Below are 50,949 nucleotides of genomic sequence, written 5' to 3'. Positions count from 1 at the left end.
GAATAGTCCGAGATTCCGAAAGTCCGAAAATTTGAAATTCGGAATAGTCCGAGATTCCGAAATTCCGAAATTTTGAAACTCGGACATTTTTTAGTGTCCGAAATTCCGAAATTTTCCTGTCCGCACACCCCTGGTTTTCCAGTCACCTCCTCCCACACTCTTTTTCATATTTTGTGTGCAATAAAACAGCGAATCGAATTTCGATTACTGATGGTTTTTTGACCTTTGTTTTATTAAACACTGTCACAAATTATGTCAAAAAATGATGAGAAAAGAGAGAGTAAGAGAGAGCGCAGAGAAGCCAGAGTGTCTATCTTCTCTGCGTCTCTCCCTTCACTCCACCTTGCGATCTTCCAAGAGGTATATCTCGAAATCCTGAATAGCTATCAAAAAGTTGTCAACTACAAAAATGTACATCATAACTAGGGCTACATTTTTGTAGTTGACAATTTTTTGATAGCTCTTCAGGATTTTGAGATACGAGCACTGAAAGAGCGGCTGCAAGAAATCTTTGTGGGAGAGACGCAGAGAAGTTAGAGTTTTTGTTTTCTCTGTGCGCTCTCACTATTTATCCAGCTTAAAACCTGAATTTAGACAAAACAAAGGAAATGATAGAATCAGAAGTTTTTATCGAATTTTTTTCGAATCTTGGCTCTAGTTTTGATCTCGAATAGAAAAAAATCTGGAATTTTTGAGTTTTTTTTTTGAAAAAAATTGAAAAAATATTTTTTCAAACATTAAATTTGGATTTTTTTATACTTTACGGAACAAATTCTAGTTAAAAAAGCAAAAATGGATTTTTCAAGGAGTAACTCAAAGGTTTGGTCTTAGTTTTCCACAGCCAATTTTTTTCGAAATTTAAAAACTTTGGCATTTTAAAATCTGTCATATCTCAAAAACAAAAACAGTTAACGAAAAGTGGTCAACTAAAAAAATAAAGGTCCATGTTTGCACTACATTTTTGTAGTTGACTACTTTTACGTGTGAATTTATGCTAGAAAGATATATTAGTTTGAAAACCTCAACATTTTTTAGTTTTTCAAAAAAATTGAAAATTGACCTACTTCGACAGTGTGCCTTGCCTCCTGTAACGGTGAGACTTGGCAAAATTTATATTTAATTTATAGATCAAATCTTGAACAACAGTTTTGTAGTTGACAACTTTTTTCTAACTCTTCACGTTTTTGAGATATGCGCCTTTAAACATTGCTTCTTGGAGCCGATAGGGTGAGGGAGGGTGAGAGAGACGCAGATAAGCTAGAGTGTCTCTCTTCTCTGCGTCTCCCCACCTTTCCTATTTCTGACCTATTTATGACTCATCTTCTCCTTTTTTGCAGATAAAAATAACAGGTACTCCTGTTGTAGATCATAAAAAATAGTGTGTGTCTGGTAGGAGACGCAGAGAAAATGAGAACCAAAAAAATTATAATTGACACGCCATTTTGTTTGCACCATGTGTATCTGTATTTGTTCAATTACTTTTCTGTTCCCTGTCCCTCCGATCGATTTCCTCCCCCCGTACCTAGGGCTTGATGTCACTTTTCCTGTCTCTCTCTAATAAAATTAAAATTTTTATCAAATAATTTTTCTTATCAACTTCGAAAAAGTTGTCCGTATAAAAAGTGGGGTCATATGGTGGGAGGAGGACACTAGAATCCATTTTCCATACAATCCGATTATTACCGTAATCCTTTTTTATGATTTTTTGAGACGACCGAAACAATTTCGGACAGTACAAAAGACCTCGTGTAATGAGAGTGTTTGGCAAACATTATCTTTTTTTGAATCGTTTTTTTTTTAATTTTTAACATTTATTGATCTACTCAATTTTATAAATGTTATTTCAGAGAAAAAAAACCATGAAATTCTTCTCACTTGTCCTCGCTGTGTTCTTCGTCATGATGGCTTCCGTTGCGGTGAGTTTGACAGGGCGCCGGGGGAATAGAAGATGTTGGATTTTCAAAATTTTTTTGTAAAATACGTAGATCAAAACTAGGACTACATTTTTGCAGTTCACAACTTTTTTGTGTGAGTTTATCCTAGGAAGATAAGAGAACTTGAAAATGCCTACTTTAAATTTTTTGGAAAATAGTAAAAAATTAGGGAAACTTTGACATGGTGCCTTGACTCCAGGAGTAGTCAGAATCTTAAAAATCTTATATGGACATGTAGATCAAATCTAGGGCAATATTTTTGCAGTTGACAACTTTTTTGTGTAAACTTATCCTGGGAAGATATGATAGTTTGAAAATTGCTAATTTTTTTCTTTTTTATAAACACCTCAGAAATAGGCAAATTTGACAGCCAATAACTCTACCACAAATAATTAGAACTGCTATAAATTTATATTCGTCATGTAGATCAAATCTAGCTCTACATTTTTGTAGTTGACAATTTTTTGATAGCCATTCACGTTTTTGAGATATGCGCCTTCAAACTTTGCTAAGAGTGCGCGTGTTGGGCGGAGTGCAGCTACTTCAATCGTTCATAACTCTCCAGGGAAGATTGCTATCAAAAAGTTATCAACTGCAAAAATGTAGCTCGAGATTTGATCTACACATTCACCAAATTTGAAATCGATAGCTTTATTTTTAATAGCATGGCATCTATTCAAAGTTAGGCAGTTTTCGCTAAAAAGGAAAATCAAAAAAATGTTTTTTTATCCGTTTTCAACCAATTGTTTTGGTTTTTTCGCTATTTTTTCAAGAAATTCCATAATTTTCATAAACCCCAATAGAGCGCACATACAAAATCTCCCCCAAATACTCATTTATCTATAATTCCAGCACTCATTCAACGTGCCACCAACCGGTCTCTGCTACGTGCCACCAGGCGGCGATTGCTATCGATGTGATTGCAAGAAGCCGGCCACTTGCTACAAGGGAACTTGTCGTTAAGAATCTGTTCGAGATTCTGAATATTTTTCTGTTTGTATTGGTTGCGACACAATAAACTGGCTATTTTCGCTGTTTTTCGGCGTGTTTGAGTGCATTTTGTTGATATTATCAATTAAATCAGGTTAATATTGATCTGGATAATGAAATGCCCTGAAAAAAAGGATAAAAACCACGATTTTAATCAATATTAGCAATAGAGCGCGAATGTATCATGGTCCCACAGCTTCAAAAACCACCGGAAAGATATACACCTACTGTCGCCACCAATAGAGTGCACGCGTGGTCGAGTGGTTAACAACACTGTTCGCACAGGTGAATCGCGACTCATGAATAATCATACGCTTACAAGTAATTGGGAAATCACTCACATGTCGCGAAAATGGAAGACTTGTAATACGCATGATCGCGAAACTATCCGGGTCGATGAATAATTGACGAAATATTGGACTATCCCGATAAGTCTCTCAGGCAACTCAATATTAATCTAATCCTACAACCGCATCAATCTAATCACAATCTAATTAGATTAGTGGATTTTGCTTGCGCAAACTTCGTTCGCGCCAAGGATCCAAGAATAAGTCAGTACAAAACGCGCAAAATTACTTTCAATTTTTATTTTAATGTTTTTTTTCTGAGTTTTAATTTTCTATTTATGTCTCGAAAGCCTGAAATCGTTGCGAACTAATTTCGTTTGCGGTTTTATCGACTTTTTCACGATTTTCCATTATTAAAAATTGTATTTTTCGGTTTCTATGGCTCATCAAGTCTTCAACTGCAGTCTTCAGTCTTCACAACTTTCATTTGGTTTGGAAGAAAAGTCAACATTGCGATGAAATCATGAATAAATTCTTTGGTAAGCAAAAAATCTTGTTTTTAATTTGAATAAATTTACTATTTCTTTTTTACCTAAAGAATTTTCAAATGTTATGACTAGTTACTCAAGATTTCACACTAATCTAATGAGACGGCGCATTAATCTTACAAGATTGCTCATCAATCTAATTAGACGCGGCATTAATCTAATCATGCCAACATTCAAGCTAATCTAACTGATGCCGCGTCTAATTAGATTGATATTGAGTTGCCTGAGCTGATAAGTTATTGGTTAATCGCGAAAATGTGGGCGTGACATTGTTTTCTGTCTTTTGTTTCTCATTTTACTTTATTTTCATTATTTTTTCCTATTTTTTTACAGCTTTCTGTAAAAGAACTTCTCAAGTGACAACCAAAAAAGAATATAAGCTGCTTGGACAATAAACAAGAAGAGGTTTGTCTGCAATCACATTGTGAGTCTAATTGTAAATGGAGACATATTTTCAGATTTGGATAGGACAGTATAGGATGATAATTCAAACGATTTCGGATGAAAAATCTACGGAAATGGATTCACAATGCGTTCAGAGGATCAAGAAGAGCGACCAATTTTATAGCTTCTTCGGCTTGTTATCTGAGAATATATGGGAACATCTTTAGGTAATATTTTTTTAAAGTTGTGTTTTAAGTACTAATTTCTATTTTATAGCATCGAAATACCCCTCAACCCCATGAACAACACCATCGACGGCCACGATTCAATGAAGCTGTTTTGAGAGGAGTTCGAAAAGGAGGCGAAGCTCATGAGGACGAAAAATAATTTATTACTGACTTTACCATGTATAATTTGATTCACCCTTCTTATGTTATCCATTCTTTTGTCTTTGTTTTTCTTTTTTTCTAAAAATGTTCCAATAATTTTTTTCTCAAACCCAGCGAATTCAAAAAATTTTCGCGATACGTGAACAATTACCGATCGCGATAAGACAAATATCATACGTTTTTAGTCGCGATTTGCGAGCAATATGCGAATAATACATCAATATTCGCGATTTACCAATTACACACCAATAATAGGTATCATCGCTTGTACGTATCCGGACAAATCCGCGAACAATATTTGACAAATTACACGCTTTCCGCGATTCACCTGTGCGGAGCGCAGAGAGTTTCTGGTTCGAGTTTTGCCTCGAGCGGATTATTTTATTATTCTTTTGTTTTTTGAAAAATTGCCTATTTTTAATCTGAAAAGGAATAAAATTATTTTTCCGTGTTACTTTTATTCCTCTAAGCCTGTCTAGGCTATAAAATCTGTCCTTACAAAGAAAACCGATAAAACGAATATTTCTACTGTGTTGAACACCAAAAAACAATAAAAAATGAAACAGAGAAAAAACAATAAAAGGCAGGAGGCATAAAAATGTTACAAAAAGAGCTTCGATTAAATAATTAGAATTTAGTTCTGGCCGCCTGATAGACACTATAAACGACGGCGGTGGCGAAGAGAAGCCATCCGAAATTCTGAACGCGTGGACTGTCGAGACGAGAGAGAATCGATTCGGTGGCTGACGAGAGTCTCGCGACGATTTGGTTATTGGTACTAGTGGCGGGAGATCTGAAAATAAAAATAGAAATATATTAGACGGCAAGCTTGTTACAACCGCGCTCTACCGAAACCGAAGAGAAGAGTGTGTGAAATCGAGAGACTCAGAGAAAAAGAGACATTTTTCAAAGGGATTTCGGTGGAGCGCAGTTGTAGCAGCTCAACACAGTTTTTACAATTGCGCTCCACCGAAATTCCCTGGAAAAATGTCTCTTTTTCTCTGAGTCTCTCGATTTCGCACACTATTTTTATCGGTTTCGATAGAGCGCGGTTGTAATAAGCGTGTTGAGCTAATAAATTTACTGAAAATATTGATTTTGTCTATTTTCTTGACCAATCTTCAGTCAATTTTCAGTCAAAACTTCAACAAAAAAATGAATTTGGAGATTTAGAAATTTTAAAAATTTCGGTTGAAAACTGTAATTTTCTGTTCGAAAATCACACTTTTTTAACCAAAAAACCTCTAATTTCGGTGTAAAAAACAAGAAAAATCACATTTTACTAAATTTTTACGATTGAAATTCACATTTTTGATAGAAATCTGCTTCAAACTTAAATTTTTCGTCAAAAAATTGTGAATTCCAAGATCGAATTTTATCACTTTTTTTTTTCAAAAAAGGCCGAAAAATCGGTTAAAATCCGAAAAAAACCACGAAATATAATTTTTAATCCTAAATTTCGCGATTTGGTGCATTTTCGGTCCAATTTTCAGCTATTTCTGGCCGTTTTTCAGTCTATTCTACTCCTAAAACTTCAGATGGGTGCTCATTTTTAAAATTAAAAAAAAATTTATTTGAAAATTCAGAGGAAAAAATCTTAAATTATCATACATATTCACTTTTTGATTGAATTTCGAATTTTTCGAAATTCAGTCTTAAAAAACTGCAAATTTTCATAGTTGTCAAGGCCCGGGCCGGGCAAATTGGCGCGAAAGTCAAATGTTCAAATTTTTTGGAAATTTTTTGAATTTTTTCGCGAAAAAGTCAAACTATCATCCAGAATTAGAAGAAATTCTGAAAAATAGTCAAAAAATGGTCACATTTTCGATGAAAAATTGAAAGAATTTCGAAAAAAAGGGTCATTTTTTGAAGCCGGGCCGGGCCTTGAGAACTATGCAAATTTTGGTTCTAAACGGCCCGTGGCAATTCTGATTTCTGCCAATTTTCCAGCTATTTTCAGCTATTTCTAGCCATTTTCCAGTCTATTCTTCCCCTAAATCTGAAAATATTACTCTTCCGGAATAACAATTTCTTGAACGACCGCCTCAATTTTGCTTGGAACGCCTTCTGAATCCTTCTTCACTTCACAAATCTCGTCTTCCTCTTCACTACTAGAGTACTCATCAATTTCCAATTGAGTATCCTCTATAAACGGTTCCGGTTCAATCATGAACAAACTTCCGATCGATGGAGTCTCTTTGTTAATAATCAGATTATGGAACGCCTAAAAGAATCAACAATTTCCATAACAAATTAATCCGATTATAATTGAATTTCGACCTCATTAACATTGGCCAACTCGACGACACGGCCATTCTCTTCCACATAAATTCGACCGGAAGACAACTGATACAACTTCTCGGTCAACTCTTTCACACGAACAACGACCAGGAATCTCGAGGGGGCGGAGTCTCCACTGCCCGTCGAGCCCCCTCCGAGCACCGGGATAAACATGACGTCGATGTTAGAAGTCATCTCGGAGACGTCGCGTTTCATTGGGGAGACACCGGTCAATTGTTTCGGGGGCACCTGGAAATTGGGACGATTTCCAGAAGTTTTTATTAAAAAAAATGGTCAAAAATTATTTAATATTCACGATTTTCGGATAAATTTGATGGTTTTGAGCGAAAAATTGCCAAAAAACCGCATTTTTAATGTTTTTATCTGGGAAATTGATTGAGAGTATTAGCACGACACACTTCATACAACTGCGCTCTACCGCAACCGAAGAAAATAGTTTGCGAAATTGAGATATTCAGAGAAAAAGAGACATTTCTCAAGGGAATTTCGGTGGAGCGCAGTCGTAAGAAACGTGCCGAGCTGAAAGCGATTTCAGGGAAAATGTGATAGTTGGAATGAATATGGGACAATTTTCAGCAGTTTTTATTATAAAAATGGTCAAAAATTGTTCGAAAATGTAACATTTTCGAGTGTTTATTGTAGGGAAATTCAAGATTTTTGGGAAAATTTGATGATTTTGACTGAAAATTGCCAAAAAAACGCATTTTCAATTTTTTTTTTCTGAAAAATTGGGAGTAATTGGTTTTGTTATTGAGAACTAATGAAGCATTGAATTTGAAGAAAAATTGGGATAAAAACGGCAATTTTTGACAGTTTTTAGTATAAAAATTGGTCAAAAACCCACTGAATTTGGCAAAAAAGTGAATAATCTCAGAACGTTTTTGAGGGGAATTTGATGGTTTTGACCGAAATTTTGCCGATTTTCGAAAACACATAATATTTCATCAATTTTCATCAATTTTGATAAAAAAAATATGTGATTTTTGATAATTTTTTACGCAGAAAGTCGCATTAAAAGCTCCTTTTGACGATTTTGACTAAAAATTGCCATATTTGATAAGAATTTTTAAATTATTTTTTAACAATAAAAGCTGCATTTCAAAAAGGATTTTACTGGAACTTTTTACCAAAATATATTATCACGACACGCTTCTTACAACCGCGCTCTACCGAAATCGATGAAAAATGTATGCGAAATTGAGATCCTCAGAGAAAAAGAGACATTTTTCAAAAGGAATTTCGGTGGAGCGCAGTTGTAAGAACTGTGCCGAGCTAATAGAAAACTTGAAAATGTAACATTTTCCGGTCAAAATACTGAAAAAACATCTCAAAATAGACAAATAATCGCCCGTACTTTAATAAGCGGCGGCTGGAATTCTCCAGCGACAGCTCTCGTCAACGCCATTCTGAACACAACACGTTCGGTTGCAGACATCTCGACACCAGTGACCGTATTGTATTTATCCACTCCAATACATATAATCAGATGATGTTTTGAATTCAATGCAGCACAAATCGATGCTTGGAGTTCGAATGTCGACATGTCTCCATAGTGTTCTTGATCGAAGAGGAGAGTCCAGATTCCGTGAATTTCCTGGAAGAAAAGATGGGTGACTTACAACTGCGCCCTACCGCAAACGAGAGAGTATTGGCGAGAGACGCAGAGTTTGTTTCTTTTTTCTCGCGCCGACATAGATTCTCAGTTTTCACGTATTTTCGCAATTTTTCATAGCAATTTACGAAAAATACTATCAAGAAATGCGAAAATAGGTCATAAACTGTGAAAATCTGTGTCGGCGCGAGAAAAAACTCTGCGTCTCTCGCACCCAATACTCTCTCATTTGCGGTGGGGCGCAGTTGTGAGAGGGGAGAACTGTTAATAACTTCTTCCCGAATCGGAGCTTTTTTCACGTATGATATCTCAAATGACAGGTCTTGGAGACCTCTTAATTATGGATTAATCAAGAATTCTCGAAAAGTGAAAGTCTCTGTGGAACACGTCATTAAAGTAGGGTAGAATGAACTGAAGACTTGAAGTTGAAATATCAAAAAAGGTCCTAATTGAAAGTGAAATCACAATTATTACCTGAAAAATGAAGTCTCGATGTTTTTCAAAGGGCCGCAAAAGTCGTTTTTTGTGATCTCCAATAGAGATGAGTAGAAGAGTAGAAATAGGGGTTCAATAAGTGAAACTTATTAAAAAACATGATCTAAAAATATTAAAAACTAAACTATTCACAACCATTCATGGGGGGAAGGCGGATTACAAAGCTTAAATGGCTGTAATTATTTTAGTTTTTAATATTTTTAGATCATGTTTTTTAACAAGTTTCACTTATTGAACCACTATTTCTACTCTTCTACTCATCTCTATTGGAGATCACAAAAAACGACTTTTGCGAGCCGTTGAAAAACATCGGGACTTTGTTACTCCGGTAATAATTGTGATTTCACTTTCAATTAGGACCTTTTTTGATATTTCAACTTCAAGTCTTCAGTTTTTTCCACCCTACTTTAATGGCGTGTTTCACAGAGACTTTCACTTTTCGAGAATTCTTGATAAATCCATGATTAAGAGGTCTCCAAGACCTGTCATTTGAGATATCCTAACTAGGGAAGGTCACCGACTCGGTCTGGAGATATGGGTCGTGACCTATATCATTGGAAAGCTGAGAAGACGGCGATTTCAAATATATATTCAGTTTTTGCCCTCGAGGCCTGGTATTCAAGAAAAACGAAGTCAAAGTTTGGAAAAATGACAAACCAATGCCTTTTTAACACGCGAAAATCGCTAAAAAGTTTCCAAACATTTTTCGCGTGTCAGAAAGGCAATAATTTGTTATTTTTACGAACTTTGACCTTGTTTTCTTGAATACCAGACCTCGAGTGCAAAAACTGAATATATATTTGGAATCGCCGTTTTCTCAGCTTTCCAATGATATAGGTCACGACCCATATCTCCAGACCGAGTCCATGACCTTCCCTAGTAAGTGAAGAAACTCCTATTCGGGAAGAAATTATGACAGAGCTCGAGCTTAGGGATGATCAACGAGTCAGTGTGGAGATATGGAAGGTGACTTATATCATTGGAAAGCAGAGAAAACGCTGATTTCAAATATATATTCAGTTTTTGCCATCGAGGCCTGGTATTCAAGAAAAACAAGGCCAAAGTTCGAGAAAATGACGAATCATAAAATTTTTTTTTTTAATTTTCCCGAACTTTAACCTTGTTTTTCTCGAATACCCGACCCAGAAGGCAAGAACAGAATATATATTTGGAATCAGCGTTTTCTCAGCTTTCCAATAATATAAGTGACGTTCCATATCTCCTCGGAGATCGTCCTTAGTCAGAATGGAACCGCCCATAAGTCTCATAACTAATCACCGGAAACGCGTCTCGATACTTGAAGAATTTGGGCATCTGACTATCATACAACCCATCGAATACACTGAATCTCTCTCCAGAACAATCCCCATCTCCAGAATTCAATGAAATCTTCACTTCCGTTGTGATTAAATGTGTCGTTTCGTCCTCTGTCACCGTCTCGATCATCTCATCGTCTTTCTCTTTCACTTTTTCAAGGATTTCTTGTGGCATTTTCCCGGTTACCAAGTTGTAACTCGGACCGGCGGTTACTCTGGAAATGAGGGAAATGGGTGGGACACTCGGAAATTTTACTGAAAAATCAGGTTTTTGAGACGAAAATGCTGATTTTATGTAAAAAATGATCGAAATTTTTGATTTTTTTCAGCAAAAATGATCAAAAACCTGATTTTTTGGCTCTAAATTAATTTTTTTCAGAGTTTTACATGTTTCTGATAAAAACAGCCTTTCCACATGGAATTTTACAGAAAAATGAGTTTTTTGAGACGAAAATGGCGATTTTATGAAAAAAAAATCATGAAATTTCTTCATTTTTTCCAGCAAAAATGATCAAAAATTGTGATTTTTCGACTAAAATCGAAATTTCTTCGGATTTTTCACGTTTATTATAAAAACAGCATTTCCAGATGGAATTTTACTGGAAAATCAGGTTTTTGAGACGAAATTAGTGATTTCATGCAAAAATTGATCGAAATTTTTGATTTTTTCCAGCAAAAATAGACAAAAAATTACATTTTTCTGGAAATATTGATAAAAAAAACTTGATTTTTCGGCTCGAAATTGATTTTTTTTCAGATTTTTTACCTGTTTCTGATAAAAACAGCATTTCCAGATGGAATTTTACTAAAAAATTAGATTTTTGAGACAAAAGTTGTGATTTCATGAAAATAAAAGATGAAATTTTTTCATTTTTTCCAGCAAAAATGATCAAAAAACGTGGTTTTTCGGCTCAAAATCGTTTTTTAAAAGATTTTTCACATTTTTGCGAAAAAACCAGCATATCCAGATGTAGTTAAACGAAATTCATGTTTTTTCGCTTTAAAATCATGGAAAAATCAACGAAAATAAGTTAAAAATGATATTTTCAATAAAATTTTGTGATTTTTTTAAAATCAAATTTCTCTCTGTTTTCACAATAATTTCATAATTTCACCGAAAATAGCTCAAAAAACCATTAATTCCCAGAAAAAATGTCGAAAATCGAGTTGTTCAGCAAAAAAAACTAAAAAAAAACATTTCAGACAAAATTTTGCGGCCGTCAGCTTATTTTCAGGATTTTCTCAACAATTTTACTGAAAAAAAACTGATTTTCTCGCGAAAAAAAGCTAAAAACCGCAATTTTCATTTTTAAAAACCTGTCAAAAATCGACTTTTTCCTTCTAAAAAATCGAATTTTCATCAATTTTTCCCGTTTTTTCTTCATTTTTCGCGTATTTCTCCACTTTTCTTCTATTCACCTTCCATATCTGAAACTATCCTGAGTAATATCATACTCATCGTCCTGGAACACTATTCTATCGAATTCCGACGACGGCGTCGCATTATTTCCACTTCCCCATACGAATTTTGACTGAAAATTTCAAAATTTTCGTGTTAAATTATTGATTTTCAGGTTTTTTATACGTTTTCGACAAGTTTTTTGAACGAATCGCTGTCGACTTTTGTAGTTGGTGATGGGAGATCGACAGTGAGGAATTGTTCGCTTTTCTGAAAAAAATCAAATTTTGGGCATAAAAATTCAATTTTTTAAAGATTGTTCTCTACCAAATTACTCTCTCCATCCGAAAACACTTCCGTATCGGATTCCACATCGCGCAGTTTTGTTTGAAGGTATGAATCTTTAAAATTTAATTTTTTTAATTGTTAAAGTCATTTATTCAAAACCTGGAAGATCTCCTTCTTGCGAGAAGATTGTATCCGTCTCGTATTGCTCTTCTGGTGGAATTTCAGCCATTTTTCGGCTGAAAATTGGCGAAAAATTGGGAAAAATCGAAGAAAAAAATTGCAAAAAAATTAATTTAATTTGAAAATTAAAGGCGCATTCAATTTTTGTTGTTCTGAGTCTCGCCGCGAAAAGAGGGTTACTGTAGGGATTTATTTTTTTCAACGAATCTCTTGAATTTTCTGCCATTTTCAGCCATTTTCAGTCGTTTTTAAAACAAAAAGAGGGTTTTTAAGACAATTTTATTAGAAAATTTTTTATTTAAAAATACATGAATACTGACGGTATAACTAAAATATTGATTTTTAATTAATAAATTAAGAAAAACTTTAAGAAAAAAAAAGAATGTCCGGGGAGCACCCGTTCTGCATCGATTGATTATGCGACGAGAGAATATTAGCAAAAGGCGATTTTTACAACCGCGCTCTACCGAAATCTCTTTTAGCTTTGATAGAGCGCAATTGTAACAACCGTGCTCTACTGCTAATAAAAAAGTTAATATAAATTAAGCAATTTCGATTTGAACGCTTTCATCATTATCGTCATTCTTGACAGTTAGCACAATGATCGGTGGGCGGGCGTATCCGTGAAGTTGTTCGTAGCAACGAAGGCGGCGGGTAGTGTGGACGATAAGGAATGAGAGGAGAGCCCAGATGGCAGGGAGGGCGAATTCACAGATGACGAAGAGCTGAAAATGCATTAGTTAGTTTCATGTAGAAATGTGTTAGAAGCGGTCGTTAAAATATCGCACCAGAAAATGCGCTCTACCGTACTCGACAAGGTGTGTCGGAATTCCGAATTTCCCTGGGCTAGTTGGTTCAGCTGTACCGTTCACTCAAAATAAATCAGGCTCAGACCTTCATCCTTAGAAAGCTGACGTCGGAGGATTCAGAATCTGTTCTCAATTGTTTGATAGCTTCAAAATGAACCGAGATACGCCAAAAAAGTCTGTAGCACGAAGCTTTATGACTAAAATGCTTATATCTCGGTACGTATTGATAATATCGTGGTTGTGAAAACAAATTCAGAATCCTGACGTCTTCAACTTTTCAGTCATATAGGTTTTATTTGAGTGTGTATAATCATAAGAAAATTACAGTGTTGACAAGCTAGATCGGAAAAAGCTCAGAATTTCGAGTTTGCAAGTTTTGGACCTATTCTGGAGGTAGCAGTATTCTGGAGGTAGTTGCTAGTAGTAAAAACGAGTTGTTTGCTTTTTTCCTACCTCCAGAATAGGTCCATTACGCAAGATTATTGGGTTTGAACGCATAATTGAAATATATGTATGTCATTGGAAAGCTGACAACGTTAGGATTCAGAATCTGTACTCAAAATCACGGTAGCTTTCAAATGAACCGAGGTACACATCACTTTTAGTTTGTGATCCCTAGTAGCTTCCAGACTAAACACCTTGTATCTCGGCTCATTTTGATGCTAGCCGCTATCTGAAACCAGACTCAGAATCCCCACGTCTTCAGCTACCATAACGATTCTCTCACCTTATCCTCATTAGTGGCATGAGTCTTCTCGAGCACCCGATTATAGCTTCTCACCGACCAGACCGCCGCTCGAATCAACAAGAAAAGGAGTTGAATCGTGGTGCACGGTAGTGTCAACAACGGTTTTCTCGTCCACATCGCGGCGCCCAGTCCGAGGACACACGTGAAAATGTCGGCGAACATGCGGGCGACGAGATAATAGAGATCAAAACTCTTGAATTTCTTGTAGAATCTCCACGAGTTGGGATTCTCATTAGTGTCGTCACGAAGGAGATATGCCCAGTGCATGATGTCCACAAGACACATCAACACAAAAATTATTTTGAGTAGACGAAACCGAGTGGATGGATTGAAAAATGGCCATGACTGAAACTATAAATTGACTAGAAACAAGTTGAGGGGGCGTGGCTTGACCTAACCTGAGTGTTATCGATTCGTCGGCCAGAGTTCTGACCCTCCTCGTTAGCTTCCTGGTTGTTTTGGACACCTTGTTGATCCTTAGCACGGACTGACAGGTTTCGTGGGATTCTCGGCGAATTGCTCATGTCCTGAAAATCAGAAGACGTTAACAAGATTTCGAAGGGCTTCATGACTCACGTCGCTGCTCGCCGAATGCGTGACACTGACGACCTCGCCGTTCACCTTGACCAGCGTATTCTTTCTCGAGCGGCCTTCGCCAATCTGTAGATCAATTGTGTTGCGTCGACTCGCGTCCCCGCCGTCCTTCACGTGCACATTCACCTTCGACGGCTTGCGTGAATCGGAGCCCGAGCCTCCTGCTGACGCCTGACTCAGCACTACTTGCTGCTTCGAAGACGACAGCTCTGAAATTATGAAACGCGGGATTAGTGATAATCCGTGGAATATTGTAACGATGTCAAAAATTATCCTTATTTTCAGCAGATATCACTGAGAGTCGATACTCAGCAAATTCAAGAACAAGAAAAATAATGCTTCAGAAAAGAGAGGGAGCAGATAAGCGAGGGTGTCTGCTTTCTCTGCGTTCCTGAGGTGTTGCTCCCAAGCTGAAAACGCTCAAATCTCACAAGCTCTAGAAATTTCGATTATTTCGAATTCCGCTTAAAACAGAATTTTAATTATTAGGAATCCACGGGGTCAAAATAGCTGATAGTGAAGCTTGGCTCCGCGACAATTCGCAACTGCGACATTCCGCAACTACGACGTTTCGCAACTATAGAACTAGCAATAGTTTAACCTAGTTTTGTCTAAAAATGGGTCAGATAACTTTTTCTTCTATTTAATGTTTTCAAATATGTTCCCATACCCTTCGGTTTCAACATTTTCAACTGACCTAAATATGCAAATGCGGTGTGGTTGCGGAATGTCGCAGTTGCGAAATGTCTAGTTGCGAATTGTCGCGGAGCCTGAAGCTTCTAGCAAAAGCTAATTCTATGATCTCACGGAGATTAGTACAATACGGCGATAATATGTACAGCGTGATGGGCGGTTACAAGATTCCTTCGCAGTTCCGATTAAATGGACAGAATCGGAAGGAAATATGAGAAAAAGTGCAGAAGCGAATGTAATCGACGTCATAGTTAAGCCACAGATAGCTAAGGCTCGCAAGCTATTCACAAGGTTCTAATCTATTTTTGAAAGTAAGAAAAGGCTTTGTGAATAGTCCGATCTCTGAAGTTAATTGTTTGAAAACGATTGTTGTTTTCTAGATATCTTAATAAGAAATAGGAGGAACGACCAATTTCGTTTGTGATAAGCACCGGAAAAATGAGTATGGTGATGTCGCTGATGTCACAGTCCTTCTACTGACGCAGAGCTTTGGTGAAAAGTTTACAATCAACACTTAGAAAACGGAAGTTATGAGGATTCTGATTGTACTGGATTCTTATGTTGTACTCATAGTTTGGCTGGCACTAAAATGAACCGACCATCTAATAAGGCTACCAAAAAGTAGATGTCACGGCGTAGCGACTCATGGCGTGATGTATACTTAGACTGGTGAACAGAACGCGGTAATAAAATTTTCGTTGATTTCGCGAGGGCACTTGCATGATTTCACACTGCGTAGCGACTCAACCTTGAAATCTGTAGATACAGAGTATGCCCGTTGTCCTTTCCATACTTGGGCCGAAATGAGCTATACGTGCCGGGCCGTAACTCGCTTCAAACTCAATATTACAAGTTGAAAAATATACCAAAATGTAGATCTCAGCGAGCTCTATATCAGTGATCTACTACGGGCCGGTTGGCTATTCGGTAATGTGCCGCAGGACAAGCTTTGGCTATCTTGGTTTTTCGGCACTTTATCCTGATCATGGTACTTTCACAACTAGTCATCCGGATCGTAGTAGATCACGGACATAGAACTCGTCGAGATCTACATTTTGGTATAATTTTCAGCTCATAATAATGCGTTTGAAGCAAGTTGGCCAGTTTGCAAATGTGCTAAAAAGAACCGAGTATCTAACAAGGCTATCAAAAAGTAGATGATGGAATTTTCAAAACCCCTCAAAAAACCAGAACTCGTCGAGATCTACATTTTGGTATAATTTTCAGCTCATAAAACTCAGCTTGAAGCGAGTTACGCGGTGGCCCTTTTGCAAGTGTGCTAAAAAGTAGGTGGCAAATTCAAAACCCCCTCAGCCTTCGAAAGAAATCCATTTTTGGACTTCTAGAAAACTCTATACCAAATCCATTGAGAAAATTGAAAAAAAAGAAAACTCTTGGATAGATAAAAGTAATGCATCTCTCTCCTCCGGGGCTGCTCATCTACTCAAAAGAGATTATACATATAGAGATGTGACTTGTTATTCGTCGGAAATCTTATGATTATGATGAAAAAGGGGAAACTTGGGGGCAAAGGAGAAGAGGATAAGTAGATGAGATTGATGCTGCACACACAAAACTAATAACGGATGCATGTTTCTGGTTGACTAATTTGCATTCCCTTTCCCTCTCCACCTCTCTTCGTCATTTTTTCTCTTCTTCTTCTTCTTCTTCTTCTTCTCTTTTCTGCTACCAAACAAAAGACAACGACGTATTTTGATCAGGAAAAGTGCATGTTAATGGTCAAAAAGTTTTATTTTTCTTTTTCGGGAGAGATAGGGAACAAATTGAAATTGAAATTGAGGAGAAGAAGAATAAAAGCTGAAAATGGGAGAGAGGGATGGGCGGCTCGGATTATGGATTATGGCAGGAAGGGCTTAGTGTGTGAGGTGTCAGGGGAGGCTATATCAGAAGATCGATAGGGATTTGTTTGAAAAAAAGAGAAGAGAGAGGTGTTTGCTTTTTTCTCGTGGAATGTGTATGGAGGGAGACGTCACTGGGGGGAATTTTTAGTACGAGATAAGGGGAAGCTTTATAACAATTTTCAGGCATATTGCTGGACACCCGATTTTTCGAGTTTTTGGGCTCAAAATTCCGCTTTTCTGCTGGAAATCACGCGTTGAAATTATGAAAAATGAGTTTAGAATCATTGAAAACCTATATTTTGCTCTTAAAACCCCCAAAAATCGTGTTTTTCAAAAAATCGTCTGAATGGCGCAGTGGGATTTTAGCTAAAACTCGAAGTGGGAATCTGACAACCAGGGTTCGAACACCGTCTACTCCATTTCTTTTTTGCATCGTTTTTGTTTTCAAAATTAATACTTTTCATAGTGACGCGAACTGCTGGAAACCCAAACTTCTACTTTCCCCTCAAAGCTTGCAAAAACTGGAAACAAGCTGGAAATAGTGAAAAGGGGGTCTAAAACCTTTGAAAACCTATATTTTGCTCTTAAAAGCGCCATAAAGATGTTTTCCAAAAAATCGTCCAAAGGGCGCAGTGAGACTACTAATCTATAATAAAGGTTCTTGAATTTTTTGAGTTCTTGAATTTTTTGGGGATTCTGAATACTTACCTAGTTCTGTGTAGAACTAGAAAAAAGAGGATGAAGTCCTTGGAGATTGTCAGTAAAAGGAATTGATAGAAATATGAGATAAATAGACAGATTTCTAAATCTCAAGAGGACCACTAGTTTAATGATGTTAGAAACTGCCCGAATCAGAACCGTCAAATCCATACAGATATTCGAGAAAAACATTGTCAAAGTTCGGAAAAAACCTTTTCAAAAATCTCGTGTCAGAAAGGGAATAATTGGTCATTTTCTCGATCATTGACCTTCTTTTTCTCGAACACCAGACTTCGAGGGCAAAAACTGGAAAGATAAGTTTTTTTTTAATTTTTCCTAAGAAAATTCCGAGATGCTCTGATTGGGTCTTACTTGATTTTCTTAAGATTTTAGTTAAGTAAGTTGAAATCTACACCACGCTGCCGAGATTTTAGGTAATTTCCATGACCTTCCCTTCCCTACTGAATCAATCTGACTAAGTTTTCCAAAAAGAGGAATGGAGTTGAAAATGATAATTATCAAAGCTATCTCTTTTGCAGTCTACCTTTGCAGTCTTTGCAGTCTACCTTACTCTTTCAGTCAAACATAAAAATCATGAAGAGAAAACTACTTGACAAAGTTCTCTGACAATCTTTTAAGCTCTTTCAGATAAAAAGAATACACTAGTCTGTCTCAAGATTAAAACTACAAAACTCCTTGTCTACAGAGCATACACTCTCGTAGACATGAACAGAATTTTCAGTTGAGAAAAAATGAAATGAATTGAAATCCCCTTGATAATCTCCATATTTTTCAACTCCTATATCTTGTACGATTAGTAGAGAAATCATAATAAAAGGCTTCTTAGACTGATCCCATGAGAGAGAGAGAGAGTCATGCTCTCATTATATTGATGAGCAAGAAGAACAAGAAAAAATAAAGAAATGAGGAGTAGCACCTGATCCCCCATACCTAATACCCTTCAAGACAGAAAAATAAATGAAAAATAAAAGAATTGATTGTTGTAGAATAGAAGAACAAAAGAAGAGAGGTGTTATGTGCTCCACCTCTCCCCTGACATCTCCACACTCGTTGCCCTTCCAGAAGAGAGGCGCTAATCCTCTCCTCGCTTTTTTTCTCTTTTTTAGATGTGTTGACTCGCCATGGAAACACATAATCGAATATATGGAAAAATTGAGGAGGGAAGGACTATGATTATAGAATTTTTCGAAAAGGGAAAACCTAGAATTAGGACTGCGGGGAAAACATCCGGTTAGGTTAGAAAGTGTACTTTTAAGAAAAGATGTTTCATATGGTGACGTTGGCAACAATGCTATAAATGATATTGGATGATTGCGGACTTTCAATTTAGATTTGAACTTTTGTTCTATGTTTCACATTCAAAACATGATTGAAATGACTTTACGCGCAATTTTACTACGGACCTAGTTTGAGGGATCTGGCTTTTCCTGTTTTGGAGGAGGAGTCTAAATACGAATTACAATCTGTAAACACAAACTATGGTTATAAGAAACGTTAAAAAACGGGACCGCTATTTGAAAATTGGGCTTTGCTATACCAATTTTAGATTTTATGAGATTCAAATTCTTTAAATAGGTTTTCGGCAGCACTTTTAGTTGCTGCAAAACTTTCATAGTCACCAATTTCAAATTTCTTGCATGAAAGACATTGAACAACACGTTCAACCAACTAGTACAATTATATTTTGTTTTCAACGATTCTTTCTCAATTCCCACCAGTTACACAAAAAACTCAAAAAACTGGTCTGAAATCATAATTTTTGAGTAAATATAGCTACAAAAATAGTACAGTGACAAAGCTACACTGTCCATATCTAATGTTTTGTTAGTTTAACCAATATAAATGTTGAAAAAAGTGATGAAGCGAGAAATTGAGCAAAAATGTTGTCCGAGAGGATTACACGACAGCGCGAAAAAACTCGTCAGGCGAACGGAAATTGTGGCGTTTAGAGCCATTTTTAGAACTGTATGAAGTGTCGGAACCTGCAATAAAAATATGACTTCAGTCCTCCTTTAAGTACCAGAGTTTAGCAATGGTTTAGAAAAAATTAGGTAAGTTTAGAAAGAATTAGTTCAGTAACACTTTTCTAAAAAATTAGTGAGTCAGCGCTGCACTTAATCTGGTTATAGGTCAAAAGTTTGACGCACAGATGAAAACTCTTGATGACCTTTAACAAACCTATACTTATTCAGGTTTAGGTAGAATTACATCTAACGAATGCATGATATAAAATTTGGCACTACGTTAGACCTTCGCTTCGAACTCCTGACCAAACATTCTAGGAATCCAGACGGATCAATCCAAGACTGATGAAAAAATAAGTTATTCGATTAAAGCTTTTATAAGAATTTCAACTACTTTAGTAGATTCCAGATAGCACATCCGCCATATATCACATAATGGGTCTGACCTGGCGCCCTAATCGAATTTGCATTTCAAGAGAATCCTAAAAATCAGCTCTTATCAGCTTCTGACTTGCATCCAGGACAAACAGGATAAACATGAACTGATAGAAATTTCTCGAAGTCGCCGGTTCAAAAAATTCGGTTTATATTCAAAACGTTTGGCTCGGTATCTTCTAAAAAGTGCAAAGAACATTGATCAACCTAAACTAATTTGCCGCTCCCTTTTTCATTAGCAGTTTGGGGTTCGGTTATGGGCAATTAAACCATTGGTAAAGGGGACTGCAAATTAGTTTTTGGGAACTAGCGGGGACACTAAATTAGGTCTTGACCTACTGGACTTGAAATTTGACTTTTGGTCTCAGAAATTACCAGACAAGTACAGGTATAAGCAATTTGAGAAGGCTGTATCAATCCCGACATCTGTTTAAGGGGTGGGGCTTAAAAATTGTATAAAAATGGAAAAGTCTAAGAAAGTATGACCATATGGTCTCTAAATCAAACGGATCTGACTGATCGTTAAGTCTTATAAACTAAACTTGTAATATCTGATCTTTGAAATAAAATAAAACACTCACCAGAATTCGAATAGAATCCAGAAGGCGTCAAACAGAAGACGTTGCACACAAAGACAACTGCAAATGAGTAAAATGGGAAAGAAAAACGGAGGAGAAGAAGAAGATAAGTGGGTTGAAAACACGACAATTGGAGTTTAGAGAAAGAAGGAAGGAAGCATCCTTCTTGGAAGACACATGTGTCTGTGGAAGACATGGAAATATAAAAAAGAGGTGGAGTTGACTAAAGGATTTGGACATCGGAGGGGATTTGTGGGCACACTCTTTTCACAAAATCAAGAAGGGGACGAAGAAGAAGACGGAGGAGGAAAAGACGCAAAAAAAAACAAGAAGAAGAAGGAAACCTTGTTACGGGCGAAGGAAAAGATGAAGTCAAAACGACGGAGCAGGAGAACGAAGAGCGACAAATCGGGTTATCCATACATCGGAAAACGACCACTTGGTTAGGAGGACTAGGAGAGCACAAACGTATGTATGAATGTGTTTTTTTTTGAAAAATGATGATGTGGGTGGGAGGAGGAAGAGGAACACGGAAATAATAATAAGGAACAGATGTTATTGTGTTTCAGGGGCTGCGGGTCCTATGGAATCCTCGGGGGGGGGGGGGGGAGCTGCAAATCAGAACCAATCCCGAATCAGAACTGGTACTAATCAGAACCGCCAAAACGGGTTCTGATTTGGGCTGTTGTTACGATCGTCTCTCTGATGTTCGTGGTAGAACCCAAGGATGTGCATGAGCTCATGCATTACAGTACCACGACCGTTGTATAGCAGACAGGATGGGTCGAGTTTCATTCGGGTCTCCACATTTCCTGCCGGGGTACCGAATAACCAAGGGGAGGTTTGACGGCCAATGTAGGAGAAGCAACGTTCTAGCTTGTAGTACAAGGTAGGTATTCAGAGGATCTAACTGCATACGCCTATCTTAATCAGAACCGTCCGGATCGCTAATGGCTTAGTTGATGGGATGGGATAGAGACTCAGAGGTATAAGTTATTTAATTTAAGCTTCACTTAGGTATTCTGAGAGCTCTCAATCAGAACAGCTCTCGGGTTTGAACCAAACGAATTTGAACGGGTACTAATCAGACCCGTCAAAAAAGCTCAAAGGTTCTGTTTCATACGAGTTCTAATCCGGGAGGTTGTGATTCAGACGGTCTGACTCGGACGGTTCTAATCCGGGCAGTTTAAATTAAGGATAGCGTACGGCCATAATCAGAACCGTCTTGATTAGAACCACCCGGAACACAAACGCTCGGTAAGAATTCCAAATATCGGAACCATGGTTTAGTACTGATTAGCACCAGTTCTGAATTCAGGACTGTTCTGATCCGGGTGGTTTTAATTCGTCTATTTAGAACCACCTGTATCAGAACTGGTACGAATCAGAACAGATCCCGCTTAGAACAACCCGGATTAGAACTGGTACTAATCAGAACCGTCAAAAAGGGTTAAAAAAGGGATTCTATGGTCGTTTCACCAAATTACCAATATCTGACTAAAAATGCGTCCAAAACACCCCAAACTCCTCAAAACGCGTCAGAGGCACGCCAGTATGCTACCAATACACCATATTTCGACGTACAGAACAGTGTTTTTTCTTCTCTATCCGACTATACCTCTTCCAGTCTAAAGTGTCGTCACTTTCAGTTCTCCCTCTCCTTCCTATCTTGATCGTCCTTTGTCCTATCTTTTGAAAGTTGAATTATATGTATTGCAAAAACTGGTATTTGACAAGAGAGGAGGCAACGATTTTCAGACCACCCTGAAGTTAGAACGCTTGAAATGAATTCTCTGGAGAACAGTAGCCGGTTGTGACTGACTTGAGAGATCTATAACTTTCTGATAATGGTCTTTTTTATAGAAAAGTGGTCAATTAGAAAAGTGAAGATCTATGATAGACATACAAAGTTTCAATTTTTGGTCCGTCAGCAAGGCTGGAACCAAAATTTTAGAATTTTACATAAAAAAACGAAACTCTTGATTTGTAACTAGTTTTTGATTGAATTCTGAAGTATTGTCAAAAATTAGACTTTTTTGAATCCAATTTTTAAGCCCCTCTTCTCAACCTGCTTATACCTGCATTTAAAAGTGTGTAAAGTAATTGCTGTATTGTGTTGGAGGCAGAGCTTAGAATAAAAGTATAAAAAAGTGGACTCCTTAAAAAAAATTCTGAGTATTCCTAAAATTTGCCAATTTTAAATGAAACGTCAAGTTAGATGTCAGTACAGTCCAGGGTTGGGAAATCCCGGGCCGGGCCGGGCTGGCGAAACATTTAGCCTGCCCGGATTCAAAAAAGCGCACAATTTTTTCACAAATTTCTCCAAAATTCTCGTACGCTTGGGCTTTCACCGATGTTCCAAAACACAGTCGAATTTTTTTACCGGAATTTTTTCCAATCCTGGTACAGTCTATATCCTTTCTAAATTGTTCTGCATATTCCTGTTTAAGTGAACCCGTGACACTATCCCTTTTGATTCAATTATACGAAATTATGTCTATTGTCTGTCCACCGGAACCCAAAAAAAAATTAGCACCATTTTCCTTGCCCCGATTCAAAAGACCAATTTGTTCTTCCCCGATGACCCGTATGGTCCTCGAGTGTTTTGTACTTGTTCTTCGCATTTCTAGTCACGTGACCATCTTCTGTCTAGAGGGTCTAGAGGAGGCAACCTGTTCCTCCCGAATACATTACCCGCCTACGTGAGATGGGATGATGACCTCGAAATCCTAGTTTGCAAATCTTTGTTGATCTTTATACTTTGTATGTTCTGTTTCTTCAGGAAAACTTCAAAACCGAACCAAATTTATTAATTAAATAATTAAACAATTGAGATCATAAGGGAAGCGTGAAGAATGTGAGAGCACAAAGATCAAATACAAATAAGAGCAAATGGAAAGAGATGGTGGGAAGAGGAATTTGTAACCTAGAAAGCGAATCCAGATGCCTAGGAACGTCGTCTGCGGAACAGGCTGTTCGACTCGATCGCCTTCTTTTCGTATACATCGAAGCGAGGCGCTTTCTGAAATGATTGTGAAATGAAATTGATGATTTGATCTGGGTCTATCTGTCATCGTCAAGTTGCAAGGACCGACCGGAACAGGTTTTTTTTTCCAACTTGACCACCTTATCACTTACCGTAGTCGTAGTCGTGCTGATCGTGCTAGTCGGCGCCAACCGACTAACCACCCGATTGTTGCATTTATACAGTGTATTGATATTCCGGATATCCGACGCCGAGAAGTTATCCCTCTTCTGCCACGGAACATTCTGGAAGTTGTAGTGCATGATCGAGTTGGCATCATAACCGCCCATGTAGTACGACTTGGCGCGTTGATAGATTTTGAAGTTGTAGTGGAACGCCGAGCCGCCGATCCGACGGTCACGATCGTCTCTCTGATGTTCGTGGTAGAATCCGAGGATGTGCATGAGCTCATGCATTACAGTACCACGACCGTTGTATAGCAGACAGGATGGGTCGAGTTTCATTCGGGTCTCCACATTTCCTGCCGGGGTGCCGAATAACCAACGGGAGGTTTGACGGCCGATGTAGGAGAAGCAGCGTTCCAGCTTGTAGTACTTGTTGATCTGAAGGTAGTTGCGATCGGTGGAGCGGCGGGGACGGAAACGGATGCAGGTGACATCTTTGAAGGCCTCCATAGCGGAGAGGATCACAGAACGTTCGGAAGCGGTGTAGTGGGAGGCGATGTCATAGGGCACTTCGGCGTTGGGCCACAGACTGGAAATATGGAAGTCAGGTGGGCACAATAGAGTTCCTTCCAGGCAAGGTAAGACCCCACTTACTGTGACTCCCACTGCCAGGGATGAATCGCGATTCCTCGCTTCTTACGCATCGGAATCTTCACGGCGACGTCGTCATCCTTGGGTGGTTCGGAGACTGACCGTTTGGTAGGGATCTGGAATTGTTTTAGGTTAGAAGGTTAGACCACGATTTCCCAGAGACTTACCTTCACAGCGACCTGGTCGTCTTTCTCAGGTTCTGCGACATTTGCAAGAACCAAGGCTGCGAATAAAGTGAACAATAGAATGGATCGGTACATAGTTGGATAATGGGGAATGGGATGGGATGAGTGATTAAAGCGGGCACTGGTTTTTTGCAAGTCTCCCCCTCACCTTTAAGTAGTGGTCACTCCACTCCCTGCAGATCCTCTTGACTCCGCCCCCTTCCGCCCGTTTCCTGAAGATCAGGCGGGAAGGAGTGATGGCCTCCACCCCCAGGTTGCACTTTCCGAACGGCCATGACCACTACGATCAGGTGGGAGTGGGGGTGTTTCAATGGACAATTTGGGAGAAGGCGCTGATTTTTATTGGTGTACCAGTGGTGACACCCACACAAGGGGGGGAATGAATCATGGAGAAGGCACTTTTAATGAGGATCGGGGTGACTAACAAAGAAGAGCCTGGAAGATGGATAGAAAGAGATAAGGAATCGTGTTGGAAAATTTAAATTCAAAAAAAGTTGGGTGGGTACTGTAGGAGGTCAGGCATACTGTATGCACCCTTGACTATCCACGCGTCAGAGGCACGCCAGATGATCCTAGATCGGATTTCGTCGGTTGGGTTGTTTTTGACCTTTCTTTGCAGCTATTGACTGAAAGAGGCGTCAAAGGTGCGCCAGAGTCTCCTAGATTGGATTCTATGAATTTTGACCATTTTACCAATTTCCTACTAAAAATGCGTCCAAAACACCCGAAACTACTCAAAAATACACCATATTTCGACCCATAAAACAGTGTTTTTTCTTCTCTAACCGACTATACCTCTTCCAGCCAAAAGTGTCGTCACTTTCAGTTCTCCCTCTCCTTCCTATCTTGATCGTCCTTTGTACTATCTTTTGAAAGTTGTATTATATGTATTGCAAGAACTGGTATTTGACAAGAGAGGAGGCAACAATTACAGAGGCGACGACTACTATTTTCAGACCGAACCGCCCTAGTGGTTGAAGGAAACCATTCTTGTTAAAGTGAGTGTTCTAAAGTTTTACAGTTGTAGATTTTTTTCTAGTTGTGATAGTTTTTTAAATCAAAAACAATTTCATATTTACATTTTTTGTGTAGATCAAACCTAATCCTCCATTTTCGCAGTTTACAATTTTTTGATAGCTGTTTTGAAGATAGGTTATTTCAAACTTGGTCAACTTTGAAGACTCGTATCTATCCTGCTTATGACACCACATTTTCGAATTTAAATGTGTTGCGTAGATCAAAACTAGCTCTTCACTTTTCTAGTTGACAACTTTCTAGTAGCTATCAACGCTTTCAAGATACGACGGCTTATAGTCTCCTGAGAAGAGAGACGCAGAGAAAGCAGACACTCTCGCTTCTCTGCGTGTCTTCTCTTGTTGCTCATCTTTGAAGCGTCATATCTCGAAAGCGTAAGAAGCTATCAAAAAAGTGTAAACTGCAAAAATGGAGAGCTTGTTTTGATCTACAAGACACATATAAAATCGAAAAACTGGTGGCAAGCTCTGGAAGTAAACCAACTATTCCCAATTGTTGCAGAAAACATGATGAGATACAGTAGGACTGTAGCCGTTTCTCTTTGCAGTCTGTGTGTGTGTGTGTGGACAACCTGACTACGATAATTCGGAACATGTACTTTATCCCTTTGCCCTTTCTTTTTCTTTTTCCAAGATTTCCTTTGTCTAGTCACGTGGCGGAAAATCTTCATAATTGGAAAAGTGTGTAAAGTTGATTTTATTTCGATATAACTGATGTTTGAAACTTTCAGAAAAAAAATTAGTGAACCACTTTTTGATTTATAGTTTTGTCTTGTTCCCAACTATTTTCCCCTCCCCCTATCCCTCTTAAAATGATAGGATAACAGAACATTTTAATTTGATATCAAGTACATATATGTAGTACCCACCCATCCATCCCTGCAGACCTCGTTGACGTTTCTAAGATTTCCCCCATTTATCAATCTCCTCGTGCAAAAGTGCAGTCATCATGACAAATTGACTAGCCACACAGCTATTTTCAGTTCTTGCCTCGATTACTTTTTTGTCCCTATTAATCTTGTGCCCTTCCTCTTCTGACTCCACTCATTTATATCTTACTTTTCCTGGTCTGTATCATTCTTATGACGTAAGACAGCATTTTGCGGAATTTTAAGCTTTTTCTCTGTCTTTAAAGGAAGTTTTGTTGTCTAGATATATGGAAGTGGTTAATGAGAACGTGGAAAATTGATCAACTTTGACATACCGTTGCTCCGTCCCAGGTTGTCCCACAATTCAAAGTTTAGACTTTTTGTGTAGATCAAACCTAATCCTCCATTTTTGTAGTTGACAACTTTTTGATAGCTTTTTGCGCTTTTGAGATATGAAGCTTGCAAAATGGTGACGTCACCACAAGGAGACACAGACAGTCAGACACTCTCGCTTCTCTGCGTCTCTCCCCTCTCAGCTAGCAATCTTTCAAGGCTTATATCTCAAAAGCGTGAACAGCTATCAAAAAGTTGTCAGCTACAAAAATAGAAATCTAGTTTTGATCTACATTTTGATAGTTAATAAAATTTTAGTAGCTATTATAGGCTTGAAGATACAAGTTGTTGAAAACATCTCTCCTCACTATCAGACTTACAAAATATCGGGGAGCCAAAAGTAGTGCACAAATTTTTCACAACAATTTTTGGCATTTTTAGAAATTTTTATCAAAAATAGCCAAAAATCCTGTCCGGTTGAGTTTTAATCGACTGTTGTCAAAAACATGTCAAAAATTCAACTTTTTTGCAAAAAAAAAATCAATTTTTCAATTTTTTTCATGATTTCGAATTCCACCTGCCATATCTCAAAACCTTGCACAGATATTAAAAAATTGTCAACTTCAAAATTAAAGAATTTGTTATGCTCTTCATTTTTATAGTTGACAACTTTTTGATAGCTATCCACGCTTTTGAGATATAACCCTTTCAAGATGAGTACCTAATGGAGAGATATAGAGTGAGGGGAGAGACGCAGAGAAGCTAGAGAGTCTGTCTTCTCTGCGTCTCTCTTCTCTCCAACTCTTTCCAACCAAAAGATAACCAACAAAAGACACAAATAACCTGTTTTTTTCGTTCCCTTCCCTTCCCTGGTGTTGGTTTCCTTCTGCCCTTTTTCTGTACTTTCAGAAATAAAGACGAATGAGGGTGCTACTTGACAAAAAAAAACACGAGGAATGAGAAACGAATCTATTTCGAATTCAAAATACGATGGGGGGAAGGTAACATAAAGTTTTGTTGCAAAACTTTTTTATGGCTCCTCCGATTTACGGTGCCTAAACTTTTAGGTATCACGAATCAAAATGGTCACACCCGGGAGCGAGAGTACGGTAATTAGGCTAATTGGTGTGAAGTTAATTGGTGTGAAGAAAGATCGAAAATCGGTTTGGTACTATTTGAACTGAAGAAAGGTCAAAACACACATTTACAGTTAGAAAGCTAGGGGAGAAGCTAGAGTGTCTGACTTCTCTGCGTCTCTCATTTTCCCTAAAACATCAACGAGCCTGGAGCGCTAACTTGAGCTAGCTGGAAGACATTGGTATATAAGATTGTCCGGAATTCGAATTTTAATGAAAAAGTAAAATGAAGTCAGTTTTGAGTAGCTTTTAGAGCGATTCACGGTAACGATTTTTTGGAAATTTTCGAAAAATTTTCTGAAAATTGACCAACTTTGGGAGATTGTAATTCACTTCTATTAATTTAAACTGTTTTGAAATTACATTCAATGTGTAGATCAAACCTAGATCTTCATTTTTGTAGTTGACAACTTTATGATAGCTATTCACGTTTTTGAGATATGCGCCTTTCAAGTTTGCTAGTTAAGCGGAAGAGACGCAGAGAAGCGAGGGAGTCTGACTGTCGGCGTCTCTCTGTGGCACATTCTTGTTGTGACGTCATCTTTCAAATGCGCATATCTCAAAAACGTGAACACCTGTCAAAACATTGTCAACTACAAAAATATAGCCCTGGTTTTGATCTACAAAACCCATATAAATTCCCTATAAGAAAACATTCCTATGACGCAGTTCCGTTTGATCAAAAGTTCCAAAGTATCATTACCTTATTGTTATGTCTGGTTCCCTGGCGCCATCATAAAAAAGTTATGACGTAGACATATCGGATGTGATAAGTAAGTAAGATTTCTTTTGCAAAATTTTGGTGTTCTGTGTGTTCAAACACCACTTTCTCAAGGATAAAGAGAGATTTCTGTGTCCGATGGCATGTTTTTATATCTATATCTCAAGAAAAGATACATTTTCTTGATTGGTAATCAGGGATAGGGAGATTGAGAAAACAAAGTAAAGAAAATAATTTTTATGATCTAATCCGTTTAGAGGGAAGACATAGTGATATGGGGAAGAAAAATATTCAGGGTTTCATGACAGATGCACCATACGGCGGCAGGAGTTCTTGAAGTAAAATTACATCGAAAATCTGAATTTTTTTCAGCAGTTTTAACCTAAACTAACTAATATCCCCAAAATATACCGTTTTTTTCGACAGTTTCGAGAAGAAATGTTGAAAATGTTGTTTTTCGCATATTCCGGCATGAAGTGCCTAATAACGCAAAAACGGCTAAAAATCCATTCTAACGGCTCGCGGTTTGGGTTTCTGAACAAAAATCGCCCCTAAAATACTAAAAAAAAACAAAAAAAAACCTCAAAAGGGTTTATCGGTTCCAGTATGATGTTAATGGTGCAGTATACTGAAGTTGTGCTGAAAAATATTATCCGTTTTTTCCCTAAATTTCCACAATGCTCAAGAAGTATGGTGCATCGATACAGAAATTCAGGAAAATTTTTTGATAAAAAAACATTTTCGACCACGTTTTTACAAATTTGAAAAATTGTGCATCGACACCTAGTGCAAAACTAAATGTTCCGTAATAGTCGGGATTCTTTTTTCATAAATGTTACCGATGCTTTTCTCGAGTACCAGGCCTCGAGGGCAAAAATTGAATATATTTTTGGAATCAGCGTAATTTCAGCCTTCCAATGGTATAAGTCACGTCCCATAACTCTACGGTCACTTGGAGGCCTTCCCTAGTTAGTACCGTCCTTGACAGGACAAGTCGTCCCATTTTACGTCGATGCTTCTTCACCAATGCTCCATGGTTTTTTCCGCTTTTCGTAGTTTGTACCTATCGATGCACCATAATGACACCATCATATTTTGAAGCGATGAAATTCATCTCGATCCCTCTAAAATTCACCTCCTAAACTTTAACCGATGCACCATGTGTGTGGCTAATCGAATCCTCGCATTTCCTACTAGATGCTAATCGAAATGTTTTATTCTCAGTCAAGTGATTCATATAAGTGACGTCAAGTTACCTTGTCCCACAGGAACATAATTTTTTGTTCTTTCGTACATACATATGTTATCGAAAGGTAACAAGCATATCATCCCGACGAGGTGACATCAAGGCGTCCGCGTCGTATCTCTTATCTGGAGAAGAAAAAAAGAAAAAGAAGATAAAAAAATCGAATAGAAAAACACGGTGCAAAACTTTATCAATCGACAAGGAGAGAAGGAGAGAAATCTTTTTTTTTGTGGGGGAGGGGATTAACAAAATGTGAAAAGAGAGAGATTGTTAAGTTAAGAAAAGAGAAAAAATCATCAATTGTCTGTCAAGTAATCCAAGTGGGAAAAGAAAAGGAGATGAACATCATCGGAAGGAGTGATAAAATGAAAAAAGAAAACGATTTAAATATTGTGAGTCAGGGGGGATTCCGTTGAGCCAATCTATCGTCCGAAACGCATATACGCCGACTTTCTCTTCTCCATATCGTGATCCTGTTGCTCCTCCTCGTCCATGTCAGCCGAACGTTTTCCGAATCTGGAATTGAAATTGGAATTTATAAAATTTTGCTGGAATTCTACTGAAAGTGCGGTGGAGCGGAAGAAACAAACTGGGGTCAAAATATTTGAAAATGAGTTTAAAATAGCTTATAAATGGTCAAATCGATTCGAAATTTTATAAGGATTCCAAAAATTGGACTAGTTTTCAGCCAAAGTAACAATCAAAAAAGTTATGATCAAAAAACTTTGGATGGCTTGATTCTTAGGACTACTCGGACATGATCAAAATTGTGGTCAAAATCGCAGAAATTGATCTAAGAATGGTCGAATCGCTTCAAATTATCATTAAGATTCTAAAAATTTACTTAGTTTTTAGAAAAATAATTTTGATCTACAACAAAATGAGATGTGCTCGAAAATTCGAACTTAACTATGGTGTGGTAATGACAAATAATGCTCTAAATCAATGAAAATTTACCAAAATGACTAACTGGATAGTCAAATCGATTCAGAATTTTATCAGGATTCCAAAAATATAATATATTTTTGCCTGGAATTTTATTGAAGCCACTTACGACAAGAAAAACATGGCAAACTTTGTTAACTGGGTTGTCCACATTGACCATTTGGCCATCCGGGAAAATTTGTTCAGTTTGAACCAAAGAGAGTAATATAGACTCAAAATTTTACCAGGAATTCAAAAATTCTTTTTATTTTTAAGTAGGACTACATAGTATTGAGATACGACAGCAAAACCATGACCAACTTTGTGAGGCGACTCAAATGGTCAATGTGTTCGAACAAGTTGAACACATTGACCATTTGGCCACCCGGGAAAATTCGGTCTAATTTAACCAAAAAGGTATCATGTACACTTAAAATTTTATCACAAACCCAAAAATTTATTTTGTTTTTAGGTAGGGCTACACGGTAGCGAGATATGAAAGAAAACCGTAAAGGCGGCTTAAAACAACTTGAACACACCCTTGAACAAAAGCTTCTCTAAATGAACAAAAACGAGAGTCTCGTCGATTTTTTATAAAAATTTTACAAAGATTTCAAATATCTAACCTAATACCAGCTAGAATTCCAAGAAATTGTAAAAATCCTCAAAAAACCACTAGCAAAACCAACCAAAAACAAAACGAGTCCCCCTTCCACTCAGAACAAGTTCCCTCTTCTTTTAGAAACACTACTCTCTTCCTCCTCATCATCAACATGAAGTTGTTTTGTGTGTCAACTTAGAAATGAATGAAATGAATGACCCCCTTGTCAAAAAGTTGTGTCCCCTTACCTCATGTAAGCCGATTTTCTCTTGAAGAGGTCGTGAGCGTCTTGCACTTCTCCCTCATCCATCTCCACAGCCGACCGCTTTCCGAATCTGGAAACATTTCTAGATAATTTACATATTCATAATTCTTATGACTAACCTCATGTAGGCACTTTTCCTCTTCTCCGCACTCATCACGTCCTCTTCTGGAAGCGCCGATCGCTTGCCGAATCTGCAATAACAACTTGCTACTTATTCTAGATATATGAATGAGGTGAAAAACCAAACCTCATGTAGGCGGACTTCCTCTTCTCCATCATTTGCATATCATTTCCAGTCTCATCAACTTCTTCGAGGTCACCACCGCTTCTCTTTCCGAAACGCATGTACGCACTCTTCCGTTTCTCCATCGGATTCCCGCCGTCTGACCGTCCGAAACGCATGTACGCCGATTTGCGTTTCTCCATTTCTGAAAGTTTTGAAAATTTTGAAAATTTAAAAAAAATTCAAAAAACTGTAATTTGTGCCGTAGAGCGCACTTGTCTCTTCTCTTTCCCTTCCCGCGCCTCTCCCGGTTGCTCCCCCCCCCCCCTTCATATACGCCCCGTGGGGTTGTGTTCTCCCGTGTCCTCGGTAGTATAGTGGTGAGTATCCGCGTCTGTCACATGCGAGACCCGGGTTCAATTCCCGGCCGGGGAGAAACTTTTTTTGTTTTTATTTTAATATTTAATATAAGCTTACCTCCTGCATCCTGCTGGGCGAGGACCACAGCGATGACGATGCCGAGCATCAAGATCAACCCACGAGAGTTCATGTTTCTGGAATAAGGGTACTGTAGGTGGACTTTTCTTAAAAAAGGAAGACATAAAGGTAGCACCTATCCTGAGATGGACAAAAAATATGGAAAAAAATAAATGGATTATCTTTTTTCGGAAAAAAAAGAAGAAGAAGAAGACGTCGGTGTGCGCTCCGTCCGACTGAATGGCCGACTTGAGATGGGGAGGAGAAAAAGAGCCGGAGCCAAAGTGGGCGGGGCCAAGCTGTTGAAGGTATTCCTCTCTCTGCCTTCTCTCCGCCCTTTTCTCCACTGGGATAATCGGATTTAAGAAAGAATGACGTCATACTGTAACTGATGACTCTGGGAGGTTGTCTTACTAAACTAGGGTCACAAGCCAAAACGGAGTTACCATAGGAAACTATAAAATTTTTGTTGGAAAAGCGAAAATGCGAAAATAAGAAAGAAAGACGGATGAGATTTCTTCAGATGGTGACGGATTGGTGTTGAGATTCGGAGTGACTTATTTTTTTTTTGAGCGGAAAACGAAAAATTGGAATACAAAAAGAAAAAAAGGGAAAAGAGAAGGAAATAAGGAAATGAGTCGGATCGTGAGAAAAAAAGTGAGCGAGAAGTTCGTTGTCTAGATGGTTAATGAGGACATGGGAAATTGATCAACTTTAACATACCGTAGCTTCGTCCCATGTTGTCCCACAATTCCAAATTTATATTTTTTGTGTAGATCAGACATAATCATCCATTTTTGTAGTTGACAACTTTTTGATAGCTACTCACGCTTGTGAGATATGAAGCTTGCAAGATGATGACGTCACCACAAGGAGACGCAGCGTGAGGAGCTATCAAAAAGTTGTCAACTACAAAAATGGAGATCAAGATTTGATCTACACAGTGAATGGCCATAATAGGACTGAGTTACAATCTCTAAAAGTTGGTCAATTTTCAGCAAAATTTTCGAAAATCTTCAGAAGTCGGTGAATCGCTCTAAAACCCACTTGAAACTGACTCAATTTCACTCACTATTCATCAATTTTGAAATATGAAAACCGTTTTGATCTACCCAGAGAAAAAATAAAAATTATAGAATGTGTAGTGATATGGGTCATCTCAAAATTGGTCGCTAAGTTGTCCTTGAAAACATTTTCTCTTGGTTTATAGAAAAATTATTCTAATCAGATCAGTAATCATTCCTCCCTTCTAATCTTTGCCCTAAGATTTTGTCCCGTTCCGGAATGTTTCGTTACATCATAAACCTAGACAGATTTTCTTCTTCCCCTTTCTGAAACTAAGACTTCAGGGATAAGGGAAGGGGGGATAATGTCAAAATGATACAAATGACGAACGTTTCTCATTAATAATCCCAGGGGGAACGGGCTTTAGTTTGCAGAAAAACAATTTTTTCGAAAGATTTTTCAAATCTTTTTGAAACATATCATGTTCAGCATGGTTGAAATTTTCTTTGCGAGGCAACGCGGTTTTAAAAAACCGGAATTTCTTTCTTTAATTGGAATGTCACAACCATGATCACATTATGATGCATCGGCTCAAAAATGGCTATCATCATATGTAGATCATAAAAACCACGAGTCAAAACTTTTTGTAAACCGATTATTTTCAGAGTTCCGTGAACAGCCTCACTATCCTAACGCCCAAATATGGTGCATCGGTACCAATATGGTGCATTGGCCGAAACATGGCGAACATTGCTCCAAATATGGTGCATCGGTTCAATTATGGTGCATCGGTAACAATATCGGTCTGTCTGCTCAATTATGGTGCATCGAAACCAAATATGGTGCATCGGCCCACATATGGTGCATCGGTCCAAATATGGTGCATCGGAACCAATATTGGTCTGCCTGCTCATTTATGGTGCATCGACCATAAAAATTAATTCAGGAATGGTCTCGAAACTTCTCCAGCCACAGAAAATAATGCAACGGATCCAATCTGACCATCGTCTATAATAAGCACGATTTGACTTCCCGCGCATTTTTTCAGAAGCAAATCGGTCTCGTCCTGGCACCTTCTCTATAGCACAAAACCGTCATATTATTCCCCGGAACACCTTCCCGACCCACGCCACATCCAATTTCCAGAAAAACACAAAAACCCGAATAGAAGACCCATTATCTCGAACAAGTACAGTTTCCTCTCTTCTCTTGATAATCTTCTGGAAGGATTTCGAATTGATACTCTTAAAATCGATGGCAAGCAAACCAGGAAGCCATCCTGCAAAAACAAAACAAAAAAACCATCAAAACACACACACCTCTAATTTTCGTTTCGTTTTTTTTCGTTTCCCGGATCTTGTAAAGGAAAACGAAAATTTTAGGTTGGATACTCCAAGAAAAGGAGAAAAAGATGAGTGACGTGTTGAAAACTTCCTGTTTGTTTGCCCAAGAGTTTGTACTACATCATTAATAATTTGACAACACAGTGTCTTGTGATCTTGGTGAGCAGAGGTCTTGATCTACTGAGAAGTTCGGTAGAGCGTGGTCGATTTATCACAAAGATAATGAGATTCTGATTGTGACGTGTAAAGTGGATAGATAATGGGTACGGTAAGAGATTATCGGTTTAAGGATAAGAGAAGGGATTTGATGGTTTTGTGATCCATTGCTTGGTTAGAGGAGCCGAAGCGTCTAACAAGGAAACGTTTGACGGGTCATAACCAAAGAACTTCATTTCAGATTTGGAATTTATGAACTCGAAATTGTTAGAAATTGTTTTTTTCTGGAAAGTTACGAGACCATTCCTAGTCGATGCACCATAATTGAGCAGACAGACCAATATGGGCACCGATGCACCATATTTTGGGAAAATCTCCAAGAGCCAAGGAATCATTTTTGAACAGATTGACAGGTCATTGCATCAGAACCAATACACTTTATCAGACCCTGTGAACTGTTGTTTTCTTCCGGGATCGCCTTATCGAGTACAATAGGAAAAAGTGTAGTCAATAAGTCATTTTAGAGTCTTTGCTGACCAATGTACTGTGCTAGTTACTGACGCAAAATATCCAGACTTTTAGACAAAGAACACATTTTTTGGTCGATGCACCATGTTAGTTGCGAGTTAGTCATTCCCACACTCTGAGAGGTTGGGGCTTTAAGAAATCAAAAAATTGGTGTCAGTACGTCTTCTTACAGGCGAAAAGTTTCACAATGGGTGGATCCCCTCAAAATTTTGACGGTTGCCTCATTTTTGAAAAAAAAAACTAATTGCAAACCGGACCAGCGCTTAACTCGCTTCAAACTCAATATCATGAGCAGAAAAATATACGAAAATGTAGATCTCGGTGAGTTCTATGTCACTGACCTGCTACGAGTCGGATGGCTATTTGTTAATGTACCGCTGGCAGGTCTAGAATGGGTTTTTGGCACAGAGGGTCGACGCGCCAAATTTGACCCATAATGGAGTAGACGTCCCTTATACCAGAGTCGATGCACCATATTCTCAAATTTATTTTTGACCTGTGCGCCATTCTAAGACCAATGCCCCGGCGATGCACCATATTTGGTCCGATGCATCATATCTGCGCATCTAATTTGTTCAAAATGGTCCCGAAGCGAAAAACATTATTTGCATTTATTTTTAGACCTGTAAAGCTCGAAAAAACGGTATTTGATCTTTTTCAACTACGAGACCATTCCGCGAAATTTCTAATAAATTAGATGCGCCTTCAAAGCCATGCGGCGCAGTGTTGTGAATTTATAATATTTGATCCGATGCACCATATTTAGATCGGTGCAGATCAATATTGGTTTCGATGCACCATATTTGATCCGATCAACTATCTGAACTTTGACTTTTTCCACCATTCAAGTTCTACCTATTGACATTCCCCCCTTTCAACACAAATCCCCCCCCCGCTCCTTTCCTATTGTAAGGTTTCAATAACCAAATGATATGAATAGCCATTCTGATTACTCCTATTCCATCTATCCACTAATCTCCTTTTTTCGAGATATCTAGAGGGCGGATAGATTCATAAGACAAAATGAATGTGAGAACCGCATCAAATGAAGAACTCCATTCACACTTTTAAACGGAAAAAAAGTACGAGATATAATCGAAAATGCACACAAATTTGAACAATTTGACAACAAAAAAGTGGAAAAGTGTCCAACAAAAGAGGGGGGAAAAGTCAGACATCATAAGGAGAAGAGAAAAAATACAAAAGGTGTCTAGAGGGGCTATTTTATTTCCTGTTATGCACAAAAACCATCTGCAGAGCGCACATATCAGTAATCATTCCGGGTATTTCGGGTATTCATGGAAAAAATGTATTCTTAGTAGCCTAGAATTCCAAAAGTTGGATTTCTAGGCCTGGGATCCGATAGCTAGGCCACCATGACATAACTTTAAATTTGATCTACACGATATTTTTTCAAAAGGAGACTATTGTTGAAGTGTGTGGGAAAAATGGGAGAAGAAAATGAACTGAATTCGAGAATTATTCAGCAGGTGCAAATATGAAAATATGAGAGAAAAATATACGTATATGTGAATAATTGTGACCTTTAAAGTACTGGAGACTAGAAAAAAAGTGGGATGAAAACGCGCTCTATTGGACTGCCGATGAAATTCGTGTGTTTTTTACCACAAGGTGTGTTTTTACCACAAGTTGTGTTTTTACAACAAGTTGTGTGGCCTTTTTGGAAATTATGTGTTTTTTTACCACAAGTTGTGTTTTTTGCCACAACTTGTGTTTTTTTTGGAAATCGTGTGTTTTTTACCACCAGCTGTGTTTTTTTCAACAAGTTGTGGTTTTTCAACAAGTTGGGTTTTTACAACAAGTTGTGTGGCCTTTTTGGAAATTATGTGTTTTTTTACCACAAGTTGTGTTTTTTTGGAAATCGTGTGTTTTTTACCACCAGCTGTGTTTTTTTTCAACAAGTTGTGGTTTTTCAACAAATTGTTTGTGTGTGCGGGTGTGTGTGTGTGTACGTAAGTGAGCGTGTGCTACCACAAGTTGTGGTTTTTGAAATCGTGTGTTTTAAAATTGTGTGTTTCTACCACAAGTTGTGTTTTTTGCGAAAATCTTGTGTTTTTTACAACAAGTTGTGTTTTTTTTCAACAAGTTGTGTTTTTTTCGGAAATCATCTGATTTTTGAAATCGTGTGTTTCTTACAACAAGGTGTGTTTTTTACAACAAATTGTGTTTTTTTATGGAAATCGTGTGTTATATTGCCACAAGTTGTGTTTTTACAACAAGTTGTGTTTTTTTTCAACAAGTTGTGTTTTTTTCGGAAATCATCTGATTTTTGAAATCGTGTGTTTCTTACAACAAGGTGTGTTTTTTACAACAAATTGTGTTTTTTTTTAATGGAAATCGTGTGTTATATTGCCACAAGTTGTGTTTTTACAACAAGTTGTGTTTTTACAACAAGTTGTGTTTTTACAACAAGTTGTGTTTTTACAACAAGTTGTGTTTTTACAACAAGTTGTGTTTTTACAACAAGTTGTGTTTTTACAACAAGTTGTGTTTTTACAACAAGTTGTGTTTTTACAACAAGTTGTGTTTTTACAACAAGTTGTGTTTTACAACAAGTTGTGTTTTACAACAAGTTGTGTTTTTACAACAAGTTGTGTTTTTACAACAAGTTGTGTTTTTACAACAAGTTGTGTTTTTACAACAATTTGTGTTTTTACAACAAGTTGTGTTTTTAACCACAAGTTGTGTTTTAACCACAAGTTGTGTTTTTACAACAAGTTGTGTTTTTACAACAAGTTGTGTGTGTGTGCGGGTGTGTGTGTGTACGTAAGTGAGCGTGTGCTACCACAAGTTGTGTTTTTTGGAAATCGTGTGTTTTTTACCACAAGGTGTGTTTTTTACTACAAGTTGTGTTTTTTGGAAATCGTGTGTTTTAACCACAAATTGTGTTTTTGTCACAATTTGTGTTTCTAACCACAATTTGTGTATTCACGGGGTGTGTATGTGTGTGCGTGTGTTACCACAAGTTGTGGTTTTTGGAAATTGTGTTTTTTTTACCACAAGCTGTGTTTTTTATGTGTTTTTCAAGCGGTTCCACTTCTCTCTCCAAGTGTGACCGATTATGATTCCCCCCATTTGTTTTCCCTTTCTTGGTGTCAAAGCTCAATCTGATTCTATTCAGTTTTTATGTTCGACTCTACTTTTTCATTATTATTATTCTGGTACAAAAAGTTATTTTGGGTCACACCGACCACACCAACTCATCAATTTCCCACCTTACTCATTTTCGACTCTTCTTCTTTTTTCTCTCCGAAAAAAAACTCACGTCATCTAAGATTCCCCCCTCCCAAAAAAACCAATAAAAACGTTTTACGGTTGTGGTGGATTTTCGAGAAAAAAAGTAAAAAAAAAGGAATTCGTAATAGTAAAACGTCGTTTTCTCAATAAAATATGCGCGGCGGCAATAAAAGTACCGTACCCCTGGCTAATCGGTGCTCGGAGCTTCTCGGAGAGGATTATCCTGGCTAGATGGGAAACTGAGAAAATAAAACCGAAAAATTGAAAAAATTTTGGTTGAGAGGGACAGGAAATAGGGAATAGGGATTCAGGAATCATATGGAAAGTTCTAAAAATAAAATAGGAAAAATAATGTTCAGTTTCTCTACTAATCACTGGTCATCTTCATATAACGCATACTTGTCAAATCACGGGCCGGCCCGGGCCGGCCCGTTTGAGCCCGCTGAAAATTTCAGGGCCCGGGCCGGCCCGCAGGGCCCGCAGCAAAAAATTATTTTTGAAAAATAGAATTGAAAGTCTTGGAAATTAAATTTTTTCTTCGGTTTATACTAAATCGAGGTCGGGGGATTCGATAAGACTACTTTCAGAAGCCTCCAGCAAGGTCTTGATCCTGATTCTGATCATCGGCTGATTATCACAGAGACTTTGAGAGGCTCAAAGTTTATAGAGACAAAATAACTTATTCTGACAATTTTCGTTTTCACTTGTTGTCATTTTATAATTTCTAATCAATAATATGTTTGCCATGAAGTAGTAAACGAAAGAACAATGGGAAAACGACTAAAAATTTTTTTTTCAATATTTTGACGGGCCAGCCCGGGCCGGGCCGGGCCAGCCCGGGCCGGGCCGGGCCGGGCCGGGCTGGGCCGGGCCGGAAGATTTTTTTAGCGGGCCCGGCCCGGCCCGGCCCGGCCCGGCCCGGCCCGTGACAAGTATGATATAACGGATTATATCATACCAGATCTTTACTAATAATATTCAACAGATTCCGTCTGTCCGTTTATGTGTTGCAAGCCATAACTCCCTCTGTAGTGGACCGATTTCTATGAAACCTAGACAGATTGATTGGAAAATTCCCTTAGATGATGTCCAAGCTTTTCTTTTTTCGAAAAAGTTGATTTTGACGTCTTCTGGAGACGATGACCATTTCAACGGTTAAAAGCATTGAGAAAAGGTGTGCCCCGACAGGGTTGTAGCAAGCTCAAACCTACTTACTCGGTGTTTCTTATCTGCATTCTCGAAAGGGCCCCGGCCGCGCGTATTGGGTGTAGCGGTCTACGCAGATGACTCTCAAGCACGGGGTGGTGAGTTCGTTCCCGCCAGGTCGGAAATGTTTTTTGGTTTTTTTGTTTTGATAAGAACATAGACAGCCAGTATATGAAAGTTGTAATAAATAACGCCGTTACAGTCGAGATTTCGTAGATCAAAAGGGTTACGTGGGTATAATCGGGGAAAAAAACTACGGTTTGGAAACTGCGCCGCAAATTTGCGTTCGTCTGTGCACACTTTCCCCAATTTTCGTTCCCCGATTAAAAGGCTCTCCCCAATTTTCGTGGAGCTCCCAACTTTCAAAATGTTTAAAAATTACAATCCTGCAAACGCCGAGTCAAAAACTGATTTATCCATAAGACTTTCGTCCGCATCTTCTTGGGGAAGGAAGGCGGCATCGCCGCCGATCAGTCAAAACTCAAAAAGATTACATTTTCTGTCAAAATTTTTTTGTCAAAAGGAAAATATGTTTTGAAGTTTTTGAAAAAAGTTGTAACGTTTTTTGCGTATATCACTATTTATACCGCACCATGTACATAAAGTGCATTTCTTTGAAGATCTTTAAGAATTTTGCTAACTTTTGTGGTGCACTTTCAGGTACAAATGAGGATTGGAATCAAAATAGACTGAATAAGAGGGTACTTCTACTTTTGAACTTAGAAGTATGTAAAATAGTTTTGAAGTATTCTAGAGAAAAGAGGCGGCATCGCCGCCGAAGAGGTATAAAATCAGAAAGCAGAACTTTTCGGATCAAACCAGACAGAAGATTTCCGTGTATATGGAAAACATCTTGAAAGGTTTTGGGGAGGGAGGCGACATCGCCGCCAATCAGTCAAAAACTAAAAAAAATACTTTAAGCGCATTTTTTATACTGACATTCCATATTCCACAGGAAAAAGTCATTGGGAAAATTTGTTAAAATATTATCAGAAATACAGAAGTGTTTTAATTGTTCTCTACCGGAAAGGGCTTCTTAGCTAACGAAAGCTACCTTACAAGTGAAAAAGTTATACGATCCAAAAGTAGAGGAGAATTCTGAGGCCTCGATAGTAGTAATTCGGCATGATAGGGAAGGAGGTTTAGTCGCCGTTAGGCGACGTAAACCGACTGGTTATAAATAAACAGATGAGAACTTTCACGTTGAAAATTTTAAAATCCGTGATATTTTTGAAAAAATAAGGTAGGGGGGGGATTGGTATTAGCACGGTGACGAGACATGGATTAGAACTGACTGATTGGTCTCAGATGATGTGTTGTGGAGGTGGCTGGGGGTGGCTTGTGTACGTGTGGGTGTGTTTTTACCACCTTCAAAACCACGTGCAAAATTCTTTTTTCACACTTTCAGAACTCGTACAAATCCAAAAAAACTGCTCTAAAAAGGTCATTTTCATAGTTGAAAATGTTGGAAATGTTCAACTTTGACGCTCTGTAGCACTTCCAGAATGGATCCCAACTTATTGAATTTAAATTTTTTATGTAGATCAAACCTAGATCTCCATTTTTGTAGTTGACAACTTTTTGATAGCTATGCACGCTTTTGAGATATGCCAGCTCAAAGACAATGACGTCACAGCAAGAATGAAGAGAGACGTAAAGAAAGCAGACACCCTCGTTTCTCTGCGTCTCCTCCCACTCTCTCTCTCTCTCTCTCTCTCTCTCTCTCTCTCTCTCTCTCTCTCTCTCTCTCTCTCTCTCTCTCTCTCTCTCTCTCTCTCTCTCGAGACGAATAGCTTTAAAGGCGCATATCTCGAAAGCGTGAATAGCTATCAAAAAGTTGTCAACTAGAAAAATGGAGATCTAGATTTGATCTACACAATGAATACAATTTCAAAATAATTTGAAATAATGGAAGCGAGTTACAATCTCTCAAAGCACCACTTTGTGAATTCCGTGTGGTAAACGTAGGGTAAGCTTTGAAACCGTGTGTTTTCTAACACAAGTTGTGGTTTCTATTCGGAATCTTGTGTTTATATTGTTTTTTACAAAAAATCGTCTGATTTCTCTATTTTTTCAAAAGTCTTGTGGTAATCTTGCCGAAAACGCGTCCAAGACACACCAATCTTCTCTCCCCCTTGAAATTCTTTGAGAAACGGAAGTCAAGACAAGAATGCAGATGTTTTTGTGAACATCTCCACTTTTTTCTCTTCTTTTTTCTCATTCTAAACATTTTTTTGCGGCGGCGGGTTGCGAATGGAGGAGGAATCACATGAATAAATTAGGTGAGCTCTCTCTCTCTCTTTTGATGGGATTCTTAAGGGAAATCGGGAAAAAATCTCTCCGTGTGATGAACTTGGTCCTTTTTTTTTCCGCCGGAAATTGGAATAAGAAGAAGAAACCAATTAGATATGTGAGGGAAAAAGATTAGAAGAGGAAGATGTTTGCAGTTTTTGGGAGGGAAGTTGAGAAGATGTACACACACTTCCGTTGTCAGGCTAGAGATCACTTTTTTTGGTGGTAAGGAAGCACTTTTTAGGAGGAAGGAAGATTGAATAATTGGTGAGAAGACACCTGAGAGTATATACTTTGGACATATCCGGATTCTGACGATTCTAGTTTGACGGAGCAAGAAATTGTAGTGGATTTGAAAGCGAAAAAGTCAGAAGGATCATGTGCTCTCTGTAGTTCAAATTTTTGATTCGATGAGGAAAGAATCAGAATCAGAAGCTCAAAGGTTAAGAGATCTCACGGAAGCTGAAGGGAATCAGGATTTTAAAAGGAAGGGGGGGGGTGATAAGGAAGTGTAAGGTTTTGTAAGTAGATCAAAAAGTGAAAAAAAGAAATTGGGGACCGTCTAAGGAAGTGATTTCAAAACATATTTGCTCGGCACAGTTCTCACAACTGCGCTCTACAGAAATACCCTTGGAAAATGTCTCTTTTTCTCTGCGTCTCTCAATTTCGCACACAATTTTCGTCGGTTTCGGTAGAGCGCGGTTGTAAGAAGCGTGCCGTGCTAATATAAACAGATATCTAGAAAACCCTGAAAAGATAATTATTAAAAACGGGTGGCATAAAAATTTCATTGAAAACAATGTAAAGGTACCAAAGATTTTGGTATGGGCATGAAATCTCAGGAGATCTTTCAAATTTTTACAGTTTTCTAAGTTTTTCAGTCATTTTTGTAACTCGGATTACTAAATGACAATGCGAATAGATTTTACATTTTTAGAACTCGTAAAAATTTAAAAAATCCAAAAAAATCCGTTTCAAAACTGTCATTTTTCGAACATTTTCATTGTTGAAAATGTCCAACTTTGACCCTCCGTAACAACTCCAGAATACATAAAAATCTTTCAACTTTTAACTTTTTATGTAGATCAAATCTAGCTCTTCATTTTTATAGTTGACAACTTTTCGATTGCTCTTTGCGCTTCTGAGATACGGTCGCTTAAAGTTGTAAAGTGAAGAGAAGAGACGCAGACAGTAAGACACCCTCGTTTCTCTGCGTCTCTCCACCTCAGCTACCAATCTTTAAAGGCGCATATCTCAAAAGCGTGAGAAGTTATCAAAAAGTTGTCAACTACAAAAATGAAGATCTAGGTTTGATCTACACATTAAGTGTAATTTCAAGATATCCAGATGTAAGGGGACTGAGTTTCAATCTCTCAAAGTTGGTCGGAAAAAAATTTTCAGCAAAACTTTTGAAATGTTTTGAAAATCTCCTTAATCGTCGGGACTATAAATCTAAAAACCGCTCTAAAAACCCAAATCTGAATAAATTTCACTTTCGTGCTAGCACCCCAGGCGCCCCAGTTACTCATGTTTTTATGATTTACCACGTCATCTCTTATTTTTTTGACCTTATGAAAACGAACCATTATTTGCGATGATTTCATAATTCCAACAGCCTTGTTAAGCTCTTCTCATTCTTATAACACCTCTAAATCTTGTTATCCACTTTTCTTTTTGTCATTTAATCAAAGCTTTCTTGTTATCCAGATGGCATTATCAATATGTGATAAGATGATATAATCCGAAGCCTCTGATAAGCTTTTTTAGAAGAAAAGAGACGCCAGAGAGTGGATTAATTATGCACATCTGGATATACTCTCTTGGCGTCAACATTTTTTTCGTGATTAATATAAATAGGGGGAAGAGAAACCTGTCATAAGATGTGGGTGTAAGAAGAAGTCGGAAAAAAAAGAAGAAAATTGGTAAAAGCATTACAAAAGCCCATAAAGTTATATGGAGCAGGGGGACAGATATTAATTGGCAGAGAAAAAGATAATTGGAGAACAAAAAGAAAATTGAGGCAGAAAAAAGTGAGGGGATAGCCCTTAAGGGTCTAGAATTTTGGTTGACAAAGATATGCAAAATAAGAAAGAAAAGGTTCGAAGAAAACATGTTCAAAAATTTACATTTTTCAATTGGATTTGTAGAAAAAAGAAGAGAAAAAGAGAAGCTTGGCTGAAAATGAATGACTCAAACACTCCAGAAGCACAGAGCTTCGAGAGACGATCCTGGAGTTCATAATAGTTCTAGTTTCATACATTTTTGGTAGTTTTGTAGATCAAATCTAGCTCTAAATTTTTGTAGTTGACAACTTTTTGATAGCTATTCATCCTTTTGAGAAATGCGCCTTCAAAGCCTGCAAGAGATAAAAGAGACGCAGGCAGTCAGACACTCTAGCTTCTCTGAGTCTCCCCCTCCCTCCCTTTCTCTACAACCTATCTTTAAAGGCGTGTATCTCAAAAGTGTGAATAGCTATCAAAAAGTTGTCAACTACAAAAATGGAGACCTAGGTTTGATCTACATAGTGAATGTAATTTCAAACTATTTGGATATGATAGGACTGAGTTACAATTTCTCATAATTGGTCAATGTTTAGAAAAATTTTCGAAAACTTTTATAATTGTCGGGAACATGAATTGCTCTACTACTCAACAGGAGAACCAAACTTTTGTTTAAATCGGAAAAAACATTATTTCCATAAAAATAGTTAACGTTTGACGAATCATGACTATGCAGGATTTGGCGCCACGTTTTCAAATATTAGCTCATTGCGTAGATCAAACCTAGATCTTCCTTTTTCCAGTTGACAACTTTTTGATAGCTATTCACGCTTTTGAGATACGCGGCTTTAAAGCTAGAGACCTTTCAGAGAGACGCAGAGAAGTCAGACACTCTAGCTTCTCTGCGTCTCTCGCTCTCTCTCTGCAATCTTCAAAAACGAATATCTCAAAAACGTGAATATCTATCAAAAAGTTGTCAACTACAAAAATGGAGAACTAGGTTTGATCTGTATGGAAAACTAGAAATTCGACAGTCTTGCTCATGATTTGCCGCCAAAAAATAAAAATAAAAAAGATTTCTGATCTGTTTATAGGCAAAAAAGCCTTCTTCCGGCTATAGTTCTTTTTCTCCAGATTTCCATTAATGTACATACATAAGTCAATTTTCTAGGGAACAGTGTAATCGAATTTTCAAGGGAACAATAGGGTAAAATAAATTATTTGTTGTTTTTTTTTGTTATGAAGTTATTTCGATTGTGTAAGTGCGCTCAATTTGTGAATAATGACAAAATTGGTTTTCTATTATGAATCTGGAATGCGGAACTCGCGCTCTAATGACAAATTACTGAAGTACCTCAAAACCGTGTGTACTGTGGGAGGAACAAGGTTCGCTCTACTGATATCGGCGAATCTTAGGGTTACGGTAGGCTCGGCATCTTGCGGTTCAAATTTTTAGTGCGCACGCGACGCGATACGCAGCGCCTCCCAAAAAACTTAAAATTTACAATTTTACTGGTCCGACCGAACCTTGTTCCCAAAATAGCGAGCGGCCAAAATTTCGGTCACCTTTTTGGTTACCCCATCCCCTTTCCAAATCGAATTCCAAGAAATAAGTGGGCGTGGTCACACGGACGAGCACACACTCAAACATATGTACATTTCGATTTGGAACCAAATAAGAAGAGAAAAAATTGGAAAATGACGCGGGGCGACGATCCATCTTTTTTTCTTCCATTTTCTTCCATTTTCCTCCTCAAGGACGACACGACGACGACAATTTCGATTCGAGAGCATTATTATATGAGGGATGAGAGAGTGTATGAAGTGGTGGAGACGCAGGGAGATACTTATCGTTCGAAATTATCAGAGAAAAAGAACGATGAAGAGGATGATGTGATGGGGAAGAAGGGAAGTGAAAAGGATACGCTCGATTGAACAGAAAATGTTTGGAAAAGGGGAAATGGTCAGAGAACTTGAAGGGGGGAGCCATGGAACTTAAGAACAAAAGGGGGAGGGTTAGGACACCACCACCTGCTCACTTGTTGCGCAATAGACCGAGTACGTGGGGGAAGACGCCCACGGGGGACAGCTAATTCATTTCTTGTTACCTTAGAGACGGGAACCTGTGCAACAGAGTTGTACGGAATGCCATTTTTCCGGAATCCGGAACCGGAATGAGATTTTACATTTTACGGAATCCGGAACCGGAATGAGATTTTACATTTTCCGGAATCCGGAACCGGAATCGAATTTTTGAAATCCGGAATCGGAATCCGGAATTCGGAATGATTTGATAAATTTGCGACGCCAAGTCATTTTTTTCGAGTGTTTTTAATGATAAATAAAGTTTAAAACTACTTTTTAGGATCAAAACCGGAAAAGAAGTATTTTTTGAACAGGAAAATAAAGATAAATTTCAACTTCTGGATTCCGGAAAAAGGAAACTCAAAAAAACCGGAATCCGGAATCCGGAACCGAAATGAGATTTTACATTTTCCGGATTCCGGAACCGGAATGCCGAAAAAACCCGGAATTCCGGAATCCGGAATCCGGATTCCGGACAACTCTGATGTGCAACTAGAACTTTCCTACAGTACTACACTTCCAGTTTCCGTTGAAAATGAGCAATTTTAAGGATCCGTCACAATATCCCGGATTGTCTCTGATTTGGGATTTTAGAGCGATTCGCGGTCCCGACGATTGTGGAATTTTTCGAAAATTTTGCTGAAAATTTGTTCCGACCAAATTTGAGAGATTACAACTCACTCCCATTACTTCCAAATAATTTGAGATTTCATTCACTGTGTAGATCAAACCTAGATCTACATTTTTGTAGTTGACAACTTTTTGATAGCTATTCACGCTTTTGAGATACGCGCCTTTAAAGATTGCTTGGTGAACAGCCACTGAGAGAGACGCAGAGAAGCTAGAGTGTCTGACTGTCTGCCTCTCTTGTCCTTACGGCATAACTTTAAGCGGACATCTTTGTACGGGCGGTTCCTAGTGAGATATACGTCTTTTACCTGACTTGCAAAATATCGGCTTGGACCGGCCCGGATTCTAAAAATGCACAATTTCCACAAAATTTTCGAACTTTTTTTGTCAAAAAAAGTGAAAAATCCAATGTACACTTGATCATTTATCGAGTTTTGAAAACATTGTTGAAAATTAGAGTTGTTTGCAAAAAAATCAAAAAAATTCAAAAAATTTAAAATTTACATAAACTGATTTATATATATGCTTGGACTAGAACAAACTATACATTTAATGAGAAAAGATTTCAAAAATTCAGTTTCCCCTGAATTTAGGAACTAAAACATGGAAAATAATGTCTAGAATTGCAGATTTCGGAAGGAATTGTATATAATGGGAACTATGAAATTAGAAATTCTGACAAGGAATATAGGATTTGGATGTTTTATCGAAAATTGCTCTTTTTTCATGGTCAGGATTTTTTGTAAGAAAGGTCATTATTACTAGAACATCAAATTTAAATCGCCGCTTTTTCCAAGTTTTCTGTTATTATGAGCAATTTTGGGAGGATACTGTAGACACTAAATTTGCTCCAAATTTTTCAAAACCATGATCATTTTGAAGATCAAACCTAGAGCTCCATTTTTGAAGTTGACAACTTTTTGATAGCTATTCACGTTCTGGAGAAATGCCGCTTCAAAGTTTCGGGTACATTCTATTATAGACCCCCGTAAGATTAGGTTATACACCCCCCTGGGTAAACGTTGGAATAGACCCCCACAATGCGTGATTTAGTCATTTGGATGGGGGTGTTTATTGGAATGTTGGGACCATATTATGAACATTCTATTATAGACCCCCACACATTACAATATAACCCCCAAATTTCAATCAGATGTGGGGGTATATATTGTAATGTGAGCATCATTTTGATAAAGGCCCCCCAATGACTGAGTATCATAGTTGGCAGCCAAATTGAATATTGATTACACTCAAAAATAATTATTTTCTTCCGATTTTTCTTCTTTTTTTCGGGTTTTCTGTGCGTTTTTCAGCAGTTTTTCGCTAAAACTTTAAAATTTATCTTTAGGTTAAAACTAAAAGTCGATTTATGCTGAAATTCCCCCTGATTTTCCACAATTCTTAGGCTTAGGCTGAAATTCCCGTATCATTCTATTACACACCCCCTAAGCTTAGCGCCCTGGAAGTAGTGATTACCTTAAAACAGGACACCCTGGAGCTTGCTCTCGCCCCGCCCATAAGCTTAGCGCCCTGGAAGGTGATTTTCCTTAATTCTTAGGCTTAGGCAGAAATTCAGGAGACATTCTATTAAACACCCCCCGGGGGTGGTATACCAACATGGCGTTTTGGGGGCGTTTATTGATACACGTGGGGGGTTATAATAGAAGTTTGCCTGGTGTTTTGATATGAACCCCCACTTTCCACTGTGGGGGGCTTTAATGGTTTCATTACATACTTGTCAACGGGCCGAAACGGGCCGACGCGGGCCGGCGCGTAACTCGCGTCAAAATGAATATTATTAGCTGAAAAATATACTAAAATGTAGATCTCAACGAGTTCTATGTCCGTGAACTACTACGGGCCGGATGGTTATTCGTTAATGTGCCGCGGGCCGGGAAAAAGTGCCAAAAAACGCGAAAATGGCCAAAAAAGCCATTCTAGCCCGGCCCGCGGCATATTAACGAATAGTCATCCGGCCCGTAGTAGGTCACGGGCATAGAACTCGTCGAAATCTACATCTTGGTATATTTTTCAGCTCATAATATTCATTTTGATGCGAGTTACGAGCCGGCCCGTGTCGGCCCGTTTCGGCCCGTTGACAAGTATGTTTCATTATAACCCCCCACACTTTCTGTTCCATTATACAACCCCACAGTTATAACCCCCCACTTTTCAGTTGGTGGGGGGTGTATTCCAACATGCGGGGAAGCTATCGGTGTGGGGGGGTATAACCGAATTTTCCCAAAGTTTCCAAGAGAGAAAAGCGAAGCAGACAGTAAGACACTCTAGCCTCTCTGCGCCCTCCTCCTCTCTTGCTGCTACTGTACCATCTTAAAACCGTTATATCTCAAAAGCGTGATTATTTATCAAAAAGTTGTCAACTACAAAAAGAGAGGTCTAGGTTTGATCTACATAAAAATTTAAATTTTATAAGTTGGGGATGTATTCTGGCATTGTTACGCAGGGACAAAGTTTAACATTTTCAACTATAAAAATGACAGTTCTAGAACTGGTTTTTTTGTTTGATTTCTACAAGTTCGGAAAATGTGTTCATTCTCATTTAGTAGTTTCGAACATTGCATTTGCAAAATTTAAAAATCCGTCCAAAAACCAAAAGTTTGACACCAAAACGTCACAAAAAAGACAAAGTGGCAATTCTGGCAATTCAAAAATAGGTGTCCTATTGTCATAAGGTGTTTAGACATGGCTCATCTTTAGAGATTTTTTGGAATTTTCAATTTTTTGAAACAAAGCCCAGTAGAGCGCACTTTCATGACAATGTTTTCATCAAGGGAACACAGGTATGAAAGTGCGCTCTACTTTTGAAAAACCTCTTAGTTAGGTGGAGCGCACTTGCTCACTCTCCAATCCCGAGTATACAAAATTCTTCGTTTTTTCCGCTAAAAAAGTATACCTAATTAGTTCTAATCATGACAATTAAAGACTCCACCATTTTTGTTATTGAAAATAACCGTGGGCCGTATTCGTTTCGCAAAAACGCAAAAACCCAATTATGAGAAAAGACAAATAATCGAGTTAAACTTTCTCCTACTTTTTCTAAGACGCCGTCATTTTTTTCTATACAGAAGACGAAAAAGGTGAAATTGAGAAGGGGAAGAATATTCTGGAAACTAGAGATGGGGGAAAAATGTCAAATAGGGGAAGAAATTTGGTGGAGTGGTGTGGGGCACGCGATATTAAAGGAGAAGGGAAAATTGAGAAGATACATACATTGGGGGAGGAGTGAATAACAATTTATTTTTGATTTTTGACTCTAAAAACACAGAAAAGCCGAGAAAAAGGGAAAAAATCGGTCAATTTTGACGAATTATACCTGGGAAATATCAAAAAGATTTTTCGAAATTTTATATTGGTTATGTAGAGCAAATCATGATCTCCATTTTTGTAGTTGACAACTTTTTGATAGCTATTCACGCTTCTGAGATATGCACATTTAAACATTTCATCCATTGAGAGAGACGCAGGGAAGCTAGAGTGTCTGACTGTCTGCGTGATTGAGATCTTGTCTTTACACAGAAACAGTGACACAAAGCTCGTGGACAGCCTAAAAAAGCAAAACAAGAAAAAATAGATCAACTTTAAAGGGTTGTACCTGAGCCATATCAAATAAATCATTTAAAATTTTATACTGGTTATGTAGAGAAAATCTAGCTCTATATTTTTGCAGTTGACAATTTTTCGATAGCTGTTCACGTTTTTGAGATATAACGGTTTCAAGATGGTAAAGTTGCAGCGAGAGATGAGGAGGGCGCAGAGAAGCTAGAGTGACTGACTGTGTGCTTCTCTTCTCCTCACTGTATAACTTTGAGCGACCGTATCTCAAAAGCATGAAAAGTTATCAAAGCGTTGTCAACAACGAACCTGCAAATCTAAACTTAGTCTTTACGAAAAATAGCAAAAAGTAAGTAAAAAGTGTTTTCAAAGCCTTAAAAATTCGTAAAAATATAATACTGTTCTACTGCTAAAAGTTGGAGCCTGAAATATGACTTTTGGTAAGAAATTTATACGACTAAAAACGTGTTTCGTAAGGATTGTGAATCTATTTTCAAATTCTTGTTAGAGTGAAAATGAACCGAGGTACAGG

The 50,949-nt window shown here is 38.0% G+C and overlaps 3 protein-coding genes across 3 annotated transcripts; all 3 read right to left on the bottom strand.

The window, feature by feature from the left end:
• Positions 1-5,159: 5,159 nt before the first annotated feature.
• On the bottom strand, positions 5,160-12,172 carry GCK72_017101 (uncharacterized protein; the record flags this gene model as incomplete). The annotated part of the gene is made up of 9 exons (XM_053731888.1): positions 5,160-5,325; positions 6,545-6,756; positions 6,813-7,061; positions 8,188-8,427; positions 10,219-10,471; positions 11,676-11,788; positions 11,842-11,925; positions 11,983-12,056; positions 12,103-12,172. 9 exons carry the CDS (start codon positions 12,170-12,172, stop codon positions 5,160-5,162), a joined length of 1,461 nt encoding a protein of 486 aa, XP_053580801.1.
• Positions 12,173-23,473: 11,301 nt separating this feature from the next.
• Positions 23,474-24,587, bottom strand: GCK72_017100 (uncharacterized protein; the record flags this gene model as incomplete). Its single annotated transcript, XM_053731887.1, has 4 exons — positions 23,474-23,548; positions 23,665-24,265; positions 24,331-24,443; positions 24,495-24,587. 4 exons carry the CDS (start codon positions 24,585-24,587, stop codon positions 23,474-23,476), a joined length of 882 nt encoding a protein of 293 aa, XP_053580800.1.
• A 5,686-nt stretch (positions 24,588-30,273) lies between these two features.
• Positions 30,274-32,414, bottom strand: GCK72_017099 (uncharacterized protein; the record flags this gene model as incomplete). Its single annotated transcript, XM_003093670.2, has 5 exons — positions 30,274-30,367; positions 31,625-31,711; positions 31,761-31,832; positions 31,889-32,069; positions 32,342-32,414. The coding sequence occupies 5 exons, from the start codon at positions 32,412-32,414 to the stop codon at positions 30,274-30,276; spliced, it is 507 nt and encodes a 168-aa protein (XP_003093718.2).
• Positions 32,415-50,949: the final 18,535 nt, after the last annotated feature.

This window comes from Caenorhabditis remanei, chromosome V, assembly GCF_010183535.1.
Source record: "Caenorhabditis remanei strain PX506 chromosome V, whole genome shotgun sequence".
Taxonomy (NCBI): domain Eukaryota; kingdom Metazoa; phylum Nematoda; class Chromadorea; order Rhabditida; family Rhabditidae; genus Caenorhabditis; species Caenorhabditis remanei.
Note: the sequence above shows the minus strand (reverse complement) of the source record. Positions and strands in the feature narration are given on the sequence as shown.